This window comes from Notothenia rossii (genome assembly GCF_949606895.1).
Source record: "Notothenia rossii genome assembly, chromosome: 1".
Classification (NCBI taxonomy): domain Eukaryota; kingdom Metazoa; phylum Chordata; class Actinopteri; order Perciformes; family Nototheniidae; genus Notothenia; species Notothenia rossii.
In genome coordinates, this window is record NC_136912.1 from 87183229 (window position 1) to 87239233 (window position 56005).

The 56005-nt window shown below is 41.6% G+C and overlaps 3 protein-coding genes across 5 annotated transcripts; 2 read left to right on the forward strand and 1 right to left on the reverse strand.

Moving 5' to 3' along the window:
- Positions 1-23112: 23112 nt before the first annotated feature.
- On the reverse strand, positions 23113-32140 carry atp5f1d (ATP synthase F1 subunit delta). Its single transcript, XM_079676789.1, has 5 exons — positions 31903-32140; positions 31004-31157; positions 30173-30261; positions 23385-23514; positions 23113-23235 (listed from the first exon to the last, which is right to left on the reverse strand). The coding sequence occupies exons 1-4, from the start codon at positions 32017-32019 to the stop codon at positions 23392-23394; spliced, it is 483 nt and encodes a 160-aa protein (XP_079532915.1). The 5' UTR covers positions 32020-32140; the 3' UTR covers positions 23113-23235; positions 23385-23391.
- On the forward strand, positions 26030-29338 carry LOC307036392 (general transcription factor II-I repeat domain-containing protein 2B-like). The gene is made up of 2 exons (XM_079676654.1): positions 26030-27354; positions 27457-29338. The coding sequence occupies exons 1-2, from the start codon at positions 26518-26520 to the stop codon at positions 28432-28434; spliced, it is 1815 nt and encodes a 604-aa protein (XP_079532780.1). The 5' UTR covers positions 26030-26517; the 3' UTR covers positions 28435-29338.
- A 777-nt stretch (positions 32141-32917) lies between the features above and the next one.
- Positions 32918-49190, forward strand: cbarpb (CACN subunit beta associated regulatory protein b). 3 transcript variants are annotated; one of them, XM_079676380.1, is made up of 11 exons: positions 32918-33071; positions 34059-34239; positions 35096-35168; positions 37124-37263; positions 38952-39013; positions 40137-40299; positions 41397-41568; positions 41927-42079; positions 42635-42866; positions 43391-43583; positions 44644-49190. In XM_079676380.1, exons 3-11 carry the CDS (start codon positions 35121-35123, stop codon positions 46163-46165), a joined length of 2685 nt encoding a protein of 894 aa, XP_079532506.1. In that variant the 5' UTR covers positions 32918-33071; positions 34059-34239; positions 35096-35120; the 3' UTR covers positions 46166-49190. The 3 variants fall into 3 exon arrangements, with proteins under 3 accessions (XP_079532506.1, XP_079532507.1, XP_079532508.1); XM_079676381.1 differs by lacking the exon at positions 34059-34239 and having other exon boundaries at positions 32939-33071; XM_079676382.1 differs by lacking the exons at positions 32918-33071; positions 34059-34239 and adding an exon at positions 34294-34483.
- The last annotated feature ends 6815 nt before the right edge of the window (positions 49191-56005 follow it).

Below are 56005 nucleotides of genomic sequence, written 5' to 3' on the forward strand. Positions count from 1 at the left end.
AAAAAAAATATCAATGCAAGCTAAGTTCAAATGGAGAAGCACCCTTAATATACTTATTTACAGTATGTGCTTTCCATAAACTGTAAATTAGGGCATGTTGTGTTAGGCATGTGTAGATAGTTGGCCCTGTTACACAGTTAGGCGCTAATCATCACAATAAGGTTGACTTTGGGCACAAGAGGGATGTTGTGCAAGAAAAAGAAACAAATTAGCCTCATAACATCCTAACATTTACCAACTAAGAACAATCCGTCCTTCCAGTAGGACAGTCTGGCTCACTCATCCCCACTGTGCCCTGTGCCCCACCAGCTTAATATCACACTGCATGACAACTGAATCATTTCATGTGTCTTTGTGAATGCGTGTGAGATAGAGAAAGCAGAGTGTGTTCAAAAGAAACATCTTCCAGAGACTACAAGACAAAGGTCTCTGTCTGTGCCCGGCCCGTTCAGCCTTATCTGGCTCCATCTCTTTCTTTCTCTCTGGAAGATGCTGACTCAGTGGAACAACGTGAAAGGAGCTGGTTAAACTCCCTCCTGCATTTGAAACACAACCCTTTGTTTGCCTCAAACGCTGTGCCTTTGAATCAGTTCGCTCTGTAGCTTGTTTTGACGCTTCCCATCATGGGATCTGTGTGTGTTGGAGAATTTAGTGCAGAGCGAAAGCTAATGTGCATTGGTGTTTGTCACTCTGGCTTCTTCAGAGTCAAGTTCTTGTTTCAGCAATGAGACGGCTTGGCTGCTGCTCGTCAGCAGGTTTGGCTGTCGACACAGCTCAGGTCATGCAGAACACTCTGACCTTGTTTGCCAGAATTAGACCTTGTAGTTGAGCTGACAATCTGATATGTTTCATGACAAAGGTCTAATCCTCATTACAAGTAATATTGATCATGGCATTGTTTTGCAAACTGCTGGGTTTCTTATTCTTAGTAAACAGCCCTCCTTTTAGTATGTCATTTGTTTTAATCCACAGCAGTATGTCCCCTCATTCTATCCTTGCTAATGTGACTAATCACACTGTGATTAAGAAAAAGAATGGCGTTAATGCTCAAATGTATCATCAGGCTGGCTAAAAGCTAAATGTGTCCCCCTGTGTGCAGTAAGATGCACATGGTTAAGCCTGTGATGGAGGACGCAAGAGCAACCCCCATATGAAGCTACATGATAATGCATCACACATACTTCTGGGAAGTTTATTGACAAGGGAGGAAGGCCTTGTGGGCGGGTCGTAAACATTTCACATTGGATATCAGATCTGGTGGGACAGAGCAGCCTGCGTGTGATTGCTTGTGTACCCAGTTTGCGCGTGTGTGTGTGTGTGTGTGTGTGTGTGTGTGTGTGTGTGTGTGTGTGTGTGTGTGTGTGTGTGTGTGTGTGTGTGTGTGTGTCCATGTGCGAGCAACAACGGGCAAGTTGTTGTGTGAGAGCCTGAGTGTGTGGGACATGTGTGGGCGTGCGTGTGTGTGTGGGTGAGCAGCATTCCTATCCATCAAAGTCACCAGTGGGCCGCCCTCTGCCTCGGGAGAAAAATGAACCATGCCGGCGTACTCAGCCTGCCGCTGTTGTTCTCCTGCCACCATTTCCTCCCTGATTCACAGTGAGTGGGGCAGACACACCTCGACGGTCATCACCACGCCGCATTCACAACATAACCACAGGAAGCTGACACATACAGATGCCTGAATACCTTGCATGCTGGTACAAATGTTGTGAATTGATACTTGTGAAAGTGATCATACCAGGAGTGTCTCTTTTATTATATATACTGGTACACATATTCCCATATACATCAAAGTCAAAGTCAGCTTGATTGTCAAAATTACTACATGTGTTATACATCCAGAAATATCGAGATACCGTTTCCCGCAGTCCCACAGTATGACATATATACATAAAACAAAACAAAAAGGGCCTAAATAAACGGGGAATACAATTTGAAATGTTAATAATATATAATATAACTAAAAGACAGAACAGCCATGTCTGATACATCATTATTTCATGGACTAACCCGCATGATATCCCGGCCTTTACTCTTGGTTTTCACTAAATAAGGCCCAGATCTTTATGTGTCTCTAATTTGATTCATATCATATGTTTAAGATGGTATTGACTACAGCCTGTTGCCAAGTGCCTGTTACTGTAAGGGGATAACGTTTCTGAATGATGCAGACTTTCAGCCATTTAAATGATCTATACGGGCATTTAGTGGATGAGATTGAGCTGTGATGTCAGTTTCAACTAAAAACATTAAACTAGATTCAGAAATATTGGGAAGTTGTTACTGGTTAGTGGGCGATGAGGGGACACAAGGTTACTAGGATGGAGACGTGAACGATTTGTGAGTGAATGAAAACACCATTCAACAAAATTAGTGAATTTAAACTGAATATTTTGAGGCTCTTTATAAGAGATATTTTTGTAGCAAAACCTCTGTCTTCAGACATAGAACTAGACATTATCACATAAAGAATAATAATTAGTATCCAAATGATGGTTTTTTATTTCATAACTCCACTAATCATCCCAAAATCAGCAGACAGTTACGTGATCAGTTATTGCTTTGGTCTCTGTGACACAGAACCTCTTACACTACAAATCACATATCTGATGCAATCACACGTGTACTGACAAGTGATGACACATCGTACATGTACTGACACGTGGTGGTAAAATGTGTAGCATGGAGTTCTGTAAATGAAACCAACATACACACAGTTTTGCGTCAGACACAGAATTTAATTTAATGTTTTCGTGCAAGAAAATACGTCATAGACAGACAACATATGCTCATGTGTAAGCCAGTATGTAAGTATATGCAACGTGACGAATGAATAGAGAACATTATTACATAATAAGTCAGAAAAGATAAATACAAGCCAGAAATGATGTAACATTATCCAGGGTTACCTATAATACGCTTTAGAAAATAGCAGGAAAGGATATGCCAATAATAGTTTTTACATACTTTTCTATAAATAAGGGCATTCTGGTATGGCCTACTTCCATAGACTGAGGAACCCTGGTCATAGTAGTGGCAACTGTGGAGTGGGATCAGTGTTACATTTTTGTATGGAGTTGGACCCAAGATACAGTGTAGGGTTTAAAAAAAGAGTCATCAGAGAGCAGAGGGGTGAGGAGCTGAGAGTGGGAGTGGGAAGAGCTTCTGTGTGGACAGGGCCTCTGATCCCACACCTGCAGAAGGAGCTCTGTTTGAAGTGCTGCTCGCTCGCCCTCCCGGCTCACAGCACAGATGACACATCAACGACAACTCTACGGCTTTACACACTAAAGCAGACAATGTTCCAGGGAGAGTGTAAGGAGTCCCGGCCAGAGAGAGAAAGAGAGAGAAAATGTGCAAAATGTGCAAAACGTGCAATGACAGGGGACAAGAAAAGAAAGTGTCACATCAGACTATGATATGAGTCACAGCTTACAGTAAATTTTGAAAATCCGATCCAGTAATGCGAGTCACGACATTTCCCTGACTTTTGTCCTAAGAAACTTTTTTTGAAAACTTTTCAGGAAGCTCATACTCCATCTAACAAATTCCACATGTCAATGACTGATCAATACATCACAACAATGGCCTGGGTACGTACTGTGAAGTTTATGTTTCTCAGTTGCTGCTGAGTGAGCGATGACTAAGCACAACAGCCTCTGTAGATTGAACACCGCCCAGAGGCACACTGGATACTGTCCAAACATTTCACAATCAAGTTCATCTGTGTTCATTCTTTACAGAAAGCACATTCATCGTATGGCTGAGTTTATGTGTGAATGTGTGTTGAGTAACATTTTACTGTTTGTGGGTACTTGTTTGTATATTAAATTTTGAACATGTTAGTCACTCTATCCTTAGCTGATACATTCCCGAGTAGATGAGCCATGCTTTGTGTTGAATCAAGTTTGTATCAGAGTGCATATTTCACACATCTTGGCATCTGATTGTTTTTGATACAGTACTGTGTAACCAACGACTTCCCCACCACTGATAGAAACCGATTAAATTATGTAGTACTCATCACTCTTTCTAATTTAACACAGGTGCACACCACATACTAGTTTATACACTTGCTTGTTAAAATGTTTTGGAATATTTTCAACAAAAAAAAAAAACTCTTGCAAAGAGGTACATTAGACCAGAAGATCAATACCACTTTCAAGTCCATTCAACATGAAGCTATAGCTAAAAAAATGATAAGCCTAGCCTACTTTAAAGTAAGATAAGGACAGGGAAGCAGTTAGTCTGGCTAGTCTTTGCTATTTTTAACTATTTGGACAGAGTCAGGCTAGCTGTATCCCCTAGTTTCCAGTCTGTATACTAAGCTAAGCTAAACGTTGTACCTTTTTCTTCATATTTAGTGTAAAAACATCTGGATAATATAATTTCTCCCATCCAAATATTATTAAAGAAAGCAAAGCATAATACCCAACATGTCAGACTATTCCTAAATGCCCTATTTATAGTCACCACCATTGCTTGTAGTAGCATAGTATTATGAATCAGCACTGTGAGTTGAGCCTCCACATGGATCCTGTGAGAATACGATGTACTGTTATGGCTTAGCCTATCACGTTTGTAACAGGATACTTCACACTCTGTTCCACATTCTGTCCATGTGGGGCGAACCATTTGTCCTGTTCACAGTCTTACTTGTGTCGTGTCGCTGCACGACTCATATAGTGGTGGTTTAGTCTCAAACCCCAGATCCAAGACTGTCATACAATTACTGGACAGCTTAATCCAAATGGTGTAAATTCAACACCCTCACAAAATGGACTTGATAATTTGTTGCCGGTCTGCTCACACTAAAAAGCCCACAATAGTACTCAGCCAGGAACTAGGCTGAATGTGCTAAATAAGCTAATGAAATCCACCCACAGGACACAAGCCGGGCACGATAAGAACCTTTATAGCTGTGAAACTCGGCCAAGCTGGGAGTGTGTTAGCTCTATCTGTTTGTTTATTTGTCTGTTTGACAGCCCACAGCGTAGCGCCAGAGGGACTGGTGGTCCGACAAAGGTTAGGTGTCAGCGTGGAGTGTATAAAATAGAACAGAGCAGAAAATAGGAGTGAGAGAGAGCGGAGGAGAGAGAGACTCGGGGCAGGAAGTGTGGGTGGCTGGGTAGGTGGTTTTGGCAATGCAGAATGGACTTCTTGCTTATTACTTCTGGTAAAACAAAGATATAGCTTTTGCGATGGCTCAACTCATTCACTGTAGAACTATCAGTAGTACAAATGTGCCCTTTGAGGTCAGTGTGTGTAGAGGTGACACCAAATCAGTTTAAGATCCACATGTTGACACATCAGTACATCCAGCACTTTTCATGAAAACAGATAGTAGATAATAGCAGTGATCGTGTTCGTGTGTGTGTGTGTGTGTGTGTGTGTGTGTGTGTGTGTGTGTGTGTGTGTGTGTGTGTGTGTGTGTGTGTGTGTGTGTGTGTGTGTTTGTTTGTTTGTGTCTGTGTCTGTGTGTGTGTGTGTGTGTGTGTCTTTGTTTGTGTCTGTGTGTTTGTGTCTGTGTGTACAGTACAGTGTGATGAATACCAGATGCAGGCATTTCCTTTGTTGGTGCAAGCAAGTTCAGAACTTGCCAAATCGCTCTGCTCTCCTCCCACACGGTTGAATACTTCCACACACACCCACGCACACTCCAGAATCCCTGCCCACTAATCCTCCTCCGTCCTAGGCTTAGGGGTAGCCGATGCTGCGGGCTAATGCAATTTTGGCTGGTGCTCCTCTGCTTCATATCTCTCCTGTTGTCTCCCTGTTCCCCCGCCTTGGTCCTTGCACTCACACTCCTGCTTAATTAGTTTTTCTCTATCTCTCCATCTGCTTACTTAAAATATACTCCTTCACTCTCTTGACTCTTTCTATTTTTGATTTGTTTTACTATGTTCTGTTTCTTTGCAGCAGTGTGTCCGCTCCCTACAGCAGGTCTTTGCTCTGCAGTTGACACGCAGTAATCTAATCGCTGATAGCGAAGGTCATTACGGGTCACATGATCTTGCAGGTCTCACAAAGTTGATCTCATCTGTGACGTCGGTCCAGAGGAGTGTGCAACGGCCGTCTGCCTATCACATTCTTAAAATACCCTCCGTCCCCACCGATGACGTCATTAATTCCCGTCTCCCTCTGGCTCTGCCGCCCTCTTCCTATCTCTTTCTCTCCCTTCATCTGTTCCCCACTTCACTCCTTTGCTCTCTATTTTGTATGCCTCCTCCCCCTCTTTCTTTCCGGGCATGCTGCCCCCGTCTCTCCCCTTTTCTTCCTCTTTGCCATCTCACTGTTTGTGTTTCGTGATAACAGCAGTAATTCCACAAAAGAGAGTTCATTGTACTTTATGCTGATAGCTCTCCAGCATTGCTCTCTCACAGTAGGCCTGATATTTAAAACATGTTAGCTATTGCAATAAGGGAAACCTCCATTAAGGGTTTTTATCTGGAAAATGATAATAATAACATGCAAATGAATGCGGCCTTCCCCGGCCTGTCACTTGCCAGGCACTTGTAAAAAATTAAAGCATTGAAATGCCACGGTCATTTCGTAGAAGAGGTGCATTTAGATACTGAAAACAGAATGCCATCAATTTCATGTAGTTAAATATTTACTGTGTATGGGCGGAATACTGAAAAATTGAGTCACACAGGAAAGGCTGCGCTAACCCTCTGTATAACTAATGATCAGAGGCGAGGCTTCAATGTTAACCCTTTGCAAAGGCAAGGCACCATTTGTTCTGCCGTGACAGCTCCACCGCCCACACCAAGCAGAATCTGATGCTTTCATTATCATATAGTTATTCAACTAGGAAGTGATACCAAAAACGGCCAAACCATCACAGTTGATGGTTTCCGACCTCTCAATTCATGTTTCAGAGCAAGAGAAAAAATGACTTTGAACTACATGACTATGATTGGATATGTGTGAGGCTAATGCAAGCCAGTACAAAATAGAAAAGGAACAGCAAACATGCTAAACAAGCAGTGTAATCTTTGGTACTCATGTTTCTAATACACATACCACATAATAATAAATAATAATAATACATGTAATTTGTTAGCGCTTTTACAGGTGCTCAAAGACGCTTTACAGATAATAGTGAAGAAAAAAGAAAAGAGAAGAAAGGAATAACAAATAAATATATAGTTAAAGTTAAAGTCAAATAATACAAAAACAATCACACATGAAAAGCCAGATTGAAGAGGTGAGTTTTTTGAAGGTGGTGAGGTCGGTGCAGTCTCTGATGGGTTGTGGGAGTGAGTTCCAGAGGGAGGGGGCAGCGACGGAGAAGGCTCTGTCCCCCCAGATCCGGTGATTGGTGCGGGTGGGGATGGATAGGAGGTTGGCTTCTGATGAGCGGAGGCAGCGGGAAGGGGTGTGGTGGTGCAGCAGGTCTGTGAGGTAGGGGGGGGGGGCCTGGTTGTTATACATAATCGACTTTTCTACTTTCTTCAGCGAAACTGACCCTTTTTTTTGCAGCATGGGAATGGAATGGAGAATGGATAGACATAAACGTTTTTTACAGACACTCAGAGGGTACATCTTAATGACTTTGGTAATCTTGTAACTTTTCCTATAGCATGACCATGAGGTTCAGATTTGTGGTTTGAGAGACATGTCCCTCAGGATTAACTATCATGACCTTTAACTTTACCTCTAGCGCCTTCATTAGGTCAACATTGAAATGTATTTGGTTTGAATAATAGGCTACCTGCAAAACAAATGCCATTCTCATTAGTGTTAGATTTCCTTTGTCTTTGATTGCTAATAAGCAAACACAGCAGCAGCGTGCTAACACGCTAAACATGGTAAGTTTCTACCTGCTAAAAATCAAAATTGTCATAGAGTGTCTTAGCATATCGACGGTGGCATTTAGCTCAAACTGTGCCTATGTAGCACCTCAGACCATGAGTGTTGTCATTCTAAAAGCAGGATTACATTAGATACACTAAATCAGGGGTGGCCAACCCGCGGCTCTCGAGCCGCATGCGGCTCTTTGCCTAGTTTCATGCGGCTCTTCAGTTCATATCGAATTTTGTGAGTTTGGGGGAGAGACACTGACTCCTGACTAGTGTTGCACGGTGTACCGATACTTGAAAGGTATACCGCGATACCCTGCCGTTAAAAACGTTACTATTCCTCCGTTTCAATAGTATGATACTTTAAGAAGGACGGGGGAAAGTACTCCGGTGAGAAAGCGCTGTTTTAATAAGAGCCGTGTGTGTTCAGCGCTCTTCTTCCACTCCCTGCACTGCAGCCGTGCCTACAGTCCCGCCCCTTTCAAGCACGCTCTAAGTCCCTCCCCTCTCTCGTGCACGCGCTAGCTGCCAGAGCATGTGAGAAAACGAGAAGCATGGCTGCAAGTGGGAGTGCAACTGCCGCTGCGCCTCGGCTTGTTGACAAAAAAGACGCCCGAAGCGACATTTTGATGTATTTTAGCTATATCTCTGACAGTGAGGGCAAGCCTACGGACACCACGAGGCCTGTCTGTAAGAAATTTTTTAATTTTATTTAATACGAATTCTTGTCATTTATTTTATTTATTGTTCTCATTGTTTAAAAGTTTGTGTTATAGTTATATGAAATATATAAATAAAATAATAAATAAAGCACAATAATTACATTTAAGACTGTTTCGAAAAAGAATCGGAATTCTTGACTTGGTATCGAAACCAAAATGTTGGTATCGTGACAACACTACTCCTGACAGTTAAACCTGATATTTAGTAGGTCTGTTAAGTATCGAATGCTGATAATTCTGACGTAATTTGGCCGGTCAAAGTTGTTTGGGCTCGGATAAAATCGCTCTGTTACTTTCGTCCCGGCTCTCCCTGTATGTGTGGTGTCAGGTGTCAGTATGAGAGGATGACAGCGCGTCTAATTTTGATGTGGCCCAAGAGCCAATCACAATAATACCTGCGATGCAGTGAACCAATCACCTTTGGAGGGGGGGGGAAACCTATCGTTGATTAAACATTATCCAGTGTTTCCCCTACCATTGTCTTGGAGGGGCGCTGCGCTCCGCCAACTGAGCCCCGCGCCCCCCCCTGAAATTCAAGGTGTTTAAATATATATATATTTTTTTAAATATATATATATAGCACCAACTTGCAAATAATCTATAACTACAGTACTGTCACTTTTCACATTGAACATGTGCTCTTTTATTAAATAAACTAAACGCTTTCATTTGAAGTTGTGAGTTTAGTGTTTTTGACCCTAAGAAACACTTATGCATTAATCAATAACAATAATCCACAGCTCTTCTCTCTGCTTCAGAGGATTTAAAAAAAATATATCCCAATGCCACAAAAATGCGTCAGTAACGTGGTTGAAATCTTGTCTCCAGAAAACAAAAAACTGAAACAAGTGGTATCAGTGACTGTGTGTTTGATGTGGCTCTTTGCAGTAACATAGACAAAATGTGGCTCTTAACCTCTGAATGGTTGGCCACCCCTGCACTAAATCATCCTCACACCTGTATTTGCTTCATCCCTGCTTCATTCAGTATTGGATTATTAACACTATGGCATTTCAGGAACCAGAGTCATTTAAAAATAGTCTTTCAGAGCAAGAATATTCATGTCAACATACAAATCCTACAGCTCATATTTGACCCTGTCTATCACCATCAAGCTGGTTTTAACTTTCATCCACATGCCTGAAGCTCTGAAGTATAAACCAGATGACAACCAACTTCACCCACTCAACCAGGCTCTTGGCCTTGTCTATGTTTAGTCATTTATATTATTTCTGTTTGAAGTTACTTGATACAGCCAGTCTGCCAACTATGAGTTCAGGCTTAATTAGTCAGTTGTGTGTATTTATACTGCTGACATTTCTGGTGTTGACTGCTTGTTGAGGATGTGTTTATCGAGAACTCACCAGCATTTGGCGCACAAAGGCAAGAATGTGGATGAAACATTTCACATAATCAGACACATTTCTTGGTGGGTTGGTTGTGATGTACCAAATTCAGCTGCAGTGTAATTTGAGACTATAAATAGCGGCGGAGGCAGTAATTCACTGCTTCGTAGTGTGTCATCATAAAATAAAAATATTTTGTCAATGTCATCAGCAGATCAGGTTAATTCAGTATCTGACCTTTGAGGATTGGAAAATGTCTGTCATGGATTAAATCGTATGTACGGTTTTGTACGATTGTTCCACTTGAGCTGTTTAGGGTGCTAATCAAATAAATAGTTATAAATCGAGACAACAAAGGTCATCAGTATCGTCACAGACTATTTGAAAAGGACCTTTATGATTCTTTGTTTGATTAGATCATGAATAAACCAGTCACATTATCCGACGAACAGTTTGACTTTTTGCCTCTGAAAAAACGAACACATTTCGTGGCTTGCTTCCCTCCAACTTAATGATATTCTATTGTTAAGGTTCACCATTAGGTCAACTTGAAACAATGTCATTCTTGATCCGTGAATTGTGAACAGAATACTTGTTATTACCTAGATGGTTAGTCACAACATACTGAATAGCATCCAGACCTGCTTGTTATTTGGTTTCTGGGCATTTGGTTTAAGTAAAATGTGCATTCGTTGGCCACACAAACATCTTAAAATTGAGCAGTTGTGTGTTGTCTGTGTACTAAATAAATAGTATGACATTTTATTGTCAAGTTAGATGAAAAAAACTATATAGTGATTTCTATCTTTTGATCTTACTTCAAGCAATTCATCTAACCTCCCAAAAATGTTGAACATGTTTGTAAATATCTGGTATCAAATTGAATGTTCTTATTCAATGGAACAGATGTAACATTGTTGAGAATTTGCTTGGACTTTGTAGGCTGTATTGTGATAAAACATGATAACCACATCGTAAACAGTTACTCTACATAGAGTTGCGTCTATACTGGAATCCATTTACCTGACCTTTTCACAGCCATTCAAAAAATATGTTTGCTTTCTATTTGGAGTCATGGAACAACCCCACCTCCCAAGCCTCCACGTGTGAATCAGTCAGGAGCTGCATTCAGAGGAGCTTTGGCCTGAGCTGAACTCATGCTAAACACATGTTCATGCAATCAAAGCTATGTTCTACCTGGGCTGCATGTTACAACGCAGCAGTCAAAAGCAGGTTTGCACGGGTTACTGTTGGAATGGGATAAAGTTAGGTTTCTGATGTGCACTGCGAATATTTATTCTCAAGTCATTTAGCTGTCCCAAATTATGAAAGACTGGAAGATCCAGTGCAAAAGATAGCAGGGTTAATGGGGGAGGTGGGCAAGCAAAAAGAGGAATCCATCAGTGGGTCAGTGGTAATCTACATGGGTTGTTGTCGGAGTTTCCTCATTTAATAGAGAATATGGCAACCAAATGCAGATAATTATCTGTGATAAATGCCATATGTTTCATACTGCTGAAAAGGAAATAATATGGCTTAAATCAAATAAAATACATTTGTGGTAGACCACATGGATCATCATGGCATTCAGTGATGACCATATCATTAAGGTTTTAAGCAGTCATGCACGCTAAGATGTACCTCTTATTTATTGGTTGTCATCCAAAGTTACTTATTGACCTTTTGAAAATCTTTTGTTGAACCCTATGCCACCAATGGGTGCTGGAATCCAGACCCTGCCTGTCAGAGCTGGTCTGTGCGTGTCAATGGAGTTATTTTTGCCTGGATGCATGTCCAAGGTGGAAATTAGCTTGTTGGCATATTTTCCTATAGTGCCTTAGCAAAGAGGCTTGTGACTATGAAGCCACAATGCATTATAAGTCACCCTGGGGCCAGAAGCGTCACCTCCTTGCACACAGGGATTAGCTGTAGGCTACTGGTAAAGTGGAACTCATTAACAGCAGTCATCTTTTAAAGTTCCATTGCATTTCTGTGTTTTGGTTCCGTGTTTTTCCATTAAAAAAAAGTAATTTTTTAAAACTTGACATGATCTTTCTGCAAATTGCAAAGTGTATGAGATATATGTATGTATGAGACATTATCATCATGACAGCATTGTTTTAAAGGGGTAACATTTTGCTTTCAAATGTCTTCTTTTCAGTGACAGTAGGCTATATGCAATAAAATGATAAACCACTTTATCCTCTTAAGCCCCACGGACCCGGCTACGGGGCCGAAATCACGTCATTTGCAGGAAACAACGTCTAAGGAACCTTAATATTTAATTAACTGTGAATATTTTATATCCATATAACGGGAAAAAAGTCATTTAACTGATCTTTTTCATTTTTCTTTTAAAAAAAACCTCAAAATGCTAACACTGACCCTCTGAATTAGCCCAGAGCGAAAAATGCTAACCTATTACTGCACCGAAAATCACTCCTAGCACCCTTATTACTTATCCTAGCTGCACATCTAACCCATCCTTTATGATCGTAAGGAGACACAGAATATATTGGTACCCACCTCAACACTCAAAGATTACAAATTTGCGGAGAAAATAACAAAAACCTACATCGTAAGTTCTAATAATATTACACTAGATAGTAAACTAGAATGCTTTTCAGCCATAAACCTTGAACAATTAAATTCAATGATTCTCTCTTCTAAACCATCAACGTGTATCTTAGACCCGATTCCAACTAAGCTGTTAAAAGAAGTTTTTCCATTAATTAGCACTTCTTTATTAAATATTATGAATATGTCTTTATTATCAGGCTATGTTCCACAATCATTCAAAGTAGCAGTGATAAAACCGCTTCTTAAAAAGCACAACCTCGATCCAGAGGTTTTAGCCAACTATAGACCTATTTCTAATCTTCCGTTCCTCTCAAAGATTCTTGAGAAAGCAGTCGCAAAACAGCTGTGTGATTACTTAAAAAACTATGATTTATTTGAAGATTTTCAGTCTGGCTTTAGAACACAACATAGCACAGAGACAGCTCTGGTTAAAGTCACAAATGACATTCTAATAGCCTCTGACAAGGGACTTGTCTCTATTCTTGTCTTGCTCGATCTTAGTGCTGCATTTGATACTATCGACCATGATATCCTATTGCAAAGACTAGAGCACTTAGTTGGCATACAGGGAACTGCTTTAGGCTGGTTTAGGTCCTATCTATCTGAACGCTCTCAGTTTGTACGTGTCAACGATGAATCTTCCATGCAAACCAAAGTTAGCCATGGAGTGCCACAGGGCTCAGTGCTTGGACCTATTTTGTTCACCCTATATATGCTTCCGTTAGGCAATATTATAAGGAATCATTCTGTAAACTTTCATTGTTATGCGGATGATACTCAACTATATTTATCAATCAAGCCTGATGAAATTAATCATCTAAATAAAATTCAAGACTGCCTCAAGGACTTAAAAACGTGGATGACCTTACATTTTTTGATGTTAAACACGACCAAAACTGAAGTTATTGTACTTGGCCCGAAGAATCTACGAAACAAATTATCTAAAGATATATTAACTATGGATGGCATTAATTTGGCCTCCAGTGAGACTGTAAGGAATCTTGGTGTTATATTTGATCAGGATTTATCCTTTAACGCCCACATAAAATCAATTTCAAGGACCGCCTACTTCCATCTACGTAACATTGCAAAAATCCGGCATATCTTGCCTCAAAACGATGCAGAGAAACTAGTCCATGCATTTGTTACTTCAAGGCTGGATTATTGTAACTCCTTATTATCAGGGTGTACCAAGAAGTCAGTCAAGTCGCTTCAGCTGATTCAAAATGCTGCAGCTCGTGTACTAACCAGAGTTAGGAAAAGGGACCACATTACTCCTGTTCTGGCTGCCTTACACTGGCTCCCTATAGAACACAGGATAGAATTTAAAATTCTTCTTCTTGCCTAAAAAGCCCTTAATGGGCAGGCGCCATCTTACCTTAAAGAACTCATTATACCCTATTGTCCTACTAGGGCATTGCGTTCCAAGAATGCAGGGTTGTTGGTTCTTCCTAGAGTCTCTAAAAGTACAATGGGAGCCAGAGCCTTTTCTTATCAAGCTCCACTTTTGTGGAATCAGCTTCCAGTTTGTGTTCGGACGGCAGACACCCTATCCGTTTTTAAGAGTGCGCTTAAGACCTTCCTTTTTGATAAAGCTTATAGTTAGGGCTGATTAGATTCAGCCCCTAGTTTTGCTGATATAGGCTTAGTTTGTCGGGGGACATCTTACTTCTTCCTTCTCTCTGTCTATACCTGTGTACTCTCATGTTCCGATTAACCCAGCTTCCCCAAATGTCTTTCTTTTTGGTGTCTATATACGCCGGGATCCGGAGTCATGGATGATCCTGCGGTCCTGTGTCATGGATTGCGAGTCCTGGATCTTGAGTCGTGGCTGTGGTCCTGGATCATAAGTCCTGGATGGATATACTCATGGATTCATCTTCCTATTATACACACATGCATTTCCAAACATTTGGACTACCTATGTTGCAAATGTATTATCTTTTCAATTTACACACGGCATCTATTGCACGTCTGTCCGTCCTGGGAGAGGGATCCCTCCTCTGTTGCTCTCCCTGAGGTTTCTCCCATTTTTCCCTTTAAACTGGGTTTTCTCTGGAAGTTTTTCCTTGTACGATGTGAGGGTCTAAGGACAGAGGGTGTCGTATTGTCATACTGATATTCTGTACAAACTGTGAAGTCCACTGAGACAAATGTAACATTTGTGATATTGGGCTATATAAATAAACATTGATTGATTGATTGATCAAAATATGTTAGGTAGCCAAAGACGCTAACATGGCTTACCTTGGTTTTTGTCAGGTCAAAACTGGTATTCAATGGCATTAAAACGATAAAAACGATGGTGTAGTTAATCCATAGGTTAATCCAATGTGTCTGTGTCCCCTTTGAAATGTTCTGATAATCCACAAGCAATAAAACTGCTTTTCCGTTTCCAGATATCAGAGCAAGGATATTCCTACCTCTGCAGAAGATTGCATGCGCAGAGACGCCAGCTTTTTTTTTTAACATAAGAGTCTATGGGACAATTTCCCTTCGATGTTATTGGCTCTAACGGTCAGGAAGCGATGTCACATGTCAAAATTGAGCAAGGGGGGCCAGGGATATGGAAAATCCACCCAAATGGCCCAAGAAGAGTTTTTTTTTGCTAAATCTGTCTAAAAAGGTAAAATATCACTTGTTTTGCATCAATCTTGATACAGGCCAGGGTACTTATTACCTGTTGTACTTTGGATTCCTAAAGCTTTTAGTCTACATCATCCAAGGTTAGTTTTCACTATAAGTACAACATATTTTTTGGACGGACACTATAATTTACAGTTTTTTACCATGTTCAATCTGAATTTTCTTTCAAATAAAAAACATCTATATTGATTCTGACTCTTCTACATCCAACTCACAGGTTTATCATTACTTTGAGAAAAAAGATTATTAATTTAACCCTTTTAGAAGGGAAGATATGGTAATTTGTTCTGGGAATGTCATTTTCGAGCCTGAAACCTGAAAAACAGGCTTGGGGCCCAACAGGTTATTTACATATGATTTGACCAACAGTTATGGGCTTCATGTTAACTTTGATGGGCTAGAATGGAGATTTCTAAGGAAGTTGTTTTTCATACTGTAGGTAAATGAGTGATGGTGAATTTCTCATTGTACAAGTCAAAATGTAAATATTCAACTAATTCGTAAAGGCTCAAACACAAGTAGTATTATCTTTTACCCATTCTGCGTTGTTTTCAGTCCAATGTGTGTATAACTTATTTTTTACATAATGTCAGGAGTTGGTTACCATTACCATTGTCATCACTGTGCTGTACATAAAGGAAGTCAATTATCTTTTGCTTCAGTGACATCCTAATGGACGCAATTACATTACATCATCAGTGAAACTTTAAGAAATACTGTGTCAGTTGGGAAGTTTCAAAACATCACAGGCAGAACAGATAGGATAACCCAAAGGTTTCAACATAGCACAAGAGGAAGGAAAGGCAACACGGAGGTGCCCCGGTGTTACTCTCAGTCTCAATTCCTCTTTTGACGTGTTGTAGTTAAGCATGTTCACAGGCAGGGCTCTCCATGCTCACCATACAATTAACCCTCCTGTTATCCTTGGGGTCAATTTTACCCCATTCAATGTTTAACGTATCTAAAAAGATTGTTCACATTCTTTTTTTTTTGCTTAGTATTTCATGACTTTTCCTAATTTAGTGAGGACTAATGGGTAAACATAAAATGAACATGAAGATCTTTTTTGTTGTGGTCAATTTCACCCCAGGCTGTTTTAGTACAAAACATATAAAAATGTCAACACTTTACATATATTTGTGTTGATTGTGTCTAGGATGTTATTGAGGTGACTGTTACATGCAAATGTATCATTATACAAAAAAACTACCCTCTGCTTTAGTTATTGGTCCTTTAACAACATCAAAAAGATCTTAATTTAACATTTTATTTCAGTCAGTGAGATTTTATGGTGATTTATATATTTTTCGATAGTCACATAATAGGAATTCTGGATGTATAAAGGGGTCTGTGGGGGGGAAGGTTTGAGTAATGTTTTATTTAAATGGTTATTTAGGTAGTCAACTAAGATACCTAAAGCACCAGAGACATACATTTTGGTTAAAATTTGGAATATGATCATTGTCTTGAGTTTTAAACTACTGGGGTCGAATTGACCCCAGAGGATAAAGGGTGTAAAGTAAATCTGAGGGCAACAAATAACCCGCTGCACTTTCATGATGAGTGTGAGTCTTCATGTTCTTATACGTGAATGCGTCCTCTCATGCCCAGGCATGTACAGCAGATGTTTTGGAAACAGGGGACAGAGCAGCTTTACCAAGCTGTGAATTGAGTCCCATGGCAGAAACACACACCCTGTGCCTGATGGAAATATCACATGGGACTCAAAGACCTGAATAGTAGAGGAGAGAGGAAAGCGTGTGGAATCTCTTTAGACAGGAACATTGCAATCATCCAAGAGATGACTAACCCTGCTAAAGGACAGTGGAACAATCAGACGCCATCTGATCTGAAGGATCAGCATTCCTTGTTTGGTAAGAGTCAAGCGCCAAGATTAGCGGCATTCAGCTGGTGCTACTGTTAGCTTTGGTTCACAGCTGTCGGCCTAGGTGCCCCAACCCCCCCCCCTGCAAGAGCTGCGGGTTGTATCATGACTCTAACATGAACAGTTACACAGGTGGCAACTGTACCAGATGTCTGCCATGGTGATCAATCGCTGTGTGAGAATTAGGTTAGCAGATTATGTAATGCAGTGCTTCACAACCTTTTTTTTATATGTCCCCCCCCCACTGCCCTGTCACCTCAAATACCCTTTTATTGATGCACACATATTCCAACCATTTATCCATTAGTTTGAGCTATTTAACTATTAGCCAATTAGCCTACTTTAAGCTAATTCTTATTTTGAGTTTGGTGTTTTACCTGTTTAGCCTATCTGTTATTTTACCTAACAACTTTAAGATTAAGTTAAATGTCTATCCTTGAGGTTACTTTAATCTAACAGTTCCAGCTATCTGTTATTTGGATATAACTGATGATCTTTTGTTTTAAGCTAGCTGTAGCTAATCGTGTCACCTGTTTTTACCTTTAACTGACAGTTTTCTGTAACTTTTCTTTTTCATTTGTTTACATCAACGTTACTTTAGTTAACCATTTTAACAGTTTGTTAGGTATGCTAACTATCATTACTGTTCACGTTAATGTCACTTTAAGTCAACAATTTGAACTACTTCAAATAAACCTTCTAAGTGTTTAAACATAACTCGTTCCAACTCTTGGCTTGATAACACTTCTAATGAAAAGCATGCGTTCAGGTGTGATAATTCTGAGTCAACATAGGGAAATAACTCTTATTTATCTTATTTTTTAATTCAGCTACTCCACAACTTTTTTTACACCAGCAAATGCAGAGGGTCCATCAGGTGAACCCCAGCAAACAAGGGTTGGGATTTGCACGTAATGCACGTAAATGCACGTAAATAGCCCTATTTTCTGTTTTGTTGTTCATTTAGGTGGATAACCCCCGCTGGAAACACACAAGAAATGTAAAGCCGGACTGGAGTAGCTTGTTCATCTGCCTCATGACTAAACATGCATCTGCGACCACTATCAGCAGGGGCATGAAAGGCCAAGCTGCTCTTATCTCACATCTTAGAAAAGAACCATCTTTCTCTCTTAAACATTACTTGCACCCTCACACAAGCACACACGCCTACTATCGTTGAGCTGTACACACAGGTTGGGTCCCGCCCTACTGATGCATGTTACTCCTTGAGCTGGAATGCTAAACAGACACAATGCCCATTGTCAGCAGCAGCTTCAGTGAAGGACATATTGTAGGCCTACACCTTTCCAGGCCAAAGTCAGCCTTGCGTCATACTTATATCTTCAATCTTTCTTCAAGGGAAGATTTAATTCCGCCTGCTATGCCTTTTGTTGACAGCTATTGCTTCCTTTTGTCATTTGTCATTTTGTTGTTGAATATGCATGAAACAACTCAAATCTGTTCATTAGGAACTTACATTTAAAATTTGAAAGGAAATGTGGATGACTTTGGTTATGCGTAAATGAATGTAGATCATCAAAGCATTGCAAACCTGGAGACAGACTGGGGATAGGGAATAACTCCAAGCAGGATTCAAGCAAATCTAAAAAGATTTGTCACCGCTTATGTAAATCTTGTCATCGAAAGAGCAGCTTTGAACATAACAGAGACCTTTTTATGTCACTTAAGAGTTACGCAGGTATGGCTGAGGTTTTCAAGATTATATGTCACAAGAAACAGCTTCACGTTTTATGGCTGCTTAAATGTGTTGTGAGTTGTTTTTGTATTGATATTTTGGTGTGTACCCAACCAACCATATGAATAGTGGTAATTAAGCTTATAGATAGTGGTAGTTTTTATACCAACATGCCTATAAACTGCTTGTTATTTTCTATGTGAAAAAATGCATGGACACAAACAAGGCCGGAAAAGCACTCTTCTGCTCTCCGACAAAAACACTCGGTGCAATGATTACCTGCCTTGCCACTCAGCGGCCATTTGCTGTTACCACAAAGCTGATTATCTCACCCCTACAGCAGGCTGGGTTTGCGGCTTTGCGATTTTCTCCCAAATGCCCACACTGCTATTTGTAGAAATGTTACCTAGCTGGCACAAGCTGAAATATGTTTGTGCTTGTGTGGATGTTTGCGTCTGGGTGAGTGTTTGCGGCGGTGCCTGGCTAGCTGTGTGTGTGTGTTTGACAGGTGGGTGGGTGTGTGTGTAGAATGGAAGGCTGTAAGAATGGAGAGATGGATGACACAAACAGGGCAGAGTGGTGGGAGGCTGGTGTCAGGGCCCTACTCCTACTACCAGGCTGGATGCAGTATCTGACAGCTGACTGAGAATCTGTAGGCCCCCTCTTTACACAGTCCCTCCAAAAGGTCAGCACTTCAATCAGCTCCTCTCTCTGGATGCCTCTCTCACTCCCTCGCTGCTGCAAAGCCTCAATTTGGCCTCTTGATGCACATTAGCCGTGCTTGACCGTATCCAGCAGGTGAAAATGTAGTTTTCACACACAGGAATGCAGCCTCAAAATGAGTTTATATACCTGCAGTATGTAACATCTGCAGTATATTAAAGTTCCAAGGCAGAAGATTATGTATGCTGTATGTTATGTGTAATTTTGGTGCACTTTGGTGTGTGGAAGATTGCCAACCCCAAAGTCATAACTGGCTCATTGCTCAAAGCATTAAAATGTTCCAGATCTTTAATTTCCTCTTAGTTCCGTCTCTGGTCTTTAATTTACTTTCACACATCAGGCGCTCAATATCCTGTAGCCGACCACCTGCCACAGGGATTTCTTTTTTTTCAAACGTACAAAAATGAAAATTCAAATAATATTTACCATGATGACACTAGGCAGGCCTCTCATACAGCGCTGACAAAACTGGACCAACAAGAAAAAGAAATGTTTCGGCTCATTGAAAGCATTTGTTGTTTAGTTCAAAATTAAATATGACATTTCTTCCTGGAAATTAGAAATCAAAAGAGTGATCTCATACCTTTTCTTTTAATCAAAGGTCTCTTGATGTTCTTCGATGAGTCACAGCACCTGTTTAAAAATCAGATCCCTCTAACAATGCATCATCTGTCACACCCCCGTTTTATTCATAACTCCCTTATTATTCACCTATTACACCGTTTAATTTTTTCACAATTGTTCCTGATAAATTAACAGGTTTCCCAATGCCTGAACAATCATTAACATGAGGAGTGAAATGTCAATGTGAAGTGTGTCCCATGATTTAATAAGGCTAACGAGCATTGATATAAAAGAGATGAAGAGGATTTTGTTTTGAGTATCTACTGAGAGACTCTCATCTGTGTTTTAAAGTCTGATGAGGTTAAAGTCTACATATCCCAATCCACACAAATGCAATGACATCAGGACGTTCGTACAGCATACAGGAAAATGTGACACGTTTTTTACAGCCAATGTGTCTGTTTCATGTTGGAGCCTCCGCCATTCCCCAAAGAAATTCTTTCCATTGGCTTTATGACTCATTTTATTGCCCACCACTTGACTGTGAGCTCTTACCATTACAGCGGCAGATGCCAGACCACGCTCAAAATCAATTTCCACCACCTAATTGGTCTCATCTTTTGTCCTTTTTTGTTATAGACTACTTTGGTTTTGCCATAATCATCAACAAATATATTTGTATTATATTTAGTCTATAAGAAATGCTAGTATTAGTATTGTTACATTCTCTCAATGGCATGATGAATCACAGCTGGTTTAGCATGGTTTCTCAGAAAAGATTTGCTTATAGGCTCTGAACAAAAAGTACTGCTGAGGCTGTTTGAAAATATAATTATTTTTGTACGTATTTGGTCATAAACCACATCATTTTAAAGGTATTAATTGCAATTCATTGTTCTTTCAAGCAAAAGTTTAATATAACCAGAAATCGAAAACTCACACAATTAAAAGATGAAACCATGAAGATGGCAAATTCTCATGCTTTCTTGATAAATACTTTGAATAGTAAATACAATATCATTATAGTCGATGACTCATTTATTGTTGATCGATGAGCTGTTTCGACCAGACATTTTTTAGGATTAAACAGCTGCCGATGACACTAGAGGCATTTATGGTCGTGATCACGTTTAAAGAATACTCTACTATCATTTGAGAGCTGACATCATCCTAAATGATGATGATTCACATGCGCTGGTTTGTCATTCCTGCCACGGTGGACTCGGTAAATATAGCCTGATGAAGCTCGCACAAAGCTGGGAGCCGCTTTGTGTTGGAGTACCACTCAAAGATGATACCATGCATTGTCATAGCATGCATCATGTTGTTCACTCCCGGGCGCAGACGGTGAAATCTTTTAATTGCAGTACACGGGCATCCATGGGAGATAGACAGCAACTTATTATCTCAGGCCTCATCAGCCCTGATACACGACCGAGTGGCTCTTGAGTAAGGGCTCTCACTGAACACAACGTAGAGCACTCTGCTGCTTCTATATCAATGGGCAGCACTTTGACACTCAGGTCAGAGAGTTGGATTATGAGACATTAGCTTCATTAGGATATGTGGCTGAGGCAGTTATTGATGGAAACTGCTGTACACTGAAAAAGAAGATAGTGATTCACCTCTGACTCATTTCTTGTCACCAAAAATGTCTGGCACAAACAGACTTGTTCCTTATATCTTCTTCTATAACATTGTGGGAATGTCCTGCACTGTTTTTAGCTATATAACTGAATACAAGCTGATAGAACAGACGTCGTGCATGGGCAGCACAAGGTCATTTTCTGCTTTGCCTTTTGACAAGATTTGCCTTAAAAATGTGGTGTAGAAAAAGAGAATGGTATAGACTACATCTTGGTTTCAACATCCCCTATAAATCTGGATTAAGAAGTGGTGGTTTTGACAGGGCCGTTTCATCTCGTCTGTCTGAAGTGTTACTCACATGTCTCCAGGCACCGAGGGCTGACTGATGTGTGTGTGTGTGTGTTGTTTATGAGTGTGTGAGCGTGCAGCTGGGAAGAGAAGGGTTTGATGAAAGAGACAGACCGGTTGGAAATGAGAACAGAGAGCAGGATGTGTGAGAGGCGATGAAAAGTAGTTTTTTTTATTAATGAATGCTGACCTAAGTCACAGACTGCAAGTCTACTCAGCACGTGCCTGATCAATGGAAAGAGATTTCAACAGTTATAAAACATGCGTTTATTTGTCTTCACGTATTACTGGAGTTTCCTCCCTGGAAAAACTATTAATTGTTTTGGAAGAGATGCCAGACCTTAATGCAACCTTATAAAATAGAATCAGCAGTCATGAGAGCATTTCTGCGTAAACACTTATACTTCCACTGTAATCACACTTGGTTATGGCCCTCAAGGGTTTTGACATTCAAAATAAACAGATTGCGGCCTCAACCCTAAAAGACTCATGTTGGCACGTGAATGAGGTCAGTGCCTCCTGGAGTGAGCCCAAGCTGAAACCTGTGGTTATGAAACAAGAGAAAGGCCGCGCTTTCCGCAGGATGGGCAATGAATGACTTTCCTGGCTCTGTCACAGAAGCCTGAGGTCATAACTCACAACAAACAAGCGCTGCCAACACATTTAAATCAACGCACGGACTCAGGGTTCCAAATAACTCCCACCCCACAAGAGGGCTCTCAACAGTAAAAGTGACTAAGCTTTTACAAGAATAGAGCAGATACAAAGAAATACATAAAAAAAGAAGCCTTGAAGGAAAGTCACAATCAGCAGTGGTTATATGACAAATAAAAAGACCTTCCCTGAAACTGGGGCTGGACTAGAAGTAGAACAAATTAAATCATATTATCTGAAGTGTTCTGGTTCACAGTGCTGATATCTGCTGCCCCCAAGTGGCTGAAACATTCACTACATATCTGACAAAACGCCACAGAAGTATGAATTTGAATAACCTTTTCCACACGACATGTCAAGTCTGCTTAATGAAAGAAAGTGTTACTTCCATAAGTCATGTTAATTAGCTTTTGTGCACCACAGGTCTGTTCCGAATTACACAAGTCTCTGGGATTCAATTAGACTCTTGTCTTTGTGCATCAAACATACTACATGTGATCATCATTAAGAAGCAGAAGAGAGCCACACATAAAGAAATCTCCACGCTGCCAGCAGGTATTTCCAAATAAATTTATTTTGTAATTTTATCCACTGTACAAAGCAAGCATGGAATCTTCTGGACACTGGCGTGGCAAAACAGATGGACCTTTGTTTCCATCAAAGAAAAAGAAAATATTACCTATAGAGAGGGGAGAAAGAAACAAGTTTAAAAATGACTGCATTTCTTGTCAGTATTTACATTTTTTTATACTATTAACAACTGTGCATAATGTTCCTGTTGTATTCAAATATTGAACAGATCATGGTGCAGCAGCTGAGATGTCTCACCACAGATCTATGCGAGAGCCTTGACGATGGCCTCATGTGCCTCGAGGCTGATCTGAGCCGCTGCCCTGCCTGCCTCGTCAGAAATGCCGGACATTTCAGACTGAGCCTGCTCCAGGTTGGCCTTGGCAGCCTAAAAATAGACAGAAGAGCATTTTTAACAACGAGAAACAAAACAGAAAAGGAAATGATAAAATACACATTTATTATCTTTGTCTTAAATAGCATCAAGCAGGCACACATGGGCAGCTAAACAACCTGCAAAGCTTTACTCTTTCAAAAAGCTTTTCGGGGGCTAACTGTCATGTTAAAAAGGTCAGGGAGGCAAGGCTGAGCAACGACGAATCAAAACTGCAGACGGGCAGAGAATATCCCCACTGCCTCTTTGCTCTGAAAGCTCCATTTGTCACAGTAGTGATTAGACACGAGAAATGCCAAACATAGCTGGAAGTTAAAGGTCTCCCAGTAGGGATTTGACACATCTGCTATAACTCAGCAGTGACTGACCTTTCCCTCCTTATTAACAGCGTGGGCCTATGTGCATTTCGACTTCAGAGTGGAGGACATTTAGGAAAAAATAACTAATTTACTGCGATGAAGTCAACTTGACAGTGACACTGGCACTGCCCAAGGTCACAGAGGCACCTCTGAGGCTAGAGCATAATAACGCAGCCTAGCATTAACAAGATTGACATTCAAACAACGACTCAACATTGAACTGCAACGCTGATCAGATGGATAATCATCAGCTTGGAGAAGCTCATCAGCATAGAGGATCAACATGAGGAAAATCTATTATGGGATCAAAGAACAGTCTCTTCTGTCAAAGACCATCTCTCTGCAGGGACTCTAACCAGGTTGGACAATCACTATGGATCACTCAACACATTGGATATATACACCAATCACACAAATCTCATCAGTATAGAAGATTCATAAAGAAGGCACACTGGACCAATGTTGTGATTTTGTTAACAATTAGCGATCCCTGCTAGATGTTCTGAGTGAAAGTACAGGAAGACAGTTTTAATAACTTTACATGTTCCAAATGCGACAAAGCAGGTCTCTTTTGGAAATAACACCCAAAAATCGGACCAAATGTGCACGTGTGACAAAAATGTACTTCATCACACACACACACACACACACACACACGATTTAAAAAGCCCCACTAATGTCTTTTTATGTTCTAATTTTCAATAAAATATGTACTTTTAAAAAAAAAGAGGTTTTCTGATGTTGTGTTATGAAAAGGTGCCAGACAAAACAAAAACATCCATATATACACCAACCTAATAATATGAAGAAAGAAACTCATTGTTTTGCCTTGCCCACTTTACGGTGAAATCAAGTCTGAGAGCTAATTGCAGAACAAAAGAGCTGATTGAAAACAATCAAGGACACCATAGGTACAAAGATAATTGCTGCTCTGTCTCCGCTGGTTTTGTAAAGCAAAAGTTAAGAGAGAATAGGCAATTCAAAATATTTCTTTAAACAGAACATGGAAAAATGGACGGCCTGGATCTAACCACAATGTATTAAATGGTTTATACATTTAACATTAACAGGCCAAAGGAAATCAGTTCAATTGGTTTCCCAAAAAAAAGGGTTCAACAATTACATATCGTACTGGCAATATGCTAGAAAAGTGAACACCCTGTTAAGGTTGGTAACACTTTATGGTAAGGGTAAATGAATCATCATGAATTCATGCATGTAGTACTTCATGAACTATCAGTAATGTACAAGGATTAATAGTATCTCATGCATAGGGTTGGGAACCGAAACTCTGTTCCAGATGAGAACCGATACAAAAACGGCGGGTACCCATACAAAATACACAATTTTGGTTCTGCTTAACGGTTCCTAATCGCGGTAGACCCTGTATTCCACCGGATCCGTCTGCGCCGCGGTGACCCGGTGGAATACAGGGTAAGGGCGGACTGGCCATCTGTGTGTTCTGGAGAATCACAGAACGGCCGGTCGTCAGCGGGCCGTTGACGGCCGTCTCGGTACGCTGACGGCCGGCACTTCCTTTCATTTTTTTAAACGGCATCATGTAAGTTGCGCTGACAGGCGACAGAGGTCTACAGTTGCCCCGCAGAGAGGCTCCCCCGCCCTCCCGTAGACAGTTCACGAGCTCAGTCATTTCATAACACCAAAGATGGATCGCGGTAAACGCTCTAAAGTAAGGCTCCACTACACTAAAAAAGAAAAAGACAAGGCACAGTCTAATGCCTGTTAATAGCTTGCCACAGGCATAGCTCAGTTAAAATAAAGAACAGCTATTGTGCAATACATTTGTATTGCTTGTTTATTTTTTTATTTGTAAAAATGTCAGTTAAAGCTTAAAATAAAGATATTTTGTTGTTATCTAAACGTTTCAACTCTTTCTTTTACAATTTTGGAATCGAAACGGGGAATCGATAGGACCGGAATCGATAAGAACCGGAATCGATACATTTCAAACGATACCCATCCCTACTCATGCATAACTTAATGCAGGAACAATACCTTAATTAATGCATCAACTAAAGTATCTCAATCATCATGACTTCTGAGTTATTAATGATGTTCATATCTTCTTCAGATCTGCAGTTAAAGTGACAGGCCAAAAAACTGACCAGTCACAGCAATTCCAATTGTTGTAATCATGATTAACTAGCACTATGTTGCCATTACTTCATCATGTTTGTGGTCTGTCGGTCACAGCAGTGCATGTATTCTGTTGAATTCAAAGTGTTGTAATCATGATTAACTCACTGACTTCAGATATGAAGAAGATGGGCGTTTCAAGATAGCCCCTGTTCGTGCCTCACATCTATTATCATTACATATGAGTCAGGATATGTTTTCTGAAAGATAAATCCCTGATGATCTATAGCAGGGATGGGCAACTGGCGGCCCGCGGGCCGCATGTGGCCACCGCCCTCACTTTGTGCGGCCCGCGAGTCAATTTACAAAAATATATTGGTTTCACAGTTGTAAACAAGCAAATCATTTGAACCAGACCCCACTTGTAATTAATAATATTCACCGCTAGAGGGCGCTCCCCCCAAATTCATGAGGCCTGCAGCCAAGTGTATATTGTCTTCTGTTTACCTCGCGGCTTTCCTCCGTTAGCGGGAAAAGAAACATGAGCGCCCAAAAAAGAAAACTGGACCTAGAAAACCGTCTCTTTCAGCCAAAATGGGAAATAGATTATCTGTTTACAGAATTCAAAGGCAAACCTATGTGTTTGGTGTGTCTTGAAACTAAATCGGCAATGAAGGACTACAATTTAAGTCGCCACTACAACAGCACCCATAAAGACAAATATGAAAAGCACACAGGAGCTGCCAGAGTCGCCATCGTTGCTGACCTAAAAGGGAAAATATGCCAGCAGCAGAACTTTTTTACCAGAGCCACGACTACACAGCAATCGTCTCTCACGGCGTCTTATGCCGTTTCCCTTGAGCTTGCTAAAGCTAAGAAGCCCCTGTCTGACGGCGAAATGGTGAAGAGTTGTGCAGTCCAGATGGCTAAAGCATTCGGAGATGACAACATGGCTAAAAACTTTGAAACCGTCTCTTTGTCCCGTCGGACAGTGACACGAAGAATATTTGATATACAAAATCATGTCGAACAAAAGGTAAAACAAGTCATGCATGACTGTGCATACTTTTCCTTAGCGTTGGATGAGAGCACTGATGTGACTGATGTGAGCCAGCTTCTCATCTACACACGGGCCATTAACAGTTCCTTTGAAGTGCACGAGGAGTTATTGAAACTGGCTTCTTTGCATGGCACTACCAAAGGACAAGATATTTTCGCCGCTGTTGAAAATGTTGTAAGTGCGCACGGAGGATTTCACAAGCTCTCAGCTGTTGTTACCGATGGTGCGCCAGCAATGCAAGGAAAGCGCACTGGATTCGCCGGCCTCCTCCGCCAGAGTGGCGTTGACTGTCCAATACTGCACTGCATCATACATCAGGTGGGTAACATTATTGTTAGCTATTCTAATGGTTTTGAATGTGGGCATTCTTTGTAAAAAAAAAAAAATCAGGCTAAATCAAATTTCGTTTTGATATTGCAGGAGGCTCTGTGTGCCAAATCAATGAACTTTAGCCATGTCATGGATTTAGTTACCAAGACTACTAATCTCATTCGAGGAGGGAACCGGTCTCTCAATCACAGGAAGTTTATAGCCTTTTTGGATGAAGTGAACGCCGCGTACGGTGATTTACAGATGCACACAGAGATAAGGTGGATGAGCCGTGGAAAATGCTTGGAGAGGTTTTTTGCGCTACGCGCAGAAATCCCTGTGTTCTTGGAGGACACCATCCAATGTGATACAAGTGCGTACTGCGCAAAACTCAGGAATACAGATTTTCTTCTCGACATGGCTTTCCTTACGGACATTACCTCGCATCTTAATCACCTGAATATGCGGTTACAGGGAAGATGCCAAACCGTGTCGGATCTATATGCGCACATGAACGCATTTGTTACTAAACTGACTCTGTTTAAAGACGGATTTTCAGCCGACCGTCCTAATCTGGCGCACTTCCCGTCATGTGAAGAGATGCGCAAAGATGCCCCCGAATGTGAGAAAACATTACCCAAGTACAGAGCCGACATAGAAGCACTGCAGCAGCAGTTTAAGAAGCGCTTTCAAGATTTCCACACCATGCAGCCACGCATCGAGTTATTCACTAACCCCCTCTCGGCTACAATCATCGAGCAGCCCCCTGAGTTGCAGCTTGAAATGTGCGAACTACAGTCAGACCCCTTTCTAGCAAAGCGCCAGGAGAGGGGAATTTCCTTTTGGAGACTGCTACCCGAGTCCCGCTTTCCACTCCTCAGGGATTTTGCGCTCTCAATGGCCAGCATGTTTGGCAGCACTTACATCTGCGAGAGCAACTCCTCTATGATGAAGCACATCAAGTCAAGGGAGAGAAACAGACTGACAGATGAGACACTGTTCCATCTCATGCAAATCGGATGTACAAATGTTGAGATTGACATTCAGTCTATTGTGCAGCAGCAGGAGAGGCCACAAGTATCTCATTAAGAGTATAGCTTACTGATCCAGCTGTGGGTGAAGTTCAGAAAAATGCATATGTTCTTGGTTTTATGTATGGAATGTGAGGGAAGCATAGAAACACAATACAAAGATGAATATTCGTTGTTAAACTCAGTGTTGGTGTTTGGTACAATAAACATTTATTGCCTATACATATTTAGTTATTTTCATTAAATTAGTAGCTAAAGTTGGCTATTTAAATGTTGTGGATATAGTATCCTGCCGATGGAAGTGAATGGTCACGAAGTGGCCCTCTGGTAGTGAGGACATTTTTTTTTGGCCCTCACTATCCTCAAAGTTGCCCATCCCTGATCTATAGTATACGCAAGTAATTTCAGTGCATTTTATCTGTTGTGGTGAATTTAAAATCACAAATAATTCAACAATATAAACATGGTATGCTTTGCTATTAACTTACTATTGCCATGTATCTTGTGTCTTTGCCGAAAATCTGTATTGCTTTCTTATGTGACATGTGACCTTGTCTGCTTTGGATTATAAATTAAAGTTTGTTAATATTATGAATGAGTTATCTTAAATGGTTTGTGAGCTTTAAGATAATACTGTATGATACAGTCCTAACTAAATAATGGATAATTGAAATGAAGTCCCAAATTATGATCTAATTTGCATTTGTAATATTGCCAAATACATGATGCCTAAATAGAAATAGGGGCTGACTTTATTTGAGGGATCACAAAGATGATTGATGCATGAGCACCAAATGGGTAATACAGGTGATTTCACTTAGGCCATAAATCATATGTTATTTATCAGTGTAAATAACAGAACAGGTCACCACTTTATTTGAAGGGGCACAAACATGATGAAGTAATGACAACATAATGCTTAGTTAATCATGATTACAACACTTGGAATTGCTGTGACTGGTCAGTTGTTTGGCCTGTCACTTTAACTGCAGATCTCGAAGACATGAACATCATTCATAACTCAGAAGTCATGATGATTGAGATATTTTAGTTGATGCATTAATTAAGGTATTGTTCCTGCATTAAGTCATGCATGAGATACTATTAATCCTTGTACATTACTGATAGTTCACGAAGTTGCTGCTCTAGTATACATGTGGGTAAAGTGGGTGTTACGACCCTGGGTCGTAAGTTCATTTGTGTGTGCATTTTTCCCTCCTCCTGTGTCTGTGAGTGTGTGTGAGTGTGTGAGTAAGCAGGTGGTGCCCGTTAGCTGATTAGCTACCTTCAACCTGCTGATTGGTCCACCTGAAGAAGAGGGGAGCATTTAAGCTGCAGCCATGCAGTTCCTCCGTCGCTCTCTCCGACTAGACTTCTCCTACTCTCAACACACATTTGCGCTGTGATGTCTGACCCGTTACACTGAATGCTTATTTATACCGTATGCCGGCCCTTCTCTCTTGTTGGGAGACTGTGTAGAAAAGCTACTAGACCTGTCTTTTTTTAGACACGCTTTATTTTTCTTCTGGATAATTCGTTTTCTCCTGTTTTTGCATTAGAGTAGGTAAGATTTTTGTACGTTTATTTTTCTCATTTGATAAGTAAGATTTTGTGTTAAAAGCTTTCTTTGTTTTGTGGTTTTGCTACTCCGGTGTGTAAATATTTTGGGTAAATACATTTACCAAACGCTTTCTCTGTTTTGGCGTCCGTGTTCTTTGAAGTGGGGAGAGTGCATTTTATGCTGCGCCTAGGTTCCCCTAGGTCTGGGCGGAACATGGGGTTGACATTATACTCACATCAACGTCCAGCTGGTCCAAAGTAGCAGCCTCCTCCGCAAGCAGTTGCACTGAAGAATCAGCGTTGACTGTTATTGACCCACTGCTCACTGAGAACACAGACACACACCAGTGTTACTACACATGCCAACATAGTCATCTTCAGTGTTTTTAAAGCCAATCCTGCCTAATTCTCCAGCTTGCTTCAGTTCCACATTGTATTTTCTCCTCAAGGGTTTCTATAATCTAACCTTTGGCGCATATAAAATGGAAGAACCCAAGATTTTAATAAAGATACATTTTATTTTTTTGTTAGCATTTCCTAAAAACAGCATCCATGAGTCTGAAACACAGAAATATCATCGTCATATCCAGGTGAGTTATTTACTATCAGAATCAGCTGAAAGTAACTTAGCTTTGCATACAGTGAAAACCACTTATGTTTCCACTTTTCAGACAGATAATTAATTCACATTTGTATTTCTAAATGTGTGGTCTAGTCTGATAGTTGTGGAGTTCGGTGTTCAAGTAGTAGTACACAAGCTTCTCTTGAGTATGACTGACATCATTTAGACCTTTAATGACTTAAACAATTAAAAAAACTAGTGCCAAGAGTCATAGAGGTAAACATAATCAAGCGTACATACATCTACTACTGTAAGCATCCAATAGATATTTATGCTTGCATTTACTTTTTGGTTAAGTGTAAAAAAAACAAAAGCATCGTTGCTTGCTGTTTTCCTACACATAGAGGTCAGTGTTTAGAGACATACAGAAATGTTAACCGCAGGAGATGAGAAATTAGGTTAAGGACTGACCTTACTCTTTGGGTGCTGGAAAGTAAAATCTTACCGAAGTATTTGGTAGCAGAACCGTCATCATTGATGATTGTGACAACGCCGGGCCGGAGCACCTGCAGGGTGGGTACGTGGGCAGGAAGGATACCGAACACACCGTTGAGTGTGGGCACGTCGACCTGTTTCACACTGGCTTCTTTGAAAAACACCTGTAGAGTGGAGACAGAGGATGAGACATTAATTCATTTATAGAGTTCACTGCAACGGTTGAAATCAGTGTCTGATCAAATATGCAGCTGTCAGACTGGAAACTGCAGAATTAGAAATGGAACAGAGCATATCAATAGCCATTGTAATATGATACTTCCATAGTCATTTTAATGCAATATTATGATGCATACATTTTGAAGGATAAACGTTTTTTTTTTTATTGGAATGAATGAATTAGACCCGCTGCAGAATGAAAGCTAGACATGAAACTATGTGTAAAACTACAGGAACAGTGGATTGAATTCAGAAATGTGAAATGCATCTCAAGGTTAGACAGCATTTACCTCTCTTGCTGAGTGGTGGTTTCACAATGGATGTCATATAAAGTTAAGACAATAAAATGATAAACATAAAGACATATATCAACCTTTAGCTTATAGAAACGCGTGGTATCTTTTTCGCAAAGTATAACGTTACTTTGTCACACTGCTGGTCAAAGACTGTGAATGACAGCTATGTATGCTATCATTAGCAAGCTATGCTAAATCCTCTACCAACAGTGCACGCTCCTGTTGTCTGCATGCATGCCACACGAAGTACACCATGCATACTAACAATGATTACAACCCTACACATTAGTACAACACTGCCTATTCACTGAGAGGCGCACGTTACTGTGGAGCAATTCAACGTGAAACTAAGTTAGCCGTGTAGCTAGCAGGGCCTGTGGAACCTCGCTGTTACCTTTGTCGGGGTGGCAAAAGTGAAGGACATCTGCGGGCCAGTGGAAACCACATCGGCGTAGGAGCGAGCCTGCCTCACCACGGGGAGAGCCCGGCGGAGAATTCGTGCTGCCATCATGTCTGAAAACGGGATTTTAATCAAGTTCAACTGAATGACAGAGATCCTCTTGCGTGAAGCCAGTCGGTGTGAGCTTGGTAGGACAAGGACGTTCTTAACCTACCCATAAGGCTTTGCGGTGTGCGCAAAGGATGCAGGGTAGTGAAGTCTTTGAAAGGTCAGGCTGAGGTTAGTTATTTTGTATGAGTTTGTGAGTTTAGCAATATGAAGCTAGTCGAGTTTAGACGGCCATTCATCATATGGTTAGCAGCATATTAAAAACAAGTAAGTATCGTTGTATTCTCTAGATAAACTAGGCTTCAGGAACTGCAGAGAGTAGCACAAACACAAAACAGTTTCGGTTTCAATAATTTCTTGGTTTACATCATAGACTGGTTTACATCGAAAAACGTTTAATAACCAACATTTGGGGAAGACCGTCGTCTGTAAACATTGGGAGGGGTAATGTATTTGGACAAACTTCTCTTACCACATTTACTGTTTCTTCGTTTAATAAGCTAGTGCACAATTTACACCAGGAGATGGCGCTAACCCCACGTGTTATTATACAAGATAGGCAACAGATAGTGATCTAATACTTTGATATTGGAACAAGTTATTGTTTCTCTTTTGTATGCCACTGCATGGACGAGAGAAAACTTGTATGGCGTTAAAAAATAAATAAAATAAACCTACATACAGATAGACACTGTATGAACTGCTTTACTATGTTTCCCACTTCTGCAAGAGTTACTGTAAAATACACAAATAATATAGTATTGTACTCATAGTTTACATTCGTGAGACACCCTTACGCTCCCGAACCAGCAACCCTGTCTGTGTATGACTGACTGAGCATGAGGCTAATTTGGAGAAGCCCTTCATCACTCAGCTCTACTCCTCTCCTTGCGTCACGTGGTGCTCCTCTGACTGGGTGGTGGGTGTGTCTTAAGCAGTGGGGTTTCATTCATAAATACTTTTAGCTTTAAAATCCACATTAAAATATCCACAGAAGAGTTCCGCGTTATTGGCTTTGGCCCTCCACCCCTGTATGGACCCGGTCGGTTGTTTAGGTGAGTGCTTCCCCTGCTTCATGCCTGCTCGTGTGTGTGTTTGTGCAGCCAATTCAAACCGTGTGCTACCTCCTCTGTCGGTGTCACCGGACTGATGGAAATCATAGGCGCCTGTGAAATATCAAGATGGTATTTTTATTAACCTCACTGCGCAGCTGGGAGTGTAGGCTACCTGCTTTTCATCCGTTTTTAAACTTTACTATCGGCTCCATTTCATCTCGTAATGTGATGAGATGTTGTCTTCTCGCAGTAGATTTTATCACTCAAACCTCCATGAGGAAACAGCTGCCAGAGGCGAAGCTCATTATTTGTTCCGGGAGGAAAACACATTGCAGTATCGACTACCGAGAAATAAGAAACGGCATGGTTTATTTGTGAAGCATTTCTCATTTTAAACAGGTTATTACAAGGTCTCAAATTACCATAGCACATATTCTGTTCCAGGGAGTACTTTGGGTATGATGGGAGTGGGACGAAATATAAAAGGCTACTCAAAGCGAAAACGATACCCAGTATAGTCATGCAGCTGGCATAGATATACGGAAATGTTGTGAAGCATGAAGGGATATTACCATCTGCTCAGCCAACCATCAATATAGAAATCTTCAGGGATTGCATGGAAGTAAGAAATGTTTAAAAAAAGTCAAGACTATATTTTCATAGTTACACATTTCTTCCTATATTCCCTAAAGCTTTACAACACTGAATAATGGTAAAAGACTGTTAGGCATCTCTAACTTGTTATCAGCTATATTATTGCATTATAATGATACAGTGAGGTATTTTTGGTTTTCCAAATGTTGAAGGAATTCTTCAAAGAAAAATGTTCTCTCTTGAATGAAAAACAGTATTTCCATGATCATCACTATTCAACTAGTAGCCTTTCAGAGATCTGTGTAGTGCATTTGTTGAATGCAAGCTCTTATGCAAACCTATCCACACAAACTGAATAATTAACCAATCGTTCTGCCGTATGTTTGTTATCAGCCATGAAGCTTTGCCGTCCTGTTGCTCCGGGGCCAGTGGGCCAGCCCTGAAGGGGATCGCTGCTGCTCAGGCTCAGTCGTGCTGCTTGGGCTGAGGTGACTGAGGATGCAGCAAGGGAGCTGAGGAAGAGACTCCTGACACACACATCCAGAGCTGCTGCTGCGCACTGCCCTCCATCAGGGTAAGACGCTGGGCTGGTAAAAGAGCAGGATGTGGTACAGTACTGCAAGGGAAAGCATTCTGGCCTGATGTGTTTCCAGTAACTGTTTTCATGCTTGGACGCTAGATGCAGGGAGTTAGACAGGCTTTCCACAAACAGCTCGGCAATAGCTTACAGGTTGTGGTGCTGAAGTTGAGTGCTGCAGTATCTGGCAGGCAAGCAAGGAGCGCTGAGTGCCGCTGGCATGTATCTACTACCCTGCTGGGTGAGTAGATCTAACCAGGGTGTGTGTATGTGGGCGTTTGCTGCAGCAATAGCTGTATTAATGGCCATGATCTGTAAAAGCAAACGCATAGCAGCAGCAGCGCTAGTGGAACTGCTGGAGCTAGTGTTTAATAAGAGCTGCTGTTTCTCTCTGTTCTGTGTTTCTCTGTGTGTGTGGGAGGCAGATGGAGAGTCTTCAGGCTGATATGGAATTACATGGGTGATGATTTGCAGCTGAAATGCTACGATTTATATGTATATTCTGTTGGATTCAAAGCATGCGCACAACACACGCCGTACGTACATACATACGTTTTGTTTCTGATTCGTCTTGCAGTCTTTCATGGCTGTTAGATGCAACAGGATTTTTCTGCAGCAAAGAGCATCTTCAATCACTTCATACAGTGTGTTACCACACACCAGGCATCAATAATGGAAGGCATTCTTTATTCTATACATTCACAGAGGTTTGGCTTTATGTTGACATGTGAATGTGTGGATTTATTATCACAGATGAATCGCAGTCTCTCTGGTGGCTGACTTTGTGTTTTGATAAACAGCTCCGGTAACAGTGATTTCCTCTGTGTGTTTGTGTGTGTCTGTTATCTCTCAGGGGGACTCTCTAGTTGGCCTGGACCATGAGCAATGAGTCTACCTTCTGGAACATCCTACCAGAAAACTCCACAGTAAGTCTGCCTTTCGCCACTGGCTTATTCTTTAACTTCCTGTTTGTGTGTGTTGTGTCCGGCTCACCACCAGAACCATACTTTCCCCTCATATTCTCTTCCGGCCAATTGACTGGCTAATAGAGAACATCCTGACCTGGACCTGACATAATTAATAATTTAATTGAATTTCCCCTCGCAGACACATTTTAAAATGTGACTTCAGAATGTAGAGATCATTAACACTTGCTGTACGTCCTCAGAATAACGCTATAACATCTATGGTGTCGCTAAAGGGTCATCGTGATGATAATTAAAGACTGTTTTCTTGACATTACATTGTTTACTCCAATAAAAGGGCAAGGCCTGCTGTTGTTCTCTACCCTCCAACTCATGTCACTTGTTAGATGCTTCTATCCAAAGTGACTTACATAGTCAATAATACTGTGGGCAATCCCCACAGGAGCAATTTGGGCTGAAGTGTCTTGCCCAGGGACACAACGACATGCTGACTGCAGTGGGGTTTGAACCAGTGACCCCCTGATCCGAACACCAATGTTCAACCCACTGCACCACACGCCTCATGACCAACTAAACCATTCAAATACCTGTTCTGTTGCATACATGGGCATCAAGGAACATTTTGCTTTTTAAAATTAAATAAATAAGGAATATTCAACTGTAAAATGTTGAAATGAATACATCAAAAGGGCAATTTATTAATAGACAAATAAACTCTGCACTAAATAAAATTGGGGAATTAAAAATGTGGACCGTGCTAAATAAAATAATAAAAAAGATTACGGAGTTGACAGAGAGAAATGTTTTGTGTGTAACTTTTCATTCATCATACATACAATTCAATTCACCTTTTTATTTATCATTCACTGATTTATATCTTCATAAATCATGTTACCTTGGGCTCAATGTTATGCACATGTACAGATGGAGGCACAATGCTACCTACCGAATGATATTGACAAAAATGTCCTTTTTATAAAATCATATTTAGGTAGTGAAAATCATGGGTTCATCAGAAATGTCTTTCCATCTGCTTTTTTGTGTGAGCTGACATGATGGATTGTACAACGTTTTTTCCAATGAACAAAGAGGGAGGGCTTTCAACATATCCTCCTCTGTTGAAACGTGTTCATGCTTGAAAAACTATCTGTAAATCGTAACTATAGATAAGATAGAGCCTCTACCGGTGCGCCCTGGGTGGTTAATTCACTAAGCTGCTATCCTCCCTGGGAGGGCTTTGCCATAGCTCAGGTACACTGTAGACAGGTTAATAGCATTGGCCTTTAATGATTCATTTCACTGTTGCATTTATAGATTTACTTTATGCAGGCCAACCAGCCAGTGGTGCTAAATCAATCCTTTAAGCTGCACCGTGTTACTGGGAAGGTAAAACAGCTGCACAGTGATGTCGTTAAGCCTTGGCTGCACTTCCTATGTCGCGATAGGAATGGCATATTCAGAGCTTGTTTATCTGGTATTGTTGAAATGTTTTTTTATTTTCGAAAAAGAGAGCAAGTTATATCTAGTACACACATCGAAAATACACACAGGATGTTAAATGTTTTTGCTCCACTCTTTCCGTAAACACTGTTGAGAGGCAGTCACATTTTTAGACTTTTTTTGGAAAATAATCCTTTGACAACTGAGAGTTGCTGCAGTAAGCATCAGCGAAAAGCTTCAGCAGGTAGAGTGCTTATGTGGGAAGTGTTTGGTTGTCCCTTTTGAACCAGCGCATTTAATGTACACATTCAGCTCAGGTCATCACCTACCTCTCTCTTTCACTGCCTACGACTGTAATGAGTCAACTATACCAGTTAGCAGGTCCGTCGGTACAGTACAATAAAGTAACATATAACTGTATATAGACCTTTTCACTGCGGACTATTGATAAAAGGAAAGGAATAGATGTTACTAATAATCTAACTACCCATTTTGCCCTCCTCTGTGTATTTCAGGAGATCCCATTTGAGGCTGAGGAGCAGCAGGATGGCTACGTGCTCCTCCTGGTGATCCTGTCCATCCTCCTGGTAGGAACATTGATCTTCATCTCTGTCCTCCTCATCACCTGCCGCAGAGGAGGCCAATTCTGTGCCAGGTACGATGCAAAAAAAAAACATCCATAACATTCAGGATTCCAGCACTTCACTTAACTAGAGTGACTTGTTAAGAAGTATAGGATCAAAGCTAAGCAACAGTGAAGACCAATGAGCAGTGGACTTATTAAAAAAAAGTGCTTCACATTCTAATAAAGATAGCCACACCATTCCTGCTTTGCTTAACAAGGCTGCCTTTGTGGATGTACAGGTGGTGCTTTTTTACAATGCTGCAACACACACACACACACACACACACACACACACACACACACACACACACACACACACACACACACACACACACGCACGCACGCACGCACACGCACGCACGCACACGCACACGCACACAGTTGACCAACAGAGACTGCTCTTCCTGAGCTCATATGCATTTACTATTTATAGAGAGCATGGCACTTATGTTGAATGTGTTTACCTGCATAATAGATCAGGCTCATTCAGTTTCAAATGAAGCTAACTACTTCCTGTCCACTTTGCTCCATATGGTGAATCCCGAACACATCTTCAGGACGATTCCATTAAGCAGTGATCCACGAAACAGATTAAATCATCTCAAGCTGTTTTGCAATAAGTGGTAGAGCAAATGATGCAACCCTATATAGTTAGAGATGCTGTTAAACCAGGACAACAGGCTGCATCTAGTGCATGAAGCAACTCAGCTGAGTGTCAGGACCCTCTGTGGGGCTGTTGTAAAAACACCTTGCTGGAAATACATTCAATATTCATGTCCATCTATTTGTGATTCATCTGTGTTTATTCAGCAGTAACATAGCTACCCTCCAGATGCTTTGTCCCTCACTACAGCAGCACGCATCATCAAGTACACTTGAATATATGAGTGCACACCAACTAGATGCAGATAAAGCGATAGCCCAGAGGCTGAGCAGGGAAAAGGCGAATCGGGCAGACCGGTACAAATGATGAGTGTAATGAGATTTCATAGCAGCCATCAGCGGTGATTAATCCCACATCTCCACCGAACCAGGTGTGTGCACAGAGAGAACACACACACAGTATGAGGAAGCAACAGAGGAAATGAGAGACGAGAAGAAGCAGAGATCGAGGTGGACGGAGAAATCCCTCAAGTCACAAATACAAGCACAGACACATAGCTCTGCTAAATAAAATCAGATAGGAGGAAATGTCTGTAAAGAGCTTTCTTTTTTTATGCCTCGTAAATTACTTCCTGGGTACGGGATTAACAACTCTTCCATTGAGAGTCTGCGGCAGTCAAAGAAGTTGACACAGGGAGGTTTAAAGAGTGGATATACTTAAAGAAGGAAGCATTATTCATCCCTTTAACAATGTGACCTTTAATGTGTGTTTTTTTCTCTGCAACTTAAGATGAATGGAACTTTAGAATCCAATACAGCACCATGCATTATCAGTTCAAGAGGTTATCAAGTTACTATCAACGATTTAGGCCCTCATTGATTATACAACCAGCCGTTTAGAAAAACAACGTGGTGAAAATGTAGACTTATTGTCCTTATGCCTGGATTTTCAATCATTGAACAGAAATGTCCACAGCAACGCAGCAGATCACAAAGCTTTGTACTGTGGCCCCACATGTGGCTGCTGCCCACATCAGTCGGGTTGGACAGATGAAAGCCAGACTTCAGTGGTGATCATGTCACAGCATTGATCTGAATGTTTCTGTGTGCCCCAGGGCCAGCGATGACCCTGAGAAAACCAACACCACCTACGTGGAGGAGTCTCAGCCCACCCATGGTAAGAGAAAAAAGGACAAAGAGGAAACAAGGAAGGGAGGGGGGAGGGATAAGGAAGCAGATAAAAAAAAAGGCAAGTAACCGAGAGAGGGAGGAGTAATGGAGATTGAGGGATTGGATTGATGGAAGCAGGGATATTTGTATCTCGTCAGCACAAAGTGTAACGTCCATTGTATTACAATGTTGCGATCTCAACCCAATGAGTTTAAGTAGCTGTGCCGCTCCTGGAACACATTTTGGGACCAGTAGATGAACTCAGATCTCAGATCAAAATGATTGAGTAAAGGAAAGTATCCATTTGGCACCAAACTGCTTTTGTCAGGCTTTTTTCTTTCATTTATTTTAGTCAGCAGTTTGTCATATTACCAGTCACTCTCTACAGAGGTGTCTGAACATCAGAGGCTTCGCTTCACTTATAGTCAGTGTAAAGGGCTTACATGGAACATATTACAATTGTTTTTCTTGTATGATATCATGCCTTATATCACAGTTGAAAGTGATGAGGAATGGCATGCAACACTAACCCTAACACCTGAACCCCTTGATCACCACATGGAACGCCCATTTTTACGACAGACTGAAAATAAGTCTTGTAAATCCTGTCACATATCAATTAAAACTTCTATTATGTGGTCCGAAGTTCACATACAAAATGTGAACATCTATGGTAGAAGATCTGTGAGGCTTTACTGCTAATATGCTAACATTAGCATGAGTAATGTTTAGCATTTTAGATTAGCCTAAGCACGTTTGCTAACTTGAACTAAGCACAAAGCAGAGATCTCTGGTTATTTTTGCTTTAAACCAAAGTCAATTTGACCAGTGAAACCTTGAACTGTTTAAATATGTTCAAATATTTCACTGAATGATTGAAATTGTTGACTTGCTGGTGAAGCTTGGGGAAAGTCAGGAGATCATCAGTCAGTAGGCTTCATCCTTTAGGTAACATGAATGCTGTTGAGATATTTAGGTCTGGCTTAGAGAACTAGTTGAGCTGATAAAAGTCACATTTACTTTGAGTAATGTCTTGAACACTAACAATGACATCTCGATCTTCCTATACGCACGTTCCTATTTAATGAACCGTCTACCTCCCCTGTCTTTTTCCCCTTGTTCTCCGGTAGAAATCACCATCAGGGTGGATGAGTCCGAATGCATGTCAATGGCCAGCTTTCACGACCAGGAGACCGAGCGCTTCCTCTCCACGGGAACAATGGGCCGTCGCGTCTCCTTCAATGAGGCTGCGCTCTTCGATCATGGCAAGAAGGCCCAGGAGAAGGGCCGCAGGTTAGAAAGCCAACATACACAAAAGCCCACATTTGCTATTTTTATATCAGTGTATAACCTTCTTTAAAATCCATTCACTCCAGCTCCACTGCTTTCTGAGATCAAATAATTTCACATTTAACCGTGTCCGTCTTTCTTATATGCTGGTTAAGGGACAGGTTAATAATGAATTCAGAATGCATTATGTATGCTACGGGCACAAGGAACTGTCACCCTTTCCCATTATTTCCCTGCCTTGCTTTTCTCTTAGAGCCCTGAGCATGATATGCAAATGCTTCAAAGGGATTCAGTGTTGCTAAATGCAGAATCCAGTTTAGCTCTGATCGTTCTGAAGTCAGATATTCCCCCTGTGTCTTTTTGCCTCTTGTGTAAGGATAAGCTTCATGATTTAAGACTTATTGAGAGTGCATGCAACTTATGGCTAATCTTAAGAGGCTTTAAAAAGGCCCTATTGTGCTTTTTATGGGGGTTATCTTTCCTGTGCATGCAAATGCCTGCATGAAATGCCTTGATTGGACTCCTTTGTTAACTAATGTACATAGTGATATCACGATGTAACACTTGAGCTTCTATTGGCTAGCGCTCAAACCTATTGTATGTCGTTGATATCCTGGCTCCAAAATGATGGATTCGAGCTTCCTATTGATATCAGGACAGAGAGTCTCCACACATTCCGTCGCAGACTGAAAACTCACCTGTTCGACTGCATCTTTGCTAAAAAAATAATGTTCTGTATGTAGCACTTACAAAGGATTTGGCTTTACGTGAAGCTAATGCAGTAGCACTTCATCTGGTTGGGCTTACAGGTAGGAAATGTACCTGCAGGATTCTTACTTTTGAGATTTGTCTTAATGGTTGAATGCACTTATTGTAAGGGGCAGGCCATCTCATAGCAATTGACCAATCACAACAGAGCCGGCCACCAAACAAATCAGACCAGACTGGGCTCTGGTTTCAGACAGAGGGTGAAAAGAGGTGCTGCAGCACAGGCAGTGTGAGAAAAATAAAGAGCTTTTTGAACTTTAAAGAATGTAAACATGCTTTAACAATTTGAATAAAATGTCCTCTTTAATTTAACTCTATGTTGTTCTCCTCAGGTACACTCTGACCGAGGGCGACTTCCACCACCTGAAGAACGCCCGGCTCACACACCTCCACATCCCTCCCCCCTCCCTCAAGATAGTCACCATCCACGAGTGCGATTCGGCCGAGAACAGCATCACCATGACGACTCGTCCTGTCGCTAAGTCGGCACTTTCCATCTTCCAGGTGACAGCCTCGAACCTGCTATTAGCCCTAATGCATCGTTATTCTTGACTGGGGTCAATTTGAACATCAATCACTCGGGGCGGGGCAAGAAGATGAATCAACCCTAATGTAGGCGCACGTGTAGCCAAACAGAGGGATCAGGACCCTCTCATTACAACAGGCTGAGCACATTGATTTCACATTTATGTGTTCGAACATTTGTGCAAGGATGACAGCTGGAGATAGGATCGCAACTTGATATTTATATTTACTTAAACATGGGAAAAAAATGGGAATAGATTTATAGTACCGATTTTGAACAAGTGGGAAAAACATTAGAGCTCTGTAAAAGAGATGTCCTTGTCTTTGTATCCTACAGCCGATGCTTTGCCCCCTACCACAAACTGCGCTGACCAGCCTGAGTGTCAATCCCAGCTGTGCCCTCCCTGGAGATGCTCTGAACTCAGTGGTGAACACCAGCTTCAGTGAGAACACTATCGCTCTCGGCACCAAAGGGCGAATAACCAGCTCTGTAAGTTACCTCCAACTACTGTCACATATATTACATCAAGTAATAAATACTAGTCACAATTTTGTTGAAGAAATGTCTTAGAAAAGTAGGCCACACGGTGAATCTCCTGCGGTCAGTCATTAAAACAAGAAAAGTGAGTCTGCATACAAATCGCCTGTTAGCGCTCGTGTTGTGGAAAAATGCAGTTCATAGGTCAAAATGAACTGTGTTGAGTTAATCAATTGTAGAGTGCTGCATTTTCTCAAGAAAGTACACCAAACGGCTATTCGAGCCAGTCAACCAGGGAGTCATCCACAGGGACATTATGGGGTCACGGAGCCCGAGGGAGGACCAATAGCAGCGATGTTTGATGGGTAAACAAGGAAGCCTGTGTGGGACATCACTGTCAGAAGGGATTACACACACACACACACACACACACACACACACACACACACACACACACACACACACACACACACACACACACACACACACACACACACACACACACACACACACCCCACAAGTCATGGCAGGATTTCTTTCTGACGCGTTTCTCCCTCCGTCTCTCAGATCGAGATGATGGGAGTGGGGCCCCGGGGCCGAGGCAGCAGTGTTAGTGTTGGAGAAGGGGCCTTGGTGAGGAGCGGGGGTTCCCCTTATGCGGCAGGAAGCCAGGGGCCTGTGCTGCAGTTCTTCACTAAACTGCGGCGCCATGCTAGTCTGGAAGGAGCCAGTCCCTACTTCAAGATCAAGAAATGGAAGCTGGACAGCAGTCAGAGGGCCTCGAGTCTGGACACCAGAGGTAATGGATCCTTGAGAGTGTAAAACATATGTTTAGAAACAATCTGTGCCAGAGCAGGGAAGTGCAAAACTGAGAAAATAAAGTTGTAGTCTTGGCAGTTTTATTTCTTTCATTTATTTCTCTATTTATATGTGTGTTTTAGTATTTTGGGCAAGCTCCTCTCTTGGTTAAGCAGGAGGCTCCAGGAACCAACTGTGCGATGCCTTTCTGTCGCTAATACTGGGATACACACACACACACACACACACACACACACACGACCAAGACAGATGGCACGGTGACGTAAAGTTTCCTCGTTCTGAGTCAATTTAAGCCCCTGAGTAAATCCTACCGGCAGATTCCCTTCATTCTATATACACACAATTCCTCTTTGACGATACTCAAGGGACCAAAAAAAGATCACAAAATCCCCTCTGAAACCTCGACTAAGCTTTCTCCTGAATTAAGTGTCACTTCACTCCTGCCCGCTGTGACGCAACTTGTAAAACTCACTGCTCTCTTCCCCCATGTTTGTCGTGAGCCAGGCTCCCCGAAGAGAAGACATTTCCAGCGTCAACGAGCCGCCAGTGAGAGCATGGACCAGGAGGACAACGACGCGCACCACATAGACCTCATCCAGTACATCGCCCGCACCCAGGACCTCCCCTACTGTCCCAGCAGCCACCCCACCACACGCCTCCTCTCACCTCCTTCCACACCACCCCCCTCCCTCGGCAGGTATCTTTAATTCCCTTGCCATTCATCCTGTTCACTGCTTTGCTGCCTTGCACTCATTTCTTTACCCTAGCTAGAAAAATGTATTATGATAACGATATTACACAGTTAGATAGAACTCTGAGTCCCAATTCTTCAACACTTTTCCCGTACATAAAAAGGTCCCCTTTATAATCTCGATCAAACACCATTGCAAAATAAATCAAAGTGGTTGTTTTGACAAGCCAGTTGATGTGCAAATGTAAACTATCAGTATCCAAACGATTGAAGGTTAGGTTATTTTTCTATTTTAAATTTAGGAAATCATGTTTTTAGACCAATTGTATTGTTATCACATGAATCTACATTCAAACACAACATGCTGTGTAATTGTAATCCAACACAGGCTTATCTGTGTGTAATGAGATCCCTGTAAACAAGAACCACTTTGGAGCCAGATTTAGGGGATTCCCAGAGTGCATTTCTTTTAGAGATGGAAGTGGAGAATCGGGACGCAGAGTTTATTTTGGCATAGGAAATCATTCCACCGCTGACATGATCCGATAATGTCATGATGTCGAAAGACCGCAAAGGTCACTGCAATTCAGTTATTTTAAGAGCGCAATTCAAGCAATGGAGTTTAGCTCAATATAGGGTTATGCAGCGGAAATAACCAGTTTACTAAAGAACTTTCTTATATAATGTTTATTTCCCTTTACGAAATGTTATTTTAAACAAAAGCAGCATTTCCTGTGTTTTTTTTGCAGACGATTGTTGTTGATTGTATTGCTACTGATATAACTTGTGTTCTTTAAATCTGCTGACTATAATGAAAGCAAGGGATTTCTAGGAAAGTATGGTCATGCATGGCATCAGTATTCAGTTCAAGGACATGCAACAGCAGCCATTGCAAGTCATGAAAACCATTGTGTGCACTGTGAACACAGCCATGTGTCAGCTGATTGTGATATTCAGGCAAATGCTCCGACACTGACAGTTGTTTTTGCGAATGTGTGTGTTTCTCCCCTTCCTTCTCTCCTTACTATCTTCGTTTTATCTCTCCACACCTGTGTGCACACTACAGGGTAGAGGTGGAGGTGATGGTGGAGGCCAGCTGCAGCCATGGCGGACCAGGGGTGATTGGCCTATCCCCTGATCCCCAGGATGAAGCACTGTCCCTATCAAGAAGGGAAGGTGCAGACCCTCTGGACCCGCCAGATCCCCAGGATGAAGCATTGTCCCAATCAAGAAGGGAAGGTGCAGACCCTCTGGACCCGCCAGATCCCCAGGAACCCCAGTCCCTTTACAAAGACATCTGGAGCCTTCGTGCAACACTGGAAAAATACGCCGCCTCCGACCACAGCAGCAACAACGACAGGAACTCCGTCTGCAGCGATGTGGAGAGTGTGTGTTCTCTGGGGGGGCGCACAGAGAAAGGAGGGCTCCCCAGCTACCCGTCCCAGGAGTTAGGGGATGAGGCAGAGGGTGCAGAGGACATTTCAATGTTTATTGATGAGAGGTTGGAGGTGAAAGAGGGAAGAAAGAGGAAACAGGGAAGCACAGACTCAGAGCGAGGGAGCAGCGATGGAGAAACATCGACTCGTAAACTGCTGCAGATGGACAGCGGCTACACGTCGATAGAGGCTCCGTGTCGCGGTCCAGAAGACTTGCGACTGTTTGGGAGCGCCAGCAGCAGCCCGAAGGACAGAACAGCCCACGAGAAAAGGCACCACTTTACCAGCGCAGGGCGAAGTGGCACTATCGGTGAGAGCTTTGAGTCTCACCTCTTTGAGGAGGAACCGGAGGATGAGAGCTTGTTGGGTGCCAGTGGAGGAGTTTCCATAGAAACAGGTGCTAGTTCACTTAGCTGGTTACCGTACGGTCAGATTCTCACACCTCGAGAGGCTGCAACGCCTTCGCCTCAACCGCTAATGCTGATGCGGCGAGACTACAGCATAGATGAGAAGACTGACGCCCTCTTCCACGAGTTCCTCCGTCACGACCCTCAGTTTGACCAGCAGGAGTCGCCGCAGAGGAAGCACCGCTCACGGATTCACCTCCGCAAGCAGTGGCAGCGGCACAAGCAGTGGAGCGACCCGGGAGTTAGGTACTTCCAGAGCTCTTTTGAAAGACAGAGAACCCCGCTACGGAGGGGGGACAGTGTGAACTACCCTCTGGACACGAGCTACCACAGCACACTCCCCCGCATCGTCAGCGCTCCTGACGAGGAGGCCAGCGACAGGACGGGCAGCACACCCGACAGGAAAAACAGGGAGCAGGGTGTCACCGAAATCACATCCTCTTCTCCACCACCTTGTGATCTCTCCCTCTCAGAGCAAGATGGAGGGCAGGTTGAGCACCACGACCCTCGGGAGGACAGCAAACAGTCCGGACTCCCTCCTGATCCCCCGGACGAGCTCTGGCTCCTTCAGGCGCCCGACTCCCCAGGCCACGGCCCGCAGACCATCACAGCAGAGCTCACGGACAAACTGACTGCTAACCTGGGCGAGAGGCTGTACATGGGCCTGCGCAGGGCCAGGGACACAGCCGCTGAGTGTGTGGCGGTGACGGCCACACACACTTCTCCGGACCACAGCCCAGTGTAGCAGGGCTCCAGCCGCCCTCCTCGTCACTCCTGCTGAAACAGCTTTTTCTTTCTGTTTGATTTGTCCCGACTCAGTTTACATGTCATAGTCAGCTTGAATGGTGTGATCAAGACCCATAAACACACAATGGAAATGTCTGTCTGTCTTCATATCTGCTGTCATTTAATGTTCAATGTTGCCATTTAGCTAAGCTAACTTATCAAAACAAATCTATTAGTAATAGTTGTGTTCGTTGATGGTTTCTGTCTCTACTGCTGCCTTCTTGTCTCTGCTCTCCAGTATTAATAAGTGAAGCTGAGGGCCAACATGGCCTCTGTACTTGTTGATCCACTGTGAAACCAGGTGCTATTAGATTAGTAGAAACCTAGAGATCTGGACGCAACAGCTGGTCCCATGATCCTGCATTGGTGGAAAATAAGTCTGTTTATCACTATTCGTGAGCTAAAAATGACTCCATTGATGATTAATCAAGTCTTGTGAGACACACTAGTTGATCACACTAGCTGTTTAGATCAGTAGTTCCTAACCAGTGGCGGTCTTAACTTTTAAGAGAAGTCTGAGATCATTTAAGTTATTTATATTTCTTTTTTACACTGAATTATATTTATTTTTATATTGTTTGGTTTTGTCCTAGGCAATGAGCAGTTAAGGCCATTTTAAGTTTGTCTGGAAGCCAGGATAGCAATTTCTAGGCACACTAAACATCGATTTATTAAAAATATTTAGTTGTTACTTCCATAAGTTGGCTTACAGCAACCTGTCCAGCTTTGTCAAACTCTTCCATGCTTGTGGCCATGTTTTTTTTAAAAAGTAGCTAGTTTTCTAGCATTGTTGGAAGATGACATCCCCATTCTTTATCCCGCCTACAAAGCTCTGATTGGTTGATGGTTATCCCCATTGTTTGAAAAGGTTGTTCAGTGAATTTTGATTCAAACCTAGACTTTGCTTGATTTAAGGGGTAGCTGAAAAGGTTGGGAACCATTGGTTTAGATATATACACATAATACAGTTAGAAAATGCCAGGAAAGTTAACAAAGTGTCACTTTTGTCTTCATTAAGTGTCTGACTTGTCATGATGTTGGTTGTTTTTGACTGAAAATGCATCTAAGCTATGTGAAAACTGTTGAATAAGTTGTAATATATATTTTGGTACATGCCTTGCTGAAATGACAATGTAAACTGATTGGCAGGTCTGAAGAGGACAGGTTAGGACTTACCAAACCAGACAGCCACTTGCACTTGGCTATGATCTTCATCAGTCACAGAGATGACATTAATCTCCATGAACTATGACTCTTAGTGCTTTAGGCATCACTGACACGAGGCGAGCAGTTACATTACAGCTTTTAGACAAGATGGCTGCCCTCACAGACATTTGGTGTCAATTTGTAAGAAAGGCATGCTTTCTTGTGCATGGGGCTCACAGAACAGTCTTCATTTATCCGCATCTGACATTCTTGTTTTCTCCTCCTCTCCCTCTTCTCCTGAGAAAGTTGACAGTGAAGTAGATGCCTCCCTCGGGGGCCGAGGACTTCACTTCCTGCCAGCTTATAAAACCAGGCTGAACAAAGATGTTGTTTGTTGTTAGGTCCACTTGGTTTGTTTTCTTTCTCTTTTTTGGCTTCCTCTGTGCGATTTCAAACAAACCACTACTGCCACTCAAATGAAACCCCAATAACAGATGATGTTCTGTGGGCAAAGAAAGATGTTGAAAACCCACTTTTGCTCACAGATCTTAGTTTCTACATCCTCAGCAGTAGCAGCAGGTTGATTCTCGCTCATAAAACCTCGATCTCAGAGGGGGCTGTTGGGCTTTCCGTTTCTCCCACGTGCGGGGAGGGGAGCCACTGCTGAAGATGGTGTTGAATACTAATCAAAACGAGAAGGATTTCCACCTTTCATCCCCCTGCCTCCCCTTCCTCATTGTTTGAGGCTATTACCATGCAGTAAATTGAAATCACTGCATAGAAAATCAGGGGAGAAAAACATTATCCGCCTCTCTTTGTCTGGGTGTGATGATGCTCCTTCCCAGCCTGCATAGATTAGATCTCTCCTGGCAGCGTGACAGGAGTCTCCTCTTGTGGCTAAGTGCAGATGCTGCGTTCCTCATTAGGAGGGAAGTGACTGAGATGAAAGAAGGTGAACTCAAATAAGGAGTAGAAAGTGATTTGTCTTTGGATCTCTCCGTTTCCTTCACGCAGGCTCCCCTCCGACACACATTATTCCACCATGAAGAAACACAATGTGCTCAGGCACAATTTTGTGCAATCAAAAATGGTTATGCCAGCGCTAATCAGCAGAAAGGAAATTAAATCCCCCCCTCTGATATAATGGAGCTGATGCCTCCCTGATGATACAAGTTACTCAGCAGAGAAAGTGGAATACAGCTTAATTTCCCACAGATCTAAAACTAGAATGTCTTCGAGCTGAATCAAACACAACAGTCTAAAGGAATTTGCCATACGGGGTGATTTTCCGTACATGTGTACAAAGATTGCTGTGTGTACAAGCACAATGTCACAGGAGCTAAATGGATGTCCTTTATTAGGTTTAGACAGATGCCGTGTACCTGGAGACACTGTGGTAAATGGTGTTTGTAAACTAACCAGTAGCCTGTCAATGCATCGACGCTGTGTGTAGGTCTGCATGAGAGTTAACATTTTAGTATACAAATCCTTATGTTTTCTTAGACTTACGGTACAAGATTTACCTTGAGTTACTGATCCTTTGGTAAAAGGCAGAAGCCGAAACATTGGTATGACCTAGAGATTTTGTACTTTTGAGAGTCATGCTAGAATGCTGTAACTGATGAGATTTTGTGAGATTTATCTCTTGAAAATAGAAGTATTTCTGTATTCCTTGCTTGTTAGTAAATCGCTTCATTTCTCAAAGAAAACAAAAGATGAGCTTTCTTAACAACTTTGCTTTTGTTGATCCAAATGTATTGAGCCTTGAGGGACCAAATGATATTTAAAAAAAGGTGTTATTTTAGGATTGTTTTCCAATCTGTGAATAAATGAATGAAGCAAAAGTGTTTCTAACTTGCTTTATTCCAAGGGAATGGTTGTTAATCATGGCGTGGGAACAGATCCCAGATAAGGTTATTTCATTTTTCTCTGTTGCTTATAGGCTCCTATTGATTTCGTGCCTCTCCTCAGCCCCGACAAATTAATTGAAAAGAAAAGCCAAATCCAACCTGCGATCTACAAAGGGAACGTCTCAAATGTCTGATTTCTAAAAAGAACAACCTTATAATCTGTCTCACTGAACTGCGTCTTGAGCTGCAGGGCCATTATTTTATAATACAGAAGAAATACTGCCATGCTATCGCACTGGCGATAAATAAAAGTAAGGAGGAGCAAAGTGAAGTGTCGGTGAATAAGGAGGTGATAACTGCTGCTTCCAATGCAGTCACAAATACAGAATACACACTTGTAAAATATGTCAGAGCTACATGTAAGTGAATTATAATCATGTTCCTGTGAATAAAATACTAGCGACAATCACCAATCATAACATATTCTAAAATCAACATAGAATAGAAAACGAGGCAATAAGAAAAAGGCTTGACTATTAAAAACATTTGGTAGGCAGAGCTAAACCTAAACCTAAACTACATCATTAAATGTCATTTCTCCACATGGACAAAAACATTTTTTTCATAAGAGCAAATGTATTTTCCTCACTGAAATCACTGTCAGTCTACTGATTCAATGCCCTCATCATACTGACAGACTGCAGGGTGGACTACACTCATTCCGTGGAGGGTGGGGGAACTCCTTTTCCTCTGGGTGTGTTTCAATGTTTTGCATCATGGTGTGCATTACCCCTATTCCTTTTATTGTCTGTCAGCCAATCGCAGGGCAAAACACCTCAACACTCAGCCAATGGGGAGTGAGTAGAGGGGGCTCCTTCAGAATTGCCGGTACGTCATCATCTGTGCAGTGTTGAAAAAAACTGTACTTGATGGGAACTTGAAAGGAACAGGGGTCCAACAAAAAAAATGTGGCTCCAACATGCCTCTTGCACAGATTCAGCTAAAATCTCTTTAACATTTGAAATAAATAACTATAAATCCATTCTGGGAATATGCATTAAGATAATTTGACAAAATACACATATTGTTGTTTATTCGGGTTTTTTCTGTTGTGATTGGCCTTTATCAAACAACATTTAGACAGTAGCATGTTACAGGCCTAAGCTTTACAAAGGAGACGGGTCCATGGGCTAGTCGAGGGTCCATGGTGACTTTGTTCACTTCTTTGTAATAAAAGCAGGATAGAGACAGACAGACAAAGACAGAACTGCAGCTAAAAAGTTGGAAAATGTACAGTTTTGGGTGATATGATAAAAATCATGTGACAGTCATGCTAGAAGTTTTGTTTGAGCAGAGAAAAGATTGTTGTTATTTCACTTTGTGACAGTCATAAAGGTTACAACTCCAAAAAGTGAGTGCCTGTGTGGAAGGCCAGTTTGTCTTAAAACATATTTATTATGAGGGACTGATGCTAAATGACATGTTGTTATGGGTTACAGAAGCAAGGGAAAGACTATCAGATAGAATCAATGGCCCGGTCCCAAAAACCTGTTAAACACTCAGGGACTTAATTAAAGTCACCTGGTAAGTGAAGAGAGGCTGATATAAATAGGAATAAGACAGCACTTTGCAACAAACCAGGTTACCTTGACAACATCTGAACACGTTAATCACCAGAGTAGGATTGGGACTTTTCATTTGATGTGTTTTCTTTCTTCAAGCACTTTAAGCATCGACTGCTTACCTCTGCTTTACAATGTGACGAAGACATAATTGTCAATTTATTTGTATTTATTAATATTAGTACTGCTTTTGGGCTTCACCTAATAATCCCACAACATCACAACGCTATGAACTCTGTGGGGCAGTTCCCTCAGGCAAAATCTGCAGAAACGTACTCTTACTGAAAGTGTGTATAAAATGTATCCAACGGCCGATTTGAAAGCCCTTGCAGACTTTACGGTTGAGTTTTGTAATTGGGATAAGGCCAGAGGTTGTACTGTGTGTGTGTGTGGACTGGTGTTTTGACTGCAGAGGATCCTTCCCTTCCACTTCTTAGTCTAGCTGCTTTGTAAACGCATGGCTGGTTTTCCGTGTTAGCATGAAAACTGATGTTGATTTTTTGCCACTGGGAGACTCTTGCAGAAAAATACAAGCTGCAAAAACACAAAACCCCATGAATACAGATGTTACTGAAATGCTCCAGCTGTCATGTTTTTTTTACATTATTACTGCACATATTTTATTCCATTCTATCACATTTTAAATACTGCCATATTTTTATTCTACTATATTTCTTATTATTTTTAATGTTATTCTAGTTTTCTTATAATAGTTATCTGTGCTTTTTCTTTTTTTACTTTTATGTATGCACCACGACACCTAGTCAAATTCCTCGTACATGTCAACCTACCTGGTAATAAACCAGTTTCTGATTCTGATGGTGTGTTACAGCTTGGTGCAGTTACACTTCACTAAATAATCACAGTGACTTATTCAGTCCATTCACAACTAAACTGTTGCTCATGCCACAGAAAGGGACGGTGGTGGTGCTGCTGTGCCCTTCTTCACACACCTACACAAACACATTGCACTATCTTACACACTCATTTGCAATCCCCTCCACCTCCCCTCCTCTTCTGCCTTCAACATCAGAGGACTGCATTCAGGGATGTTTCTGAAAGGAAAACCCTTTGCCTCCCTCCCTCCCTCCCTCCTCACCAGCATCACCTGCTCCTCCCCCGTCCCCCCTCCACCCACACATTTCCCCTCCTCTCCCTCACCAGATTTCCTTTTAACTCCAGGCGTTGTTCGAATGTGCGAGAGCTGTCGATGACTCACCGGGTTCCTCTCTGCTCACGATTAAGCGGCTATTGTATTTCTCACTTATTATGGTCGGCGAAAGACAATTTGATGCCAAAGGCTGATAAGTGTGAAATAATGTTAACAGAGCAGAACTAAGCTGTGTGTTAGACAGCCATAAAGCTAAAAAAAAGTGTTTTACTACTCGTGTTGCTTTGTAAATTGGAGGGAAATAGTGCCAAGACAAGTAATAGTGTTTATTTTGGTACATGATTCATAAAATAGGAGCAGCTCATGTTCATTATAAGAACAATGATGGCAATTACATCAGTTATCTGGAGTCTGGGTCTTTGGATATATTTGGTGAGAGGCAATGGATTTTTTCATACTCAAATCAAATCAAGGAGAAGAACACTGTTAAAGTGTTTGCTGCTGAGTGAGTCATCGAGGAAATGAGGGTGAAAATTAAGACAAGAAGATGTGAAGACAGTGAGGCAGACACAGATCGGGCTGTCACAAATTAATGGGCTGCTACAAAAAAGAAAAGTGGAAAAAGTAAAGAGAAAAAGAACCGGAGAAAACCCTAGAAAGCTGATTATGCAGCATCTCCTGCCCACACAGTCTGCCCACGCTCCCTCTCTCCAACGCCTCCTCTTCCTCCTCTCCTCGTTTAGGATTCTGCTCCATCCATTCCTCCGTCCCTTTTCCCTTCTCAGCTGCGTCATCCAGCTTTTTCATTGTGTTGCGCTCCCATTCTCCTCCTCCTCCCACCTCTCAGGGGACGGAGCAGAACTCTCCACTGCCTAGCTTTGTTATTACATCCAGGATGAAGCTTTTGGGCTATTAGCTTCAGCAGCTACACTCCATAATGGTTTGAAGGACAAACGCACACCCACACACATGCAGACCATATTCTGTACCACTTTACAATAAGACTATCCTTATAAAGGGTTTACGAATAGTTTGTAATTCATTTATTAATTAGGTTGTGAATACTTTATAAATCATTAATAAGCTTTTATAAAACATGAGATAAACAGGGCAACTGTGACCGGTTGCTTGCCAAATAGTGAGCCCACATGTATCTGTACTGCTAAGCCTTATATTGGCTAGCTTAGTCATCTTGCCAAATAGTGAACCTGTGTTGATGTCTATGTTAGAACTGGTTTATAAATGGTTCTTAATGATTAATAAAGTGTTTACAACCTAATTCATAACCTAATTATAAACCCTTTATGAATTCTTTATAAGGGTAGTCTTATTGAAAAGTGGTACCCAATATTCCACATACTGGAGAGTTATAAGCCGCCTTTAACTGTAGTTATGTGTCATTAAAAGCTTGGTAAAATGCTTTAAAGAGAGGGGATTCAGTTGTATCTTTGTGTTAAATGTACTGAATAAATATAAATATATAAAGCTGACTACAGAAACAATATTTATTACGTAAAATGTTGACTTTAGGTTAATCGGTATGACTTTTGTTGTTGGTGGTTTCCTTTCCTGCCATGTGTGGTTACTGTGTTTACAGCTGGAAACTCTGTCATCCAAATATTTGTCTGATCCCACAGATTAAGAGTTTCTCCGGTTTACCAGTCACACACACACACACACACACACACACACACACACACACACACACACACACACACACACACACACACACACACACACACACACACACACACACACACACACACACACACACAAAATAATGGGTATAGACAATTACGGGAAAGTATAAAGCGGTGACAATAACAAGTCAAACAAACATGGACTCAACATGTGACAGTCACACAAAGCAACCAACATATCCTTGCATGTGTGTGTGACTATCAAAGTGTACACATGCATCTCCCACGCATCACACACACACTTTTCACTACACTCACACCTTCCACACTTGTGCCCACACATACACATATACTACTTCATGCAGTTAGGTTATAAGAAGGTCTCTCCACGCACGCACGCACAATCCTGAGTGCTCCTGTCATCCTTAACACAACCTGGGGAGAGACGTGTGTCAGTGCTGAGGTGAAAAAAGGGGATGAGAGTGACTCACTGCACCTTGGGACAGGCAATCCAAAACATCAACACTGATGTCCACACTGCCACAGGGACGTGACTGGAGGATTATGACTCAAATTATCCTATGTATTAAAATATCAATGCTTGTCCAGGTCACACAGGGCCTGAGGAACTGAGTGGGAAGAGTAAGGTCGCAGTCGCAGAAGAGACAGACCAATAGGAAATAACCATAAAAAAGCAGCTATAATCTACATTTCTTTGGCTGTTTCCATAAGTGAACAAATAAATAATGTATCCGCCCTGTGAGTTTTGTAATTGCTATGGGTCTGTCTTGGCCTAATACACCCTTTCACCATGTTTTTGATGAAAAACTTGAATAGTTTTTTTTTTAATCCTGCTAACAAACACAGACACACATACCAACATGACCTCTTCGCCAGAGGTAAACATTATGAGATCACAAAAAGCATTATAGTTAACTCTGAGGAGGACATTCATGTCTGTACCATGTTTGCTTCAATTCATCCAACATTTGAGAGCTGCTGCTTTCAAAGTAATACTTATTGCGCTAATTATTGCATATCTATTGGAAACAACAGCGGTAAGCATTTAAAGGTACCCTGAAACGTCTTGATTGGACTCCTTTGTTTAACTTCCTTAACATAGTGATATCGATGTGACACTCGCTCTTCTATTGGCTAGCACGCCAATACATTGTACGTGAATTTTTTTTAGTGAAATGTCAGTAGAGTAATCTCAACAAGTGTTTATTAAAGAAGACCTTGACCTATTTCCATTTGTTTGGCATCAGGTGCAAAGCAGGGAAGCAGACAGCCTCTGTGTACTAACTCATCTTACAACAACAATAGCTGGTTTCACTTCTCTTCATTCGAGCTGTGTGACAACGAACTGGAAATGAGGTGTTGGATGATTCATTTCAAAAGGAGAGGTGTTTTGCTAATGTTAGCAGGTGCAGCTGTAAAGTCCTATTGTAAGAAAACAGGAAACAACTTCAAACAAAGGCATTTTTTTGTCCTTTTTTTTTTAAAGCTAACAAGTGTTCTTGGAAGAAAAAGTAGTGTTATGTGCCCCCTCCTCTATGTGCCTCCCCCATCTCTTCTCACACCACACACCTCCTTCACAGTGGGCCTCTCAGCACTGGGTGTACTGATTATCCTGATCCATAAATAAGTAATCAAAGTGAGAGCAGCGTCATTCCACACGCCCCTATTAACACACACACGTGTGTGTGTGTGTGTGTGTGTGTGTGTATGTGTGTGTGTGTGTGTGTGTGTGTGTGTGTGTGTGTGTGTGTGTGTGTGTGTGTGTGTGTGTGTGTGTGTGTGTGTGTGTGTGTGTGTGTGTGTGTGTGTGTGTGTGTGTGTGTGTGTGTGTGTGTGTGTGTGTGTGTGTGTGTGTGTGTGTGTGTGTGTGTGTGGAGGGGACAGTGATAGAGACGGGAGAAAAAGTGAAACATACAGTCAGTGCGAGTGTGACTAAACTGACTGCAGCAGAATGACTCACCCTGTTGCCATGGTAACCTAAAGACACTCTCTCCTCTATATCGTGCATTCCAGCTAAAGGGGAGAAAATGTCAGTTTCCGGAAATCAATGTGGAGAAAAAAGGCTAAATAAAAACCCTTATATATAAAAGCAGAATTACCAAATAACACAATGCTCTGATCCAACCACACCTCGTTATCTCTCCCCCCCTGTCTTTGTCTCTCTCTCACACACACTGCAGTATGAAACCCAGCAGCACACTCTCCTCCGCGGTAGTGGACTGGACTGATGTGTGTGGGTGTTAAGCTTGAATGCCCTTGGTAAGTGAAAGCCATGTTGGATAAAGTTGGCCTCCAACTACAAAACTATTCATCCATTTATTTTGAGCCAAGTTTGGAATGTCCCAATTATTAAAAAATACTGTATGTCGTTCCTGTGAGATGCAACAACCAGCAGCAAAACAGCAAATA

Coding starts and splice junctions, on each gene's coding strand:
- LOC307036392 (XM_079676654.1), top strand. CDS start 26,518: ATGAGCGCCCAAAAAAGAAAACTGGACCTAGAAAACCGTCTCTTTCAG. Junction 27,355..27,456: donor TGCACTGCATCATACATCAG/GTGGGTAACATT, acceptor TTGATATTGCAG/GAGGCTCTGTGTGCCAAATC.
- cbarpb (XM_079676380.1), top strand. CDS start 35,121: ATGAGCAATGAGTCTACCTTCTGGAACATCCTACCAGAAAACTCCACA. Junction 35,169..37,123: donor TCCTACCAGAAAACTCCACA/GTAAGTCTGCCT, acceptor TGTGTATTTCAG/GAGATCCCATTTGAGGCTGA. Junction 39,014..40,136: donor GGAGTCTCAGCCCACCCATG/GTAAGAGAAAAA, acceptor GTTCTCCGGTAG/AAATCACCATCAGGGTGGAT.
- atp5f1d (XM_079676789.1), bottom strand. CDS start 32,019: ATGATGGCAGCACGAATTCTCCGCCGGGCTCTCCCCGTGGTGAGGCAG. Junction 30,262..31,003: donor TTCTGCTACCAAATACTTCG/GTAAGATTTTAC, acceptor CTGTGTTCTCAG/TGAGCAGTGGGTCAATAACA. Junction 23,515..30,172: donor TGGACCAGCTGGACGTTGAT/GTGAGTATAATG, acceptor GTCTATTTTTAG/GCTGCCAAGGCCAACCTGGA.